At 47.2% G+C, this 72,089-nt stretch overlaps 1 protein-coding gene across 1 annotated transcript; it reads right to left on the reverse strand.

Annotated features, from left to right (window-relative positions):
• Positions 1 to 19,137: 19,137 nt before the first annotated feature.
• On the reverse strand, positions 19,138 to 51,737 carry VPS51 (VPS51 subunit of GARP complex). Its single transcript, XM_073554471.1, has 10 exons — positions 51,400 to 51,737; positions 49,397 to 49,526; positions 49,137 to 49,283; positions 33,863 to 34,082; positions 25,580 to 26,288; positions 25,275 to 25,490; positions 24,923 to 25,141; positions 21,070 to 21,191; positions 20,869 to 20,956; positions 19,138 to 19,740 (listed from the first exon to the last, which is right to left on the reverse strand). The coding sequence occupies exons 1-10, from the start codon at positions 51,604 to 51,606 to the stop codon at positions 19,480 to 19,482; spliced, it is 2,319 nt and encodes a 772-aa protein (XP_073410572.1). The 5' UTR covers positions 51,607 to 51,737; the 3' UTR covers positions 19,138 to 19,479.
• Positions 51,738 to 72,089: the final 20,352 nt, after the last annotated feature.

A 72,089-nucleotide genomic window follows, 5' to 3' on the forward strand; every position in this document is an offset into this window, starting at 1 on the left:
TTCAGAACGGCTGCATGATCCTCAAATAAAAAGAAGCTTGAGCTGGACTCATAAAACGCTTATTCTAATATCAGGCAGTGGAACATTCAAAAAGTAAAACACAGCCGTTTTGACAAGTAAGTGCACCAGCCTCATCAGGTCTAAGTAACATATGCAGTCTATACTGTGGAATCTGATGACAGATCTGCTTTATCTATTTTTCTTTTGTATTACCACTCTTTTTTTATTATCTTGCTTTTATGTTGCGATATTTTAAGAATCATAACTTTTAATTTTGTTTGCAATTTTTAATACAAAAAAAGGCGAATGTTTTGTTTTTATATTTTGATATTTAATTTGCTAAAACCTTTTTATAAACAATATTTTTTTAGTCCCAATAGGGAACCTAAAGAAGCTAGCACAAGCCACGTATCAAACCTCTTACTCCAGTTCAATTTTTTGGTATCGTTTTGCTTCGATTTTCCCACCATAATGTGCATGTACCACCCCCGCTACTGGTTAATGGGAGTCCTATACAAAGCAGATCCATTTTATGGCCAATTATGGAGGGTCATAAATGGCATTTTTTAATGAAGATGGAAAACTATGACCTGGCCTGACTTGACCTACATATCCTAGATGTCCCTCGGGTGGTTAAAGACTGGCAGCACAAAGCGGCTCTAGTATTTCATCATCCTAAAATGCCCCAAATACCCGGCAGCATTCCTCAGATAGTGAAGATGCCTCTATAAATGCCAAGGTTTTCAAGAAATTGTGGTGAGAAAAGAACCAAGCAGCCATTGATGTGATTCCCACTCTCTTCAAGGTGTTATGTTGGATGTAGACAGACTCAGACTGTCCTACAGGAGAACAGGAGAATCCTCCGGTGGGCCACCACCTCTTATATGAGCAGTACTTGGCACTATATACCTGAATCACTCTGTACAGAGAAAGGGGCATCGTATTCATGTAACAATACGTATCAAGCTGTTAGGTCACATCCGCCTTCATGATTCTCCCTGTACGCCGCCAGCCGTCACCTGGTTTGGATTTATTTGTGATTTCTCTGACTTAAATAAGCGGCGCTTAGAGGCTGTAATAGCACTCACCTTGAGAAAGACACCTAGCGGTGTCGGAACGCGTGGGTCCTTGTATACCGCGGTGGCTGCTGGCACAATACACAGACGCTGGGGCGACCTTTGACTGGACTTACTGACTGTGCCTTTGGGTGATGTATTTTATGCCTGTTTGGGATCTTCAATTGCCATACATTACTAGCCCTCCTCCACTTTTTTTGGGCTACTGACTTTATTCTATGGGGAGTTACATCTGTTATTCATATTCCTCATATTAGATATATTTTTCAAGCATTACAGGGCTCCTTTCAGGAAGGTTTGATTGATATTCTGGGTTATGTGCTATGCACTTTACATGTTGGTATAGGATCTTATTGAACTGGCCAGTCATCAGTGTGTTGTTTTCGTCTCCATCATATTGTCTGTATTATACACTCACTGGCCACTTTATTAGGTACACCATGCTAGTAACGGGTTGGACCCCCTTTTGCCTTCAGAACTGCCTCAATTCTTCGTGGCAGAGATTCAACAAGGTGCTGGAAGCATTCCTCAGAGATTTTGGACCATATTGACATGATGGCATCACACAGTTGGCGCAGATTTGTCAGCTGCACATCCCTGATGCGAATCTCCCGTTCCACCACATCCCAAAGATGCTCTATTGGATTGAGATCTGGTGACTGAGGAGGCCATTTGAGTACAGTAAACTCATTGTCATGTTCAAGAAACCAATCTGAGATGATTCGAGCTTTATGACATGGCGCATTATCCTGCTGAAAGTAGCCATCAGATGTTGGGTACATTGTGGTCATAAAGGGATGGACATGGTCAGCAACAATACTCAGGTAGGCTGTGGCGTTGCAACGATGCTCAATTGGTACCAAGGGGCCCAAAGAGTGCCCAGAAAAAATTCCCCACACCATGACACCACCACCACCAGCCTGAACCGTTGATACAAGGCAGGATGGATCCATGCTTTCATGTTGTTTACGCCAAATTCTGACCCTACCATCCGAATGTCGCAGCAGAAATCGAGACTCATCAGACCAGGCAACGTTTTTCCAATCTTCTACTGTCCAATTTCGATGAGCTTGTGCAAATTGTAGCCTCAGTTTCCTGTTCTTAGCTGAGAGGAGTGGTACCCAGTGTGGTCTTCTGCTGCTGTAGCCCATCTGCCTCAAAGTTCGACGCACTGTGCGTTCAGAGATGCTCTTCTGCCTACCTTGGTTGTAACGGGTGGCAATTTGAGTCACTGTTGCCTTTCTATCAGCTCGAACCAGTCTGCCCATTCTCCTCTGACCTCTGGCATCAACATGGCATTTCCGGCCACAGAACTGACGCGCACTGGATTTTTTTTCTTTTTCGGACCATTCTCTGTAAACCCTAGAGATGGTTGTGCGTGAAAATCCCAGTAGATCAGCAGTTTCTGAAATTCTCAGACCAGCCCTTCTGGCACCAACAATCATGCCACGTTCAAAGGCACTCAAATCACCTTTCTTCCCCATACTGATGCTCGGTTTGAACTGCAGGAGATTGTCTTGACCATGTCTACATGCCTAAATGCACTGAGTTGCCGCCATGTGATTGGCTGATTAGAAATTAAGTCTTAACACACAGTTGGACAGGTGTACCTAATAAAGTGGCCAGTGAGTGTATGTTATGATATTGAGAACGTTATTATTCCATATTGGTGCCTTTACATTCTGCAGCCAGCGGTCTACATGTTGATCAGATTTTTTTAATTGTTTTTATGTGTGGTGTTTTTTGCTGCTTCCTTGCTGCTTTTTGTATTTCATAATAAAAATTATATTTTTATAAATACTTGGTTTTGGCGTGGGGATCCCACATTTATGCATAGTCCCTTTCTCTTTTTTGTACAATTGTCTAGTTAACTTGCATGTGGTGATCCCTGCATGAGCATTTACTTGGTTGGTGCCCGCTCACCTGCTCTTTAATTGGCACTATATACCTGAATCACTCTGTACAGAGAAAGGGGCATCGTATTCATGTAACAATCTACCCCGACCATTGTTATACATTTGTGATTGAGGATAAGGTCACATTTGCTTGTAGCTGAAAGCTGGGGCCCTGGAGTTATTACTGGTGGGCTCTTCGCACCCCAGTCCGACACTGGATATAGATACAAAATATCCGCAGCTACTTTGTGCAGAAGTTATTATACAATTTTGTCAGATACAATTCTAGCTGGGCGAGTGACCAGTAACGCCACATCTTACTATAAATCAATAGATTTGCACAGAAAATTTGCCCATGTTCCTCAATGTCCTAAAAAACATCGGATTGCATTCGGGCCAATGTTATTATGGGGCCGTGCACGTCTGATTTTCATCTCGGACAGCGTCAATCCAAGTAAAAGTCACTGCATGTCCGAGTTTCATCAGAAATTCAGATCGCACTCGGCCATGTAAGTCAGTGAGTCAGTCAATGGAAACCATTGGACTGCACTCGGATGACATCTGAGTGCAGTCCGATTTCCATGGACTGACAGAATGGAGAAGGTGGAGAATTTTTTTTAATCGTCTTCTTCTCATCCAAGAGAATCTGATTACAGTGTGATTTCTATAATCGGACCGATTCTCTCCGATGAGAAAATATACGCTCGTCTGCACCTAGCCTTTGGGTCATTGATCCAGGAATCTGCAAATTTCGGCAGTCCATATAAGAAGCAATGCAGATGATCGGGAGAGCGTGACCAAGTTATATGTATTTTAGTATGTTTAAAGGGTTTTCTGATGAAAACAGGTTAGGTGATATTTTACTGCTTGGTGAGTGTCGGACCACTGGGACCCGCACCGGTCATCAGAACCGAGAACTTTTAGAGAATGGAGCGGCAGTGCGCATGGGGCTGCCAAATGCAGCGCTTGGCGTTTTTCAACACCATAGAGAATAAATAGCACAGCAGCTGAGCGTCTGACCTGCCGGTACATTTTGTAACAAGGATAAAAATTCCCTGTTCTGCTGATAATTGCAGGTTCCGGCTGTTAGACACTCACAGATCAGCAAGTTATCATCTATACAGACAAGGTATTCCTGTCTCCAAGATCCTATCTCAGTATGTAGTAGGTGTAATAATAATAATGTTAGCGAAAATCTTCAGTTAGAAATGTGGTATAGTCCTTCTGATTAGCTGCGTTGCTTTCCCCATGCAGGGCATTGCAGTAGATGGAAAACACTGATGACCCCGGTACCAGTTTGTCACGTACGTGTTTTATACAGATGTGTGATTGAGGTCTCACTATCTAACTTGCCAACCTCAAAACACACATTAGCACCAAATTCATATGAAGTCAAGAAACCTATCCCCAGTATAGTTTTGGAGTGTGGGAGGAATTAAGAAAACCGAGACAAAACAAATGCAAATACGGGGAGAACAAACTCCATGCAGATTATTATATCCTTGGTTTTATTTGATCCCAGGGCTTTGAAACAACAGTAATTACAAGTAAAGGATAAAAGCGTCGGAGCTGGGATTCTCCGCTGTGTGATGACCCGTAAGTAAGGCTTCGTGGTTTGGTAACAAAAGCTTATTTAGCCGGATAGCGCACAATGTCTTACAGGGACAGAACAATTTCTGCATATGTAGGATTATTGAGGAGCGGTGTCCATTATTCTTAGTTGCTTCGTAGTGTGGTTTATCCTAGGATGGGTTGGGGCCCAAATTATTTTGGTATTGTGGAGAATAAGGGAGATGCTACTTCCCACCATACTAACAGGTAAGTCCTCTTTCACACTTCAGTTATTTGCATCAGTTAGAATCTGCCAAAAAGGCAGACAAGCGGATCCGTTCTTAACTGATGTGAACGGATGGCACAATGAGAAAATTTAAAGGAACCGCTGGCGAGAGAGAGAGAAAATTGCGGATCCGTTTTTTTCAAAACCTGGCGGATTTTGACTGATTGTAAAAAACGGAAGTGTGAAAGAGGCCTAATGGGGGAGATCACTTAGATTTTAGAGGCGTATCTATTATTTATCTATTATGTATTTACATTTCCATTGTAATATTCCATAACATATACGCCAGATGAGGTAATGACAAATCGATACAAAGAACAGTGAGGTTGTATAGATTCTCTATGGGGTTAAGGTCAGGCGAGTTTGCTGCCAATCAAGCACAGTGATACTGTTGCTTGTAAACCAGGTATTGGTACTTTTGGCAGTGTGGACAGGAGCCAAGTCCTGCTGGAGAATGACATTTCCATCTCCAAAAAGCTTGTCGGCAGAGGGAAGCATGAAGTGCTCTAAAATTTCCTGGTAGACCGCCGCGCTGACTTTGGTCTTGATAACACACAGTGGACCTACACCAGCAGATGACATGGCTCCCCAAACCATCACTGATTGTGGAGACTTCACACTAGACCTTGGAAATCGAGGTCCAAGAGTCTGGAGGAAGAGTGGAGAGGCCACAATCCAAACGCGCCTGACCTTAACCCTATAGAGAATCTATGGTGTATTGTTAAGAGGAAGATGAGACACACCCAGACCCCACAATGCAGACGAGCTGAAGGCTGCTATCAAAGCAACCTGGGCTTCCATAACCCCTCAGCAGTGCCACAGGCTGATTGCCTCCATGCCACGCCGCATTGATGCAGTAATTGATGCAAAAGGAGCCCCGACCAAGTATTGAGTGCATTTACTGAACATACATTTCAGTAGGATAACATTTTGGATTTTAAAATTATTTTTCAAGCTGGTGTTATAAAGTATTCTAATTTACTGAGATAATGACTTTTTGGTTTTCATTGGCTGTAAGCCATAGTCACCAACAGTAACAGAAATAAACACTTGAAACAGATCACTCTGTGTGTAATGACTCTATATAATATGTGTTTCACTTTTTGTATTGAAGAACTGAAATAAATTAACTTTTTGGTGATATTCTAATTTTGTGAGATGCACCTGTATGTTCAAGCTGCCGCGACTGCATGTCTCACAGCCGCAACACCTGCAGATGTGCCTAACAAACAGGCTATCCATGCATGTGTTGGGGCTGTCTAACACCAGCGAGACATGAAGCCGCAGGGTCTTGAACTTAGTATTTGAGCACGCCGAAGACACACTGTTAGCACCCAAGCATGCTGAGATAACACCTTATCCGAGCACGTTGACTCAGCACTACTCCTAGCCCATGGACAGACATGGTGCTATTTCTGGGATAAAATATTTTTTTTCTTCTGATCCTGGACAATCTCTTTAGTGATGCCTTGCAATATGTGATTTTGCAATAAAAGTCCAGAGAAGAGAAAAAAATAGAAAAAAACATGTCCGGACATTGCGGACCCTACTTGGACCCTATGACATGGTCATGGAAACATAGTCACAAAGTGTAACAGCCAGAAAACATACCAAAGCCAGAATGAGCAGATTGTATCCAAACCTTGGAGTTTCCCTTATGTTTACATTTTATCGATTAAATATTTAAACCTGCTCGTTAGAACCAAACGGGTTTCCTATAATCGTATTTATAGGCCCAAGATACATCCAGAAACTGAAACACATTGGTAATTTAGACGACCTACCTCATTTATAAAAGCAGTACAATGAAAACACCAGGTTAGCCGGCGACTTGTAATTTATGTATTTTACGTATTGTTTGGCTTTAAAGAGACAGTCCCTGAAATGAATAACACTTATGTAAGTAAAAAGTAACATATTCTTAGTGATTTATTTATTTTCATAATAGTTGCATTTACTGATGTATGCAATGATTAAAATGGGAACTAGATTGCGAGTTGGATGTCCTGTTCTCCCAGTAATGAGGTCACTCGGGTGTTTGCAGAAGGGCTTCCGTCGTTTAAGTACAGGGGATGGGCAGGATGTTTGTAGAGGAGACTAATGCTGAGGGTGATATGTAGGTCTTGTGACATTGCTAGACATAATAGTGGTAAAATAGGTAGTGTTTATTGCTCTTCATGTCAAAGAAAATCTAGTCTTGTGACCATAAAAATGCACATGTAGGTGTTTAATAAAAAAAAGTAGAATTGTATATAGTTTGAATGTCATTAGCACAAGGCCAGGACATGGTTAATGGTAGACAACCAGATTGCTTGCGGTGATCAGAAGCGGATTCAAGGGCTTGTCCAAGACTACGATATTGACGACCCACCGGTCAGCTCTTACCAGGTCCGGACACGTAGTGGCCATTCTGGAGTATTGTAGCTCAGCTCTTATTAAAGTGAATGGGAGCTGAGCTGCAATAGCTGGGAAAGATGAATACACAGTGTACAAAGCACGTACAGGTGTAGTTCTGTGGTAGCGGGGTCTGCTAGCAGCTAATCGGTGGGGGTCCCCAGCTAGTAGGATATTTATTACCTATCCTTAAAGGGGCTGAACACTACTTGGACATCTCTTCCATAAATACTAGCTTGCCTAATGTAAAATAATAATAACATATTCACCTCCTGCTCTTGGGTCGTTCCAGCGATGTTGGGGCTGGGTCTTCCAGTTCTTACGTGACATTACGAGCTCTGATGGGCGACTTTGGTCATGGGCAATCCCTGTCAACTGAGTGACAGCAGCGTTTTACGTGTTTGGGACAGCTGTACTGTCAGAAGGTGTTTGCCACAATGACCCCGCTCACTTGCGATGTCACTCACCGGAAGTATGACAGCATCTCGCCTGGCCACAATGGGCTGTGATGTCACAGCAGCTCCCATGACTGATGCCATAAAAAAACACGTGTGGCATCAGAATCGTCTGCCTTGATGACAGCGCAGTGCCAGTCATAGACCCCCATGACATTTCTTGTATCTGGAACCGTACAGGTATACGGATGGTAGGATTGGGCCACCTTGCCAATTCAGGAAGGTAGGAGCTGCAGGGCAGAAGATACAGAAGTGTTTGCTTTGTGATGGTTCTGAACAATAGAATTCATCTCAGATTCACAGTAGAACGCCATTTGTTTGCGTAACTGATCTTTCCTACAGGGAATCTGAGGACACGGCCTAGAACTCGGCTAGCTAGGTTCTCCGCGATTTTTAAAACATGGCAAAAAGTAGAAAAATATTCAGAACTGAGAGTCCTCAGTGGTCGATACCTTTTAATGGCTAACTGAAAAGATGGTAACACATTGCAAGCTTTCGAGACTACTCAGGTCTCCAAACGCGGCAAAAAGTAGGGAATTTTATAAGATGAAGAAATGAGCACTCATTGAATACCCCTCTGCTTCAGCACCACACCGCTGGTGATTTCCTTCAGTGATGATAAGTGTCTATCAGTCATGTAACCACTGCAGCCAATCACTGGCCCCAGTGATCAGTTGTTGTGCTCACTACCAGGTGTGGACTTACAATGTGCCCTACTGGGAAGATTCCCGGTGGGTCGCCCATTTTTAAATTCTAAAATCGTTCTCAATTCGCACACAAAGTCCTCTTTTAGAGCCAAGATGAGCGCTGCACAAGCAGAATTAATGCCCAGATCTCATTTTTATGCAATATGGACCTGACTGAACAAAAAACACCCTGGGACAGTCTGCCACATACCCAACGCTGGTCATTCTCCAAGCAGCCAAAACCAGCTCTCGTGGGCAGACTTCAACCCTGGTGACTGGGTAACCCTGTCACGCTGTGAAGTGACTGCAGTGTCAAGACCGGATTTGGACCCAGAGTACGTGATGCTGCCATCCATGATTCACTAGTACTGAACCTAGGGTCCTGGAATGACCCGACCTGCTTTAATCTATCCAGGATTGAGCCTGAGATCACCAATCCCTCCTGAGATGACCAGTTCATCCAGTAGGAAATGAGGGTTCTGTTCACACGTCGCTGAAAACTTCCGCTATGGATTTGGTTACAAATTTCTTGTTGAATTCATTGAGGATTTCACCCTACTCCATTTACTAAGCATAGAGTAGGGTGAAAAATGCAATGAAAATCCACGTATTGATGAGCATGTTATAGATTTGAAATCCGCACTGTACTTTCATTTTTTTTCATATTTTTTATCACTTTGCACCTCAAAGTTCCCATAACACAGTCAGCCTGGAACATCTCATGTAGGAGAAAGAAGCTACAACTAGGCTGGTAGTCTGGTCCGGGGTGTGAATGTCATTGTGCTGCATTGGTCGTGAGAAGTCATCATGGCGGTCAGGGTCAGAGAGAGAACATCTATCATCACAGCAGAGTCATCTGTGAGTCACTGGATCTATACAGGACCTTTGAGGACTTGTCACAATAAATACTGACATTACTTATAAGATATTCATTTTGAAGCATCTACACTTAGAACTCAGTTTTGTGATGTTCCTCTGTTATTATTTTTAAGATAAAAAATACCCGGCTTTCATGGACATTTTTTCTACCTTTACACTCTTTTTACTATGGCCCTACAAATATAGTATGTGGGGTTATGCGCCAGTCTTGCAATCACAGCCTGTCCTTGTCACGGGTGAGATCAGTGCTGGTTGCAGCATGGATGTCACTTAGAGGAGAGTGTAAATGACACTTTTAGCAGTCTAAAGGGAATCTGTGAACAGGCTTTTGCTACCACATTTGAGGGCAGCATGATGTAGGGGCAGAGACCGTGGTTCCAGTGATGTTACACTTTACCACTTGCTGCAGTTACGGTTAAAAACAGTTTTCTCTGCTAGCGAAAGCTTTTGCTGTGTACACTGTGTGTAGGCAGAAAGCTGTCATCAGTAGTGGTGGTTGCGGACTGCTTGGCAGCAGGTTTACTTCTCCACTGGTGATAAAACAATGTATTTATAAAACGTACAAGCAGCCCAAGAAGGGACACATGGAATCAGGTATCTGCTCTTACATCATGCTGCTCTCAAATTAAGTGGCAAAAGCCTGATTTTATTTAAATGTCAGCAGCTTTTAGGGCAAAAAAAGTCGGAGTTTCATCCGAAACCCGACCCCAATGCAAGTCAATGGGAAATAATAGTCGGCATTGAGCGGATGACATTCATCCACTAAATGCCGACTTTTATTTCCCATTGACTTGCATTGGGGGTCGAGTTTCGGACGAAACTCCGACTTTTTTTGCCCTAGTTGGACCAGTTTCATCTGAAACAAATTTTGTTTCATGAAACCCGATCCGACCAAAGTCGCTCAACTCTAGCAGGGACGTAAATATACGTCAAAGGTCGTCAAACAATAGCTTGCCTGGCCTTTTTACCAGGATGTATGATGGAGGGCGCTAATGAGAACAGAGCATTATGTAACTAATGGAGCGAACTACTAGGAAATGAGCATTGTGGAATTTGCTACACAAAGCTTGGTGATGACTCTGTGTGTTTGTCAATCACGTACTATGGTGAAGTGTGGAAATACATTGCTGAAATGATGAAAATCTTGTTACAAATCAAAATGTTAAAATCCAGATAGGGGACAAACAAAAAATAGCTGATAATGTCATATACAAACTGCATGAGAACAGAAAAACCTACAGCCAGGACCACAATACAGACAGTATTCAGCTACAACCACAATAACTAAAAAGTTGGGACGCTGTAAAAGAAAAAAGAATGCAAGGATCTGGAAATCTTACAGCCATATATATACAACAAAACATAGATCTGAAAGCTAATTTTGGACATTTTCCATTTTTTGCTTTTTTAAATTACCGTATATACTGGTGTATAAGCCAAGTTTTTCTGCACTTTTTTGTGCTGAAAACGCCCCCTCGGCTTATGCACGAGTCATTGTCCAGAAAGCGGGAGGAGCCGGAAGCTGAGGTTGTAACTGTGCTGCTGCTAAAGAGAAATTAATATTCATTTATCTTATAGCAGTGACACCCGCAGCTGCCAGCTTCCAGAAGACATCATACTCACCCTCCAGCGTGCCCTGCATCTCGTTAGTTCCGGCTTCCAGCAGCTCTTCCTGTTATGAATGAGTCACCAAAGGAGGAAAAAACAAAAATACAAGCTAAGTAGATTGAAATAAGTTCAATAGCAGAGCAAAAACTTATCTTTGGGAAGCAGGAATCAGACTGGTCTCCAAGAATCCAGCAGAGAAATCACCAGCGACTCAGAAGGGCGTCGGCTGCCTTATATCCAGCCAGAATTTCCTGTTACCCAGTCATCATCTACCAGATCAGGTGTTTGGTAATCAGCCTCACTACCTTCCTTCACCAGAAGAGTTCATCAGACATCGACGGTGAAGGAGAAAATGAACTCACAACAGTACCTCCCCCTTGAGGAGGGGTCACCGAACCCTCATCCACGCCACCAGGGCGATCAGGATGGGCCCGATGAAAGGCACGAACCAATCTTTCGGCATGAATATCGGATGCAGGGACCCAAGAATTATCCTCCTGGCCATAACCCTTCCATTTAACCAAATACTGGAGTCTCCGTCTAGCCAGGCGAGAATCCAGTATCTTCTCAACCTCATATTCCACATTACCTTCAACCAATACCGGGTCAGGAGGTGCCACCACAGGAACTACTGGCTCAACAAACCTCTTTAACAGAGACTTATGAAACACGTTATGGATCTTAAATGTAACAGGAAGAGCCAATCGAAAAGAGACTGGATTAAGAATCGCCAAAATCTTGTCAGGTCCAATAAATCTAGGTTTAAACTTTGGAGAAGCCACCTTCATAGTGATATTCTTTGATGACAACCAAACCATATCACCCACCTTAAACCTATGCCGGTTGGAAAACCGTTGGGCCTTTTCCTGGGAGAGAGACAACTTATCCACCACTTGGTCCCAGATCTGGTGCATTCTCTACACCACAGTGTCAACACCTGGGCAGGCAGAAGGCTCCACCTGCCCAGAAGAGAATCGAGGATGAAATCCAAAGTTACAAAAAAAAGGTGACATCAAAGTGGCAGAACTAGCTCTATTATTTAAAGCAAATTCAGCCAAGGGCAAAAATGAAACCCAATCATCCTGATCAGCAGAAATAAAACATCTCAAATACGACTCCAAAGTCTGGTTTGTTCTCTCCGTCTGCCCATTGGTCTGAGGGTGAAACGCAGAGGAGAAGGACAACTGAATTCCCAGCTTGGAACAGAAAGTCCTCCAAAATCTAGACACAAACTGAACTCCTCTGTCAGATACAGTGTTCTCAGGAATCCCGTGCAAGCAAACCACCTGTTGCAAAAACAAGGGCACCAACTCTGAGGAAGATGGCAACTTAGGGAGTGGTACAAGATGGACCATCTTAGAGAATCTATCACAAATCACCCAAATAACAGTCATTCTCTGAGAGACAGGCATATCAGAGATAAAATCCATTGAAATATGGGTCCATGGCCTCCTGGGCACCGGCAAAGGCATCAACAACCCACTAGAGCGAGAACAAGGTTTAGACCGAGAGCAAGTCCCACAGGACTGCACAAAATTCCTGACATCACGAGACAAGGCGGGCCACCAAAAAGACTGACTCACCAAATCTCTAGTACCAAAAATACCTGGATGACCAGCCAATGCAGAGCAATGAACTTCAGACATCACTCTCTTCCTCCACTGGTCAGGAACATACAATTTTCCAATGGGACAACGCTCAGGTTTGTCCTCCTGAAACTCTTCCAGAGCATGTCTCAAATCGGGCGAGATGGCAGAAAGAACTACCCCCTCACCTAAGATGGTAGCAGGCTTGGTCACAACAGGAGAATCAGCAAAGAAACTCCTAGAGAGGGCATCTGCCTTGACATTCTTAGTGCCCGGAAGAAAAGAGACCACAAAATCAAAACGTGTGAAAAACAAGGCCAACCTAGCCTGTCTAGGATTCAAGCGTTTGGCCGACTCCAGGTAAATCAAATTCTTGTGGTCAGTAAGGACCACGACTTGATGTTTAGCTCCCTCCAACCAATGTCTCCACTCCTCAAATGCCCATTTCATGGCTAACAGTTCCCGATTCCCCACATCATAGTTACGTTCGGATGGAGAGAACTTTCGGGAAAAGAAAGCACAGGGATTCATTTTAGATGTTACAGGATCCTTTTGGGACAAAACAGCTCCTGCACCAATCTCAGAAGCGTCCACCTCTACCTGAAACGGGAGTGAGACATCAGGTTGCCGCAAAACCGGAGCAGAAGTGAACCTTCGCTTCAGCTCCTGAAAGGAAGAAACAGCCTCCGGAGACCAATTCAGCACATCAGCACCCTTCTTAGTCAAATCAGTCAATGGTTTGGCAATACCAGAAAAATTAGCTATAAATTTACGATAAAAATTAGCAAAACCCAAAAATTTCTGGAGGGCCTTCAAAGAAGTGGGCTGAACCCAATCATAAATGGCCTGCACCTTGGCCGGGTCCATTTCAATAGTTGCCGGAGACAAAATAAATCCCAAAAATGAAATCCTCTGTACACCAAAAAGGCATTTCGATCCCTTGACATACAGGGAATTCTCCCTCAAAATACGGAACACAGTCCGAACATGTTCCACGTGAGAGTTCCAATCCTTGGAAAAGATCAAAATATCATCCAGATAGATGATCAAAAATTTATCCACCAAGTCTTGGAAAATATCATTCATGAAGCACTGGAAGACAGAAGTTGCATTAGTGAGCCCAAAAGGCATCACCAGGTACTCAAAATGTCCCTCCGGAGTATTAAACGCCGTCTTCCATTCATCCCCATGCTTAATGCGAATAAGAGATTATACGCCCCCCTGAGGTCAAGCGTTGTAAACCAGCAAGCACCTTTAACTCTGGAGAATAGATCAGAAATCAGGGGTAACGGATACTGATATTTAACAGTAATTTTGTTGAGGGAAGATAGTCAATACAAGGCCTTAATGACCCATCTTTCTTAGCCACGAAAAAAAACCCAGCACCTAAGGGTGAAGAGGATGGTCTAATATGACCCTTCTCCAAAGACTCCTTAATATTGGATCGCATAGCCTCGTGTTCGGGTACAGATAAATTGAAAAGTCGACCCTTGGGAAATTTACACCCAGGGCTCAGCTCAATTGCAGTCATAACTCCTATGAGGAGGCAAAGACGCAGACTCATTCTCACTAAATACATCATAATCAGCCAAATAGTCAGGAACATCATGCGACTGGGGAGAGGTGGAGAAAACAGGAGCATCACTAAGGGCACACCGACAACCCCAACTCACCACAGACACAGATTTCCAATCCAAAACTGGATTATGGATTTGCAACCAGGGAAACCCCAGAACGATGGTATCATGCAAATTATGCAACACCAAAAATCTGCAATTTTCTTGATGGTCTGGGGCGACCCGCATTACCACCTGGGTCCAAAACTGAGGTTTATTCTTCGCCAAAGGAGTAGCATCAATACCCCTCACAGTGATAGGCGTCCGCAGAGGTGTCATAGGAAACCCACAACGTTTAGCAAAATCAAAGTCCATCAGGTTCAGAGCTGCTCCCGAACCCACAAAAGCCTTAGCGGAAAATGTGGACAGGGAGCAGATCAGAGTAATTGCCAGAAGAAACTTAGGTTGAACACCACCCACAGCAAATGTGTGTGCAAAACGTTTCTCTCGTTTAGGGCAGACAGAAATATGCGAGGCATCACCACAGAAGAAACACAGCTTATTACGCCTTCTGAACTCCTGACGTTGCACCCTAGACAAAACTCTTATCACATTGCATAGGTTCAGACATTTGTTCAACAGGTGGCAACACCTCTCGTGCGGTTTTGCGTTCACGCAAACGCCGATCAACCTGAATGGCTAATGACATAGAATCGTCAAGACCAGAGGGAACAGGAAATACCACCATAGTATCTTTTACGGTTTCTGACAAACCCTTCCGAAAGAGAGCTGCCAAGGCACCATCATTCCAGGTAGTAAGGACCGCCCACCTTCGGAATTTTTGACAGTACAACTCTGCAGAATCCCGACCCTGGCTCAATGCCAACAGGGCCTTTTCAGCCTGATCAGTAGCATTAGGTTCATCATACAACAACCCCAAGGCCTGAAAAAATGCATTCACATCAGTCAGAATAGGATCATCAGGTTTCAAAGAAAACGCCCAATCCTGGGGATCGCCGCGCAGCAAAGAGATGACAATTTTAACCTGCTGCGCGGAGCTCCCCGATGAGTTAGGCTTCAAGGCAAAAAATAATTTACAATTATTCTTAAAATTCAAAAATTTAGACCGATCCCCAAAAAACACATCAGGAGTAGAGATCTTTGGTTCAGCAGCATGTGAATGAGCAAGATAGGCGGAAATTCCCTGCACTTCAGCAGTGAGCTGCTCCACATGATCAGACAATTGCTTAATCTCCATTGAGAAAAAACTCCTCCTACGGCCTCAGAGAAATAGAGGAAAAAATATACACAAAAAAAAACAAACACAATCTGACACTTTTTTTTTTTTTTTTACAATTCTTTCCTGCTAATGAGTACCCTAGAATCTGTGGTATGGCTGGTGATTCTGTTATGAATGAGTCACCGAAGGAGGAAAAAACAAAAATAGAAGCTAAGTCCAGAAAACCGGAGAGGTTGGTAGCTATCGGATTGCAGACCCCTGATCCTATCCACAACAACTAACAGTAGCCGTGGGGGGTTCCTACGATGCCCTAGACCCCTTGATCACAGCCGGAGAACTAAATAGGCCTAAAGAAAGAAAGGGGAAATCTAAACTGCGACAGAGCAGACCCCAAAGCAAAAGGCAGCCCCCAACATATAATGACGGTGAAGCAAGATGAAAACACTAACACAGACAGAAAGATAGGTTGAGCAAACGATGGGGCCCAAGCTAACTAAAAAGGACAGGATAGAAAAGCTGCTGTCTGCAATCCGTAAAAAACCCTATCAAAAAAATGTCCCAACCGTCTGATAGGAAAAACAGGCCCTGAAGTCGCTAGGACTTCAAAAAGACTATCAGCACTCAGGTAAATTCTGAAGACAGAGCAAAGAGACAAACTGAACAGAGACAAAAATGGAACTCGGCACACCCCCGACCGGGGATGGCTGAACTCCAAAAAACAAGGTAAACAAAACAAAACTAATAAGTTCAATAGCAGAGCAAAAATTTATCTTTGAGAAGCAGGAATCAGACTGGTCTCCAAGAATCCAGCAGAGAAATCACCAGCGACTCAGAAGGGCGTCGGCTGCCTTATATCCAGTCAGAATTTCCTGTTACCCAGTCATCATCTACCAGATCAGGTGTTTGGTAAGCAGCCTCACTACCTTCCTTCACCAGAAGAGGGAGTTCATCAGACATCGACGGTGAAGGGGAAAATGAACTCACAACATCTTCCTGTGCTGAGCGATCACGTAGCACCGCTCAAAAAGGTAATGAATATGCCCGGCTCTCCACTCTCATAGGTGTGGAGCACATATTCATTACCTTAATGAGCGGTGCCACGTGATCGCTCAGCACAGGAAGAGCTACTGGAAGCTGGAACAAGGTGCTGCGCCTGCGATAGCACACTGGAGGAGGGTGAGTAGAATGTGTTTTTTTTTTTTAAGCATGCATAGCAGGAAAGGAGGGGGTGAGCCATGCATACAACGACGGGACCGGGGGAGCCACACACAGCAGGACAGCGACGGGGGAAGCCACATAAACCAGGACAGGACGGGGGAGCCACGCATACCAGGACGGCTTATACTTGAGTATATATGTTAATTCATTTAGAAATTAATGGCAGTAACACCTCAATAAAGGTAGCACAGGGTTAACAAAAGGCTAGAAAAATCAATGGTGCTAAAGAGAACAGTTGGAGGATCAAATCACTATCAGAAGAACATGTTAGAGAGGCAGAGTCTCACAGAAGCAAAGATGGTCGGAGGTCACCAATCTGTGAACAGCTGCTGCTAAAAATTGTGGAACAATTTTAGAAAAATATTCAATATAAAGTTGTCAAAGCTTTGAATAATTCAATATTATATATTAATTCATTATGCACAAGAGGCAAGGCTGATGATCAGAGGCTCATGATCTATATGCATTAAATGCAGACATGATTAGGTCATGCAAATCACTGTATGGACTCAGGAACACTTCCACAAATCATTGTCAGTGAACATAGTCATGGACGAAAGTGTTGGCGCCCTTTAAATTGTTCCAGAAAATGAATTATTTTTCCTAAAAAGTTATTGTAATTTCACGTTTTGTTATTCACATGTTGATTTCTTTTGTGTATTTAGTGCAGGTAATGGTGCGGCCTTCCTTTCTTTGATCTGGACACTACATTTAAATAGCTTAAGTAGCTTCCCATTTGCTGTGTCCATGTTCGGGCCCCTGTCCTGCTCAGCCTTTATTCACACAGGACGTCACTATGACACAGGGTAACAATTTAATACAAGAGGTTAGGATCATCCCGAATTAGTACACCTCGATGCTGGTGGGATGGCTTTTACACTTTTTTTTTTTTTCTTAACGTTTTTTAAATAAAAAAAACGGTATTTACTAAGTACCGTATGTTATTTATATGCACTATTGCTTTTACTTACAGCAGGGTATTTTTCATTTTGTTTTTGTCTTGGGTTTTTTCCTTTGTGCGTATTGGAGTAACATAAAAACAAAAAAAAACAAACAGAAAAGAAAAAGGCAAATTGGACATAAATTCATACAAAACTCCCAAAATAGGCTAGACAAAATTGTTGTTTATAAATAAGTTTATATAAATAATCACTGCATAACTTCACATACCACCATAAGGCCAGCGCACGTCCATACAACCTCATGTACCACAATACAGCCAGCGCATGTCCATACAACCTCACGTACCACGGTACGGCCATCGCATGTCCATACAACCTCACACACCACAATACGGCCAGCGCATGTCCATACAACCTCATGTACCACAATACGGCCAGCTCACACCCATACAACCTCATGTACGATACGGCCAGCGCACGTCCATACAACCTCACGTACCACGATACGGCCAGCGCACATCCATACAACCTCACGTACCACCATAAGGCCAGCGCACGTCCATACAACCTCATGTACCACGGTACAGTCAGCGCATGGCCATACAACCTCATGTACCACAATACAGCCAGCGCATGTCCATACAACCTCACGTACCATGGTACGGCCACCGCACGCTCATACAACCTCACGCACCACGATACGGCCAGCGCACATCCATACAATCTCACGTACTAGGATACGGCCAGCACACGTCCATACAACCTCACGTACCACAATACGGCCAGCTCACGTCCATACAACCTCATGTACGATACGGCCAGCGCACGTCCATACAACCTCACGTACCACGATACGGCCAGCGCACATCCATACAATCTCACGTACCACGATACGGCCAGCACACGTCCATACAACCTCACGTACCACAATACGGCCAGCTCACGTCCATACAACCTCACGCACCACGATACGGCCAGCGCACATCCATACAACCTCACGTACCACAATACGGCCAGCTCACGTCCATACAACCTCATGTACGATACGGCCAGCGCACGTCCATACAACCTCACGTACCACGATACGGCCAGCGCACGTCCATACAAACTCACGTACCACGATACGGCCAGCACACGTCCATACAACCTCACGTACCACGATACGGCCAGCGCACGTCCATACCACCTCATGTACCACGGTACAGTCAGCGCACGTCCATACAACCTCATGTACCACGTTACAGCCACCGCACATCAATACCTCACTTACCACAATACGGCCAGTGCACGTCCATACAACCTCACGTACCACGGTATGGCCACCGCACGTCCATACAACCTCACGTACCACGATACGGCCAGCGCACATCCATACAACCTCACGTACCACGGTACGGCCAGCGCACGTCCATACAACCTCACGTACTATGATACGGCCAGCGCACGTCCATACAACCTCACGTACCATGATACGGCCAGCGCACGTCCATACAACCTCACGTACCATGATACGGCAAGCGCACGTCCATACAACTTCACGTACCTTGATATGGCCAGCACATTATGCATTCATTGTGACATTTCTTTAGTATTCTGCCTTTAATATAGCAGCAAGTTTTTATGCAATAGTCTGCCTTCTAGTATTCACTTTGGTCATACCAACACTTTATTTGCAATGTACATATAGCTCCCACAAATGTGTGTTTCAGATATATACAGTCCACCAGTGGTGCTCCTTGGTGGGTGCACTACCTGCTTTTGTGCTATACCACAGGTTGAGTTATTAATTTTACAAGTTTATTGAATTCTTTTTAAATTAGTTTATTAACACAAAAGAATGTACAGAATAACATATGTGCATTTGTCAAAGCAGTCATAAAAAGAACAAATTTGCACAATAAACTGTGTACAAAGCTGATTAATCTGTTAACAAATGAACAAAACATCAACATCATTCAACCTAGCATATATTTGACAATGCATGCCTCAAAAAGTTTTGCCTCTTAAACTACAAAGCTACAACTATCTTGCTGTCGAACATAGTTATCAGTATTAACCACCAAGTGACACCATTAAAATATAGATCATAACATTAACGGTAGGTTTATTGCCTTCTTGTTATATACAGATCTCGATGTGTCCGGTGTTCAGCCCCTCTCACAGATCACCTCTATCACACTCTGCTCCATGGGCGCCGGATCCAAACACCGGTGAGCGGCGCTGCCGACAACCTCATCCAAAAGGCAATGGACTAGATTCTCGTCACTGACAAAGCGCCATAGGTAGAGCTGCAGGTAGTGACAATCTACCTGGATCTGCTGGAAACCGAAGCGGCCAAATGTCCTCAGGCGGACACACTCCAGGAACGTCTTAAGGCTGATCTTTATAATTCCTGTAAGAATGGACACCTGAAACGCGAGAAATAGATTCTAAATTTTTACAAAAAAAATAAATGACAAAGAAATAAGTGAAAACTGAAAAATGTAATAAAACTGTAGCAGTATAAAATTAAATATGAACCTCTTAGGCCTGTTTCACACTTCCGTTTTTGTGTCCGCCAAACGGATCCGTTTCCGTTTTTTTGACGGAAACTGATGCAAACGGATCCGTTTTTTTAAAAACGGATCCGTTTTTTTGACGGATCCGCGGTAACCGTAATGGAAGTCTATGGGACAAAAAAAACGGATCCTGCAAAAAATGGCGGATCCGTTTTTTTACGGAAAACAACGGATTTTGACGGATTTGAAAAAACGGAAGTGTGAAACAGGCCTTAAGAATAGATCATAAAATCTGCCATACATATATCGATATCCTCACATGTGCACATAAAGCAAGAGCTGGACCTGTAAGTAATCTATAGAGAATTCATAAGTAACATTATAATAGACTGGATCAATCAATATTTGGGGGGTCTATAAAGAGGCCACGTGGCTTGCTAATCTTTCCAAGTCCTACAATTATTATCTATCATCAGGAGTGCACCGCTCCCAAGCCTTTAGCTTGCTGCTGGTGGTGGAAGCGGCGTTTGCTTTATTGACAGTTTATTCATGGATATGCTGACCAGGGCTGTATGCTTTCTGATGCTGCTATACGAGGTGGCTGGCTTCTGCAGCATTAAAGGAGCGCAAAGGCACTGAAGCTGATCAGATTAAGCAATTTAGGCCAACTTTAAATCAGCACTTACAAGCTCTATTGTAAAGAGCTTGTAAGCGCTGAACTCCATGCCCCAGAAGCCGGCCACCACTGAGTGGTTGCAGGATTGGCTGGCAAAGTAAACAATGACAAAAAAAAATAAAATAAAAAAAACCCTGAGCTTTTCAGACCTAAGAGGATTTTTAATATCAAATAAATTGTAACGTCCCTTGTGTTTTTGCCATTTTAAGCATTTAATGCGAGAATAAGCCTTAAGAATAGGTTCTGCTGGAGTTGCATCCCCACCAATCGCATTCTAATGGTCTATCCTAAAAAGTCCAGGTAAAGCCCTTTAATATTTCGGTATTGATAAAACTGATTTAAAAGCGATACAATAATTTTACCTTGTTAAACTGGACGGTGCTGAAGATATCAATTTTCTCGGAGAACAACTTCTGGATGTTGCTGAGAAGGTTTGTATCTAGAGGAGCACTTGTAGTAGAAAAGGAAGAGCATTAATAGTCCACTTGTAGAAGTGTGGACCCAAATGTAAGCCCCGCGTGTCATAAGAATCTGTAAGAGACTTGTACTGCCGAGATAGTTACCTTGGAGTGTAGCTCTGAGCGTATCGCCCCTGCAGCCGAGAGCTGCTATACACAGAGAAGGTGCGTTTACTAGAATCGCTGCTGTGAGCTTTCCGGACCCCTTCCTCATATAAAAGCCCCACCTGAGAAAATAACCAGACAGATGGCTTGTACAGTCGGGAGTGCGATAAGACTGCGCTCACATGTAGCAGTCATGATGCGACTGAAAAAGAGTGTTCAACACAAAAATGAACAATGACAAACTAAGATAAGCCACCAGGTGGCGTCAATGGTGAGAGTGCAAACGCCATGTTCACGCCAATCCTCAAAATAAAGGAGCAGTAATCCTAACGCTCCTTCCCAGTATCTCCCTCCACACAGCGGCAGTCCTGTCCACCCGATTTGCAGGAACCTACACCACAGACCTAAGCACTTAACCCCTTCATGACCCAGCCTAATTTGGCTTTAATGACCTGGCCATTTTTTGCAATTCTGATCAGTGTCCCTTTATGAAGTAATAACTCAGGAACGCTTCAACGCATCCTAGCGATTCTGAGACTGTTTTTTCGTGACATATTGGGCTTCATGTTAGTGGTAAATTTAGGTTGATAATTTGTGCGTTTATTTGTGAAAAAAATGGGAATTTGGCGAAAATTTCGCAATTTTCAAATTTTGAATTTTTATTCTGTTAAACCAGAGAGTTATGTGACACAAAATAGTTATTAAATAACATTTCCCACATGTCTACTTTACATCAGCACAATTTTGGAATAAAAAATTTTTTTTTGTTAGGTTGTCATAAGGGTTAAAAGGTGACCAGCGATTTCTCATTTTTACAACAAAATTTACAAAACCATTTTTTTTAGGGACCACCTCACATTTGAAGTCACTTTGAGGGGTCTATATGGCAGAAAATACCCAAAAGTGACACCATTCTAAAAACTGCACGCCTCAAGCTACTCAAAACTACATTCAAGAAGACCATTAACCCTTCAGGTGCTTCACAGGAACTAAAGCAACGTGGAAGGAAAAAATGGACATTTTAATTTTTCCAACAAAAATTTTCTTTTAGCATCAATTTTTTCATTTTCACATGGGCAACAGGATAAAATGGATCCTAAAATTTGTTGGGTAATTTCTCCTGAGTACACCAATACCTCATATGTGGTCATAAATCACTGTTTGGGCGCACGGCAGGGCTCAGAAGGGAAGGAGCGCCATTTGACTTTTTGAATGGAAAATATGCTGGAATATTTAGCGGTTGCCATGTCGAAGTACTTTTTTTTCACAAAAATTTTCTTTTAGCCTCAGTTTTTTCATTTTCACATGGGCAACAGGATAAAATGGATCCTAAAATTTGTTGGTCAATTTCTCCTGAGCACACCAATACCTCATTTGTGGTCATAAACCACTGTTTGGGTGCACGGCAGGGCCCGGAAGGGAAGGAGAGCCATTTGACTTTTTGAATGGAAAATTAGCTCCAATCGTTAGCGGACACCATGTCGTGTTTGGAGAGCCCCTGTGCACCTAAACATTGGAGCTCCCCCACAAGTGACCCCATTTTGGAAACTAGACCCCCTAAGGAGCTTATCTAGATGTGTGGTGAGCACTCTGAATCCCCAAGTGCTTCACAGAAAATTAACGCAGAACCGTGAAAATAAAAAATATTTTTTTTCCCTCAAAAAATGATTTTTATCCCACTATTTTTTATTTTCACAAGGGTAATAAGATAAATTGGACCCCAAAAGTTGTTGTCCAGCTTGTCCTGAGTACGCTGGTACCCCATAAGTGGGGGGGGACCACTATTTGGGCACACGTTGAGGCTTGGAAGGGAAGTAGTGACGTTTTGAAATGTCAACTTGATGGAATGGTCTGCGGGCGTCATGTTGCATTTGCAGAGCCCCTGATGTACCTAAACAGTGGAAACCCCCCACAAATTACCCCATTTTGGAAACTAGACCACCCAAAGAAATAATCTAGATGTGTGGTGAGCACGTTGAACCCCCAAGTGCTTCACAGAAGTGTATAACGCAGAACCGTGAAAATAATAAATATTTTTCCCTCAAAAAAAGATTTTTAGCCCACTATTTTTTATTTTCACAAGGGTAACAGGATAAATTGGACCCCCAAAGTTCTTGTGCAATTTTTCCTGAGTACACTGATACCCCATATGTGGGGGTAAACCACTGTTTGGGCACACGTCGGGGCTCGGAATGGAGGCAGCACTGTTCGACTTTTTGAACGCAAAATTGGCTGGAATAAATGGTGGCACCATGTCATGTCTGGAGACCCCCTGATATGCCTAAACAGTGGAAACCCCTCAATTCTATCTCCAACCCTAACCCCAACACTCCCCTAACCCTAATCATAACCCCAACATCATTTATCTTTTTGCACTTTTTATCATTTTTACAGGATACAGCTTAGCCCTTCATTTTGGTTTGGTTTTTTGGTGTGATGCATGTATACAGTGCTGAGCGGCCCGCCTATTATGGGCGTCATTGATAGGCTGCTCAGACACTATGCATCACACTTATCAGTGTGACTTATGTCTTATGCAAGCCTTATTAGTGTGCATTTACCACTAGGCAGCCAGACCTTGTTGGGTTAACTGGCTGTCTTCATCAGTGGAATGCACCTGTGCTGCCCCAGCCTTTGTCGTTGGGGCTTTGCTGTATCCTGCCAGTGCATTAGTCAGGGATTGGTGAGTTACCCAACAAATGTTCGCTTTTCATAACCCCAACACACCCTTAACCCTAATCACAAACCTAACCATAACCCCAACACACCCCTAACCCTAATCACAAACCCAACCCTAATCCCAACCCCAACCCACCCCTAACCCTATTTCTAACCCTAATTGAAAAATAAAAATATTTTATTATTTGTCCCTATGGGGGGTGATAAGGGGGGGGCGGTGATTTAGTTTTTTTTTAATTTTGATCACTGTGAGAGTTTATCACAGTGATCAAAATAAAAAAAAATGAATCTGCCGCCGGGAAATGCCGGCAGGCGCACTGCGCCTGCCATTTTCCAAGATGGCGGCGCCCATGGACCGGGACGGCGGGACACCGGGACGGCCAGAGGGGGTTAGTGAGTATCGTGGGGGGGGAATCGGAAGGTGGGGGGGGGGGGCGGAGGGAAGGGGGAGGGGGGCAGATTGTGACAGCGGCGGCCGATCGCGGCCGTCAGTCGTCGGGGGGGGGGGGGGTGTTAACTTAGTGTCTCCAGCCATGTCTGATGCTATTTCAGCATCGGCCATGGCTGGATTGTAATATTTCATCAATTTTCATTGATGAAATATTAATATCGCTCTGATTGGCTGTCAAGAGTGAAACAGCCAATCAGAGCGATTGTAGCTGGGTGGGGGCGAAGCCACGCCCCCTGTGGTGAAGAACAAAGCCCCCTGTATCTGTGAGTCGGGTGACCTTTCATTGACCCCGGTCACCCGACCCGCAGGGGGGCTTTGAAGTCATGACACAGGGTATGCGTCATGGGTCGGATTGGCACAGACTTTCATGACGCATACGCTGTGTCACAGGTCGTGAAGGGGTTAAATGAGGTGGCGTTGCGATCATCTGAACAGCGGAGTCTGGGAGTACCACTGTGTGGGGAATGAGCTATTAGGACCTTTTTCTGTCTGCTCTTTGAGTATATTGTATAACATGGACTACTACAATAACCAGGCGTGCCCAGCAACCATCATCCCCCCCCCCCCCCCCTTCTATCCATTAATCAATAACTTGCCATATTTTTTCCTTTGGCAAAGTAAGTGGATTACATATGAAAAGACATAGCAGCAGACTATGCCATTCTGGTAAGGAGGAAAATAACACATGCAAAAAAGAAAATCTCCAAGAAAGCCGAAACGCACCTGCACATCTACGCCAGTGATATCCTCCACTACTCGCTTCATGACAGCTCGGACATTTCGGGGTTCAATGGTGGTCACCCAGTCCCTGGTCTCGACACTCTTGCGTAACATCTGAGAAATGACCAGCCCTTGAAACTTGACATATTGATTGAGGAGGGTCTGGGCTGTGGATCGAGCTAAGGAACAGAGAGTGCTGACGGGGGTAACCGGAGATCGATCCTAAACAAACAATAAACAAAGTTGTTGTCTGCTAAAAAAAAAATATAAAATTATAAAGGAAAACTGAAAAGCTGAGGACTATTCACACGAGCATATACGCTCAAAATTCAGAGTCTATCCATATTTTTTTTACCTGTCCCAGAAACTGTTCATCTGTTAGAGTCAGTATGTAGCTGATGGTTGATGTCTCATAGTCCAAGCACAGACGAGAAAGAAGCAACAGGAGCAGTGGAGGGGTATTAGCTCCTTTCTCTCCCGGGGAATCACAGAACTGTCGAGCTGTCTGGCACAAGGACTTGATAAAAGCTACGATCAATCCTTCTCGGACGCCCTGACTGCAGAACTCACCCTGGGAGGAAAATATAATTGGAAGGTCTATTAGAATAAGAGGTGAGAAATAGGACAACCATCGACCCCTAGATTTCATCTTCTGCTCACCTTGAAGTATTGATTGTCTGAGAAAGCCACATCTTTAGCTGTGAATAGATGTACAGAAGCCAAAACAGATTTAATTTGGTTGAGAATGGATCCGGAAATCATCGACAATAAATCACCAAGTGCTGGCGACTCTTTCCCGGGAATCCTCGGAGCAGCAAGGGCTTGTCTAATATCAGTAATGCAAACCTGGAAGAAGTCTTTCAAGGCTTGGAGGTATTGAGATAAGCGCTCCTGTGCTGCCCTTACTACAATCTCAGTGCCCCTTCTATTAAAGCTGCATCCTGGTACTAACTTAGATGGTGCCTGAAGACGTCGGTGGAATCGGTCCAAGGCTCTTACTAGTAGAGAGTTGTCCCCAGGATTCTTCTCTTGTCGCAGACGTTTCTCCACCAATTCAAAGTAACCCTCGCTCAGTTCATCCAAGAACAGGGTCAGCTTTTCCTCAGCCATTTGAGCGGTGCCTCCTGGCTCCTTGCAGAAAAGGCTTTGGTAAGAAGCTGCCAGGAGACAGGCGTCACTTATAAATCCACCACAGCCCCGGTCAACAAATTCCAGAATATCACTAGCCTCTTGTAACTCAGAGAGGTGGGAGGCTAACCGTCCACGTCCGTGGGCAAGAAATTCGTCACACAAGAGATGAGCAGGTTCCTCCAAGCTCAAGAGGAGCTCCACACATTCAGAAAGGTCCTGGGGAGAAGATGAGGGATCCCTACAGAATACAAAACAAAAAGTTAGATGACACTAAAGATTTAAACCAAAGTATAAAGTAAAGTAGCATGCACAGGTATGAAGATGATCGAGCCACAAATAGTCCTACACTTCACGGGTGGACCTGTCACAAGATTGCACAATCAAAGCTGCACACATTATAATAATAAATAATAATACATTTTATTTCTATAGCGCCGACATATTCCGCAGCACTTTACATTTCAGAGGGGATTTGTACAGACAATAGACATTACAGCATAACAATAATCACATAGATTATAACAAATACCAAGAGGAATGAGGGCCCTGCTCGCAAGCTTACAGTCTATGAGGAAAGAGGTAGACACGAAAGGTGGGTGGTAACAGTTGCCCTGATTGTATGGACCAGCCATAATGTTAAGTGTGTAACAGTACAGACACAGAGGGCTAATGGATGCATAAAGCATGTGGGAACATGATGCGGGGAACCTGGTTATGGTAAAACTTTTGGCTGTGCCACACAGGGATAGATTAGGTTAATGTGTTGAGGCGGTAGGCCAGTCTGAATAAATGCGTTTTCAGGGCACGCTTAAAATTGTGGGGATTGAGGGCTAATCGTACTGACCTGGGAAGTGCATTCCAAAGAATTGGTGCAGCACGTGTAAAGTCTTGGAGACGGGAATGGGAGGTTCTGACTATTGAGGATGCTAACCTCAGGTCATCAGCAGAACGGAGGGCGCGGGTAGGGTGGTATACTGAAACAAGGGAGGAGATGTAGGGTGGTGCTGAGCCATGAAGGGCTTTGTGGGTGAGGGTAATAAGTTTATACTGAATTCTGGAGTGGATGGATAACCAGTGTAATGACTGGCACAAGGTAGAGGCATCTCTGTAACGATTGGTGAGGAATATGATCCTGGCTGCAGCATTCAAGACAGATTGGAGAGGGGAGCGTTTGGTAAGAGGGACACCGATTAAAAGAGAGTTACAATAGTCGAGTCGAGAATGAACAAGAGAAACAGTAAGAGTTTTTGAGAAACTGGGTCTGAGCAGAAAAAGTAAATTAATGTGCATGCAAAATGTAATTGCATATGAACACATGACCTTTACACAGAGAAAACCAAAAGCAAAACACAAAACAAATATCCTGGAATAAAAAAGTAAAAAAATATATTGCAAAAATTGCATGAAAGTAGTAATAATAGTAATAATAAGGGTATTTAGTTAACATAATTTTGATCAAAATAATGTAGAAGCTCAGACCCAGTTTCTCATTTGTTTCATTGTGCATTCTGTGCATATAAGGGTGTGACCGCCCTGTTTCTGAGTTGGAAAATCCATCCTGTCTGGCCTATACTATTACTGGTGGTTCAGTCCCTCTGTCCTTGTTCACATTTACGTCACTTGACAAGTGGAAAGGTTTTAAATACAAGAGTTAGGACTGTCCCACAAGGGTTGCTGTGACGTGGCGGGATGGCTTCTACATTATTTTGATCAAAATTATGCTAACTAAATACCCTTATTATTACTATTATTACTACCTTCATGCAATTTTTGCAATATATTTTTTTACTTTTTTATTCCAGGATATTTGTTTTGTGTTTTGGTTTTCTCTGTGTAAAGGTCATGTGTTCATATGCAATTACATTTTGCATGCACATTAATGTACTTTTTCTGCTCAGACCCAGTTTCTCATTTGTTTCATTGTGCATTCTGTGCATATAAGGGTGTGACCGCCCTGTTTCTGAGTTGGAAAATCCATCCTGTCTGGCCTATACTATTACTGGTGGTTCAGTCCCTCTGTCCTTGTTCACATTTACGTCACTTGACAAGTGGAAAGGTTTTAAATACAAGAGTTAGGACTGTCCCACAAGGGTTGCCGTGACGTGGCGGGATGGCTTCTACATTATTTTGATCAAAATTATGTTAACTAAATACCCTTATTATTACTATTATTACTACCTTCATGCAATTTTTGCAATATATTTTTTTACTTTTTTATTCCAGGATATTTGTTTTGTGTTTTGCTTTTGGTTTTCTCAGTAAGAGTTTTTGCAGAGTCAAAAGTAAGAAAAGGTCAAATTCTAGATATGTTTTTGAGGTGCAGATGACAAGAGCGAGCCAGTGATCGAATGTGGGGGGCAAAGGAAAGCTCGGAATCAAGTATGACCCCAAGACATACTTGGGTGTAGGTACATTAGTAGAGGGAGGAAACACCAGGAGTTCAGTCTTTGACAGGTTCAGTTTCAGATATAGTGAGGACATGATGTTACACACAGCATTTAGACAATCGCCGGTGTTTTCTAAAAAGGCTGGCGTGATGTCAGGAGAAGAAGCGTATAATTGGGTGTCATCAGCATAGAGATGGTACTGGAAACCAAATCTACATTATTAAATAGTAACAGTTATTAAGGTTGAAGGGAAGAATTTAAGTCCATCTAGTTCAACCCATATCCTATCCTAACCTGCCCTAACATGTTGATCCAGAGGAAGGCAAAAAAAACCCATGTGGCAAACAGTAAGCTTCACATTGGGGAAAAAAATTCCTTCCCTACTCCACATACGGCAATCAGACTAGCTCCCTGGATCAACGCAATATTAAGGAAACTAGTGTATATACCCTGTAATATTATACTTTCCAAGAAAGGCATCCAGTCCCTTCTTAAATTTTAGTAGGGAATCACTCATTACAACATCATATGGCAGAGAGTTCCATAGTCTCACTGCTCTTACAGTAAAGAATCCACATCTGTGATTATGCTTAAACCTTCTTTCCTCCAGACATAGAGGATGCCCCCTTGTCCCCGTCACAGGTCTAAGAGTAAAAAGATCATTAGAAAGGTCTTTGTACTGTCCCCGCATATATTTATACATTGTAATAAGATCACCCCTAGGCCTTTGTTTTCCCAAACTAAATAACCCCAAGTGTAATAACCTGTCTTGGTATTGCAGACCCCCAGTTCCCTAATAACCTTGGTCGCTCTTCTCTGCACCCGCTCCAGTTCAGCTATGTCTTTCTTATACACCGGAGACCAGAACTGTACACAGTATTCTAAGTGTGGTCGCACTAGTGACTTATATAGAGGTAAAATTATGTTCTCCTCATGAGCATCTATGCCTCTTTTTAATGCATCCCATTATTTTATTTGCCTTTGCAGCAGCTGCCTGACACTGGCCACTAAATGTGAGTTTGTCGTCCACCCATACACCCAGGTCTTTTTCAGTGACAGTTTTGCCCAGTGTTTTACAATTAAGCACATAATTATACATCTTGTTTGTTCTACCCAAGTGCATGACCTTACATTTATCCCCATTAAAGCTCATTTGCCATTTATCAGCCCAAGCTTCTAGTTTACATAAATCCTCCTGTAATATAAAATTGTCCTCCTATGTATTGATTACCCTGCAGAGTTTAGTGTCATCTGCAAATATTGAAATTCTACTCTCTATGCCCCCTACAAGGTCATTAATAAATATGTTAAAAAGAAGCGGGCCCAAAACTGACCCCTGTGGTACCCCACTGCTAACCGTGACTCAGTCCGAGTGTGCTCCATTAATAACCACCCTTTGTTTCCTATCCCTGAGCCAGCTCTTAACCCACTTAGGCCGGTTTCACATTTGCGCTTTATGGCGCAGCGACGGCCTGCGCAAGGCCGCCGCTAAGCCCCGCCCGCCCCATCCGGTCATCGCCGCCTACTAGCGCACATGGACGCTTGTGATCTGCGCACCCTATCTTTAGCATAGGGTGTGCAGATCATGCGCTGGCAGTGCGTTAGCAGGATTTTGCCGTGCGCTGCGCACTTTTGAAGGTGCGCCCGTGTGCGCCGAACGCAGCATGTTGCATTTCGGCGCACCTTCAAAAGTGCGCAGCGCACGGCAAAATCCTGCTAGCGCACGGCCAGCGCACCCTATGCTAAAGATAGGGTGCGCAGATCGCAAGCGTCCATGTGCGCTAGTAGGCGGCGATGACCGGATGGGGCGGGCAGGGAGCCGGGCTTAGTGGCGGCCGTGCGCAGGCCGTCGCTGCGCCATAAAGCGCAAATGTGAAACCGGCCTGACACATATTTTCCCCTATCCCATTGTTCTCATTTTATGTATCAACCGCTTTTGAAAAGTCCATGTACACCACGTCCACTACATTCCCTTGGTCCAGTCCGGAACTTACCTCTTCATAAAAGCTTATTAGATTAGTCTGACAGGAACAGTCTCTCGTAAACCCATGTTGATATTGGGTCATGAGGTTATTCTTCTCCAGATACTCCAGTATAGTATCTCTTTGAAAACCCTCCAGGATTGTACGCACAGTTGAGGTTAAACTTACTGGCCTATAATTTCCAAGTTCAGTTTTTGTCCCCTTTTTGAATATTGGCACCACATTTGCTATACGCCAGTCCTGTGGTACAGACCCTGTTATTATGGAATCTTTAAAGATTAAAAATAATGGTCTATGACTGTACTTAATTCCTGCAGTACTCAGGGGTGTATCCCATCCGGGCCCGGGGATTTGTCAATTTAAGGCCGGTTTCACACTAGCGCATTTTCAGCGCGCGCACGGCCGGGGGTAGCTCCGCCCCCGATCCGGCTCTCTGCCCGGCGTGCCCGCCCCTTGCCTGTAGCGCCGCCTCCTAGCGGACGGCGGCGCCTGCGATCGGCGCACCCTATCTTTAGCATAGGGTGCGCCGATCGTGCGCAGGCCGTGCGCTAGTTGCGCTTTGACCTGCGCTGCGCACTTTTGACGGTGCGCCGTGCGCGCCAAAATCGAACTTTTCGGATTTTGGCGCGCACGGCGCACCGTCATAAGTGCGCAGCGCAGGTCAAAGCGCAACTAGCGCACGGCCTGCGCACGATCGGCGCACCCTATGCTAAAGATAGGGTGCGCCGATCGCAGGCGCCGCCGTCCGCTAGGAGGCGGCGCTACAGGCAAGGGGCGGGCACGCCGGGCAGAGAGCCGGATCGGGGGCGGAGCTACCCCCGGCCGTGCGCGCGCTGAAAATGCGCTAGTGTGAAACCGGCCTTAGTGATTTTTAGACGCCGCCGTACTTCCTGCTGGGTTAAGCAGGTGACATTTAATGGAGAATTTTTATCACTGATCATTTTATCAGTCATGGGATTTTCCCGTGTAAATACTGTTGAAAAAAAGTCATTTAGCATATTGGCTTTTTCCTCATCCTCATCCACCATGTCACCGAGACTATTTGTAAGGGGGCCAACACTATCATTTTTTGGTTTCTTACTATTTATGCAGTTAAAGAATATTTTGGGATTATTTTTACTCTGAAAAGGAGTCTCTCTGTCTCAATCTTTGCTGTCTTGATTTGCTTTTTACAGAATTTATTTAATCTTCTGTATTTATTTAATGCCTCATCACTACCTACTTGCTTTAATTCTCTAAATGCTTTATTTTTGTCACTTATTGCTCCCCTTACAGCTTACAGCTTTATTTAACCATAGTGGATACGGTATATATTGTGCACAGGTCCTATTCAGGATGCTAATAAACGTCTCCCATTTTCTTTGTGTATTTTTATGTCTCAGGATATCGTCCCAGTTAATTGCACCAAGATCATCTCTCATCCATTGGAAATTTGCCTTCCTGAAGTTTAGTGTCCTTGTAACCCCTCTACTACACATCTTATTAAAGGACACATGAAAACTTATTATTTTGTGATCACTATTACCCAAGTGACCCCCAACCCTTACATTTGATATGCGGTCTGACCTGTTGGCTAATATTAGGTATAGCAGTGCCCCCCCTCTTGTTGGGTCCTGAACCAGTTGTGAAAGGTAATTGTCTCTCATAGTTGTCAGAAACCTATTACCTTTGCGGGAACTGCAGGTTTCGGTTCCCCAATGTATTTCAGGGTAGTTGAAGTCCCCCATAATAATGACTTCTTGAGTCGCTGCTTCATCTATTTGCTTGATGATGATATTCTCCATTCCTTCCATTATTTTTGGAGACTTATAACAAACCCCTATCAGTAATTTATTATTTTCCCCCCTCCCCTTATCTCCACCCACAGGGACTCTACATTTTCATTAGATTCATCTATATTACCACGAAGGATGGCTTTTAAGGATGATTTTACATATAAACACACACCTCCCCCTCGCTTATTTGTACGGTCATTTCTGAACAGACTATAGCCCTGTAAATTAACCGCCCAGTCGTGGCTCTCGTCCAGCCATGTCTCAGATATCCCCACCATGTCATAATTATGTTCCAACAACATTAACTCCAATTCCTCCATTTTGTTGGCGAGGCTTCTGGCATTAGTATACATGCACTTTATGGATCTCTCTGTACCTCTATTCTTTCTTAAATTATTAACTGTTCTAACCCGACCCCCCATGCAAAAATAGATCTCATAAACCCAAGGACAATGGTATATTTACTTTGCAAACCATCAGAATGGTTGTATAATCCAGATATAAGAGTGAGCAATTTAGGAGTACAACTGGAAAAGTGAGAATTCAAGAGTCCAAGTGTATTCAGGCAGTCAGCTGCAGCTTGCAGTGAGAGATCTCAGCAGTGAGGAGGGACACTGAGGAGCTGTCAATCACGGTAAGTGGACAACACAGAGGTAAACTTTCATAAAGGATTATACAGCTGTTCTGGCAATCATTTTCCCAGTAAATGCAGCAACCTTAGCAGGTTTAGGAGACCATTTAGTAAAGTATGCAGTTTGCATTGTGAAATCTGGTGACAGATTAAAGTGTCACCCAGACATGTGTGAAACAAGGTCCGATGGACAAGTTGCTCATATGTTTGCAGAGCAGGCTGTGAATCAACATGTCAGGGATGTGATTACAGCCACACTCAATGTGTAGTGATCAGTAAGTGTAACCTCTCCCAGCATCGCCCCAACAACTGGAAGCGAGTGGCTGCAGGGAAAACATAAGTTAATTTTCTCCCTGTAGCCGCGGTCTAACAAGATTCTAATGCCATTTACCTGCAGATGAATCCCACATCTAAAAGATAGCTAGGTTCCGTTTAAATTCGCATATTTCTATTATTTCACATGAGGAAAGAAAACGTAGCTAAGGCCCGGTGCAGACAGTGTTAGAGGCCACTGTCAGGCACATATGCTTCATAGTGGCCACAGTCTGGATATTTAGGCATCTGTCCAATATAGAAAACCACTGAAAAAAATAAGACTATACTGTAGAGAAACTTTTTTTTGCACTGGCACTCCATATTGGGAGAGTGCAAAAGGAGACTGGCCAGGCAGAGGACAAAAGAACTAAACTTTTGGCCTCCTTCTAGGAGATTGCAGCCTATGGAATCTAAAATATATTCTGGGAAAAGCCGGATATATACTTTCTGGTAAGGCCATGTACGTCAGGAATCGTTGTTTCAATGGTTTCCTCCCATATTCCATACGTCAGTTGTTCACTAGCAACAAACCCTTCAATGCTTTATTAATTACATAGTCCATTTAAATCCTTTTTTTTACCCTTCTGCTTTGATGCCAATGACATCAAAGTGCAGAACAATAGAATAGAAATCTAAGTATTGATAATTTAATTTCATTAAGAAAAAAAAAATATATAAAATTGTGTCTGGCTTAAGAAACATCCTCAACCTCATGGAAATACCTGAATCTTTGGCGAAGTGTTTCTGCCAAGCCTGCCATGATGGCCTGGCAGTCAGTCTGGATTCCATGGAAGGAGGGCATATGCTGGTATTGGTGGAGTACACTGCGGGCTTTAGCATGATAGGACACCGCCTGGACATAAGCCCCGAGCTCTATGCATTTTTTCAGACGAGCTGGAAGTTCGAACAAGAACTGCAACTTTTGAAGCAAAGTGTGGACACCTGGAAGGTATACAAAGTGGAGGCAGAGGAGATTCTTCATATTTAATGTTCCACACAAGTTACCCCATCTATTATTATAACCACATCTACATTACTGTATGCATCCTCCATGAAACAGGTCAGAATTCTGCTATATTTTGTGGCTTTGGGTCTTAGGCTGGGTTCACATAGCGTTAGTTAGCGCCGTTAACGCTATCTAACGGATCCGTTAGCGCACCCATAGACTGCAATGCAAATAACGCATACTAACGCATGCCGAAATCGGCATGCGTTAGCAAGTATGCATTATTTCCTAACACACCCTCGAACGCTGCTTCGGATCCCTAACGCAATGTGAACCTAGCCTTAGCCATGTAAGATGTTCAGCAAATATTTTAAACGTTCTTTTCTGTTTAAGATCCATGATAGTGATTAGTGAGGAGCAAATATGCTCGAATAAAGAGTTATCAGAGCATGCTCGGGGGCTAACCGAGTGTCTTTGGAGTCCCCTTGGCTGTTAGGGTATGTTTCCACGGTCAGGAACGGCTCAGTACTTGCTCAGGATTCGATGCAGGTGAAATCTGCTCCATATCTGCATCTGAGGTCACTGGCAGGTCACCTGCATTTTTGATGCGTTTTTTATTGCATGCTTTTTTTGTCACTTGAAATAAAGCTAATTGAAAGTTGGCTTCCGAGAAGGAAAAAAAAAAAAAAAAAAGGTGATTTCCTGTTTGCAGATATATTGGAGTATGTTCCCACGGTCAGTAAACGCTGTGGGTTGGACTCTGCGTATATCCGCAATGTCCAACCTGCAGCAGCCATCTGTTACAGCATAGTGGATGGGATTTCAAGAAATCCCATGCCCACTGTGTGTGCACCGCCGCCCGCGGCTCACTCGCAGAGAGGACATGTGGCACATCTTTCCAGACCGCTGCATATCTATTTATGTAGTGGAGACGCTCAGTCTCTCCTGTGTAAATTAACCATATACTTTCATTAGATGCGGTAAAGATGATAATTACTTACCGGTAATTTGATTTTCCAGATCCATGACAGCACAGCACATGAGAGATGGTATCCGCCCCCAAGAACAGGAAACCTGCAGCAGAGATAAAATGAGGGTGGCACCTCTCCCACTCAGTTTGTTTCAGAGTATGCAAGGTAACCGCCTTATTAGTTCACATATGTGTATTACATTTATTTTTAATGAAACCTTATATACAGGTTTTTGTTTTTTTCCCCCTTTTTTGTGTGCATTACACAGCAATCACCAAAATATAGCGGGAATTAATAAGGTGCTGTCATGGATGTGGAAAATCAAATTACCGGTAATTATCATTTTGTCCCTTCCCCATGACAGCACCGTACGTGAGAGGATTAAATAGAAGAGACTCCTAGGGTGCGACAACAGCAGATAACACCTTTCTCCCAAAGGCAAGATTTGAAAGTCCTAGATCTAGTCTATAATGACGGAAGAAAGTGGAGGGTGAAGACCATACCGATGCTCTGCAAATCTGTTCTACAGATGGACTCGCCCTTTCGGCCCAGGATGTGGCAATATCCCTCGTAGAGTGAGCTGTTACACCCAGTGGGGGAACTTGTCCTGAAGAATAAGAAAGTGAAATAGCCATATGGAGCCACCGTGCAACGGTTGATTTGGAGGCCTTTTTTCCCCTATTTGTCCCCTGGAAGGATACAAAGAGGGCTGATGACTGTCGCCAAGGTTTTGAGACTTCTAGATTTTGAAGTAGGCAATGTTTGACATGTAGACATTGGAAGGTTTGCTCTCACTGGGATTTTGGGTTGGCACAAAAGGATGGCAAGATTATCTCCTGGTCCCTGTGAAATTTTGAATTTACCTTCGGAAGGAAGGGTCAGTTTTAATAATTACTCTGTCATCCAGAAAAGTAGTATATGAGGGATTTATTGAAATAGCTTGCAGCTCGCAGATACGTCAAGTTGACGTCAGGGCAATCAGGAGTACTGTTTTCAATGTTAATGCCTTTACCGAAATGGAAGAGGCTCGAAAGGAGGAGAAGTTAGAGCATTTAATACTAAATTTAGATCCCAGAGAGCCACCTTAGGCAGTGATTTCAAGGGTCTAGCCGTAAAGGAGGCCCGAATGAATCTATGAACTCAAGGGTGATCAGCGAGTTTTTGATCCAACAACGCACTCAGGGCAGCAACTTGCACTTTTAGGGTGCTAGTAGATAATCCTCTTTCTAGCCCCTTCTGGAGAAACTAACTTCAGCTATTGGGACTTCCTGGTTTGTATTGGATAAACGTCATCCTGATAAATTCCAGGAATTTTTCCCAGATCTTCTGATATTTGTCCGATGTGACCTTCTTTCTGCTAGAGAGCATAGTGGCAACTAAAGGTTCTGAGAACCCTTTCGCTAGTAGGAGTCCCCTCTCAAGTTCCAAGCGGTAAGATGGAGTCTTTGAACTTGAGGATGTACTACTGGGCCCTGGTGCAGGAGATGGGTCCAAGATTGACATACGTCTGAGCCACGTGTACCATGCCCTCTATGGCCAGAAGGGCGCAACGAGAATTATTCACGTCTTGTCTTCCCGAATTTTCCTCAGGACTATCGGGATCAGCGGAACCGGGGGAAACGCATAGGCTAGCTGAAACTTCCTTTTCCAAACGTTTTATTTGGGTTTTAACAATATAAGGGAAAGGAGAGAGGGGGGAGGGGGAAGGGAGGAAATAGGGATAAGGACAAGGTGGTCCCAAATGTCAAAATAGACGAAAGATAAGTCATATAAAACACTTGTAACATATAACAAAGTGAACAGTAACTACAGTGAATACCCATTTGACCAGAATTACAATAAAAGGCAAAGTAAATGGAGTGCTCCCTAGGGAAACAACTCTGCCCATCGTGACCACTTTTTGGTGAATTTAGTGAGATTGTTATTGATCGTAGCTATCTTATGTTCAAATGATTTATGGAGGGTTAACATATCCTTGATATCCTGAAATTTGTGTGGATCGGGCCGTTTCCAATGAAAAGCAATTGAGTTTTTTGTAACTAGCAGTATGTGAATAATTAGGGGGATTGCTGGGTGCTCTACAATATCTGAATTGAGAGAAAGGAGAGCTAGTTGGGGAGTGATGGAGATAGGTTTGATGAGCAACGAATTAATAAGGTTTGATATATCTTTCCAGAGGGGCTTAATAAAGGGGCAATACCAAAATGTATGAGATATAGTACCATAGTGACCACAATCCCTCCAGCAATCCGGGGAGAATTCGGGACTGATCTTGGAGAGCCTAGCAGGAGTATAGTACCATCTCGACAGAATTTTATGATGCGTCTCCTCCAAAGACACTGAGATGGAGGAGGCGTAAGAAATTTCACAAGCATGTTCCCACTCAGCAGGGTCTGGATTTATGCGAAATTCTGATTCCCATTTCAGAATGTTGTGTGTTTTTTACAAATTCAAAACTTTTATTCAGGCAATTATATAGATAGTTGGAAGACCAAAATATACTATGATTAATATTGTTAAAAAGATTAGCCACCGGTTCAGAGATTCTGGGTTTTGCCTGTAAAAAGCGATCAATTAGGTCTTTGAGAATTATATAGTGGCAGAATGATGAACTTTTCTCTAATTTGGCTAAAGGGGATACAAACTGAATCAGAATAAAGATCCTTGAGTTTATTGACACCTAAATCTGCCCACAAAGGATTAATATCCTGCTGAAAAAGTGAGCAGATAGTACGAAGAGACAAATTTTTAATAAAGTCAAATCTATTCTGTCCTCTTTTGGGTCCAGATAAAATCTTCCAGGCCTCTATTGTGGCCTGAAAAATGGGATGCGAGTGGGGGGGATCTTTCTTGAGAAGACAGTTTAACCCCTTAATCCCATATGACGTACTATCCCGTCCATGTGCCCTGGGACTTAATACCCAGGGACGGGATAGTACGTCATAGCGATCAGCGGCGCCCACGTGGTGAGCGCCGCTGATCGCGGCCGGGTGTCAGCTAATTATCACAGCTGACACCCGGCACAATGTGTCAGGGGCGGTGACAGACCGCCCCCGACACGTTAACCCTTTGCACACCGCGATCAAACACGATCGCGGTGTAACGGGGATTAAAGGGAAGCATCGGCAGGGAGGGGGCTCCCTCCGTGCTTCCCTGAGCCCCCCACGGCAGCGCAATGTGCAGTGCTGCTGTGGGGGGCTCCTTCCCTGCAGGCCCCCGAATCCAAGATGGCGACGGGGACCTTCGGGGGCCTGCAGGGAGCCAGCTTCCTCAGTGCCTGCAAAGTGCAGGCATGAGGAAGCCTTCTGCACTGCCTGTGACAGATCGCTGATCTGTCACAGTGATCGGTGATGTGACAGATCAGCGATCTGTCACAGGACAGTGATGTCCCACCTGGGACAATGTATTAAAGTTTAAAAAAAAAAAAAAGTGTTAAAATAATTTTTTTTTAAAAAATCGCCAAATAAATTAGAAAAAAAAAAAATATTCCCCCAATAAATTCATTTTTTGGAAAGAAAAAAAAAGAAAAAAAAAAAAACACAATAAAAGTACACATATTTGGTATCGCCGTGTCCGTAACGACCTGCCCTATAAAACTGTCCCATTAGTTAACCCCTTTAGCGAACCCCCTTAAAAAATAAAAAACGAAGCAAAAAATAATGATTTATTATCATACCGCCGAACAAAAAGTGCAATAACGCGCGATCAAAAAGACGGATATAAATATCCATGGTACCGCTGAAAACGTCATCTTGTCCCGCAAAAAACAAGCCCTCCATATAGCATCATCAGGGAAAAAATTAAAAAGTTATAGCTCGCAGAATAAAGCGATGCAAAAATAATTTTTTATATAAAATAGTTTTCATTGCATAAAACCGACAAAACATAAAAAAACGACCTAAATGACTTATCGCTGTAACCGTACTGACCCGAAGAATAAAGCCGCTTTATCAATTTTATCGCACGCGGAACGGTGCAAACGCACCCCCCCAAAAGAAATTCATGAAACGCTGGTTTTTGTTCATTCTGCGTCCCAAAAATCAGAATAAAAAGCGATCAAAAAATGTCACGTGCCCGAAAATGGTACCAATAAAAACGTCAACTCGTCCTGCAAAAAATAAGACCTCACATGACTCTGTGGGTCAAAATATGGAAAAATTATAGCTCTCAATATGTGGTGATGCAAAAACTATTTTTACAATAAAAAGCGTCTTTTAGCGTGTGACAGCCGCCAAACATAAAAACCGCAAAAAATAGTAAATCAAACCCCCCGTTATCACCCCCTTAGTTAGGGAAAAATAATAAAATAAAAAAAATGTATTTATTTCCATTTTCCCATTAGGGTTAGGGCCAGGATTAGGGTTAGGGGTGTGTTGGGGTTAGGGTTGGAGTTAGAATTGAGGGTTTCCACTGTTTGGGCACATCAGGTGCTCTCCAAATGCAACATGGCGTCTGATCTCAATTCCAGCCAATTCTGAGTTGAAAAAGTCAAATGGTGGTCCTTCCCTTCCAAGCTCTGCCATGCGCCCAAACAGTGTTTTACCCCCATATATGGGGTATCAGCCTACTCAGGACAAATTGCAAAACAACTTTTGGGGTCCAATTTCTCCTGTTACCTTTTTATTTTCACGCCCGGGCGTTATAAACTTCTGTGAAGCACTTGGGGGTTCAGAGTGCTCACCACACATCTAGATAAGTTCCTTAGGGGGTCTAGTTTCCAAAATGTGGTCACTGTGGGGAGTTTCAATAGTTTAGGTACATCAGGGACTCTCCAAACGCACATGACACCCGCAGACCATTCCATCAAAGTATGCATTCCAAAACGTCACTACTTCCCTTCCGAGACCCAACGTGTGTCCATACAGTAGTTTTCTCCCACATATGGGGTATCAGCGTACTCAGGACAATTTGGACAACAACTTTTGGAGTCCAATTTCTCCTGGTACCCTTGGGAAAATAAAAAAATTGGTGACTAAAAGATCATGTTTGTGGAAAAAATACGATTTTTTTATTTTCACGCCCGTGCATTATAAACTTCTGTGAAGTACTGGAGGGGTCAAAGTGCTCACCACACATCTAGATAAGTTCCTTGGGGGGTCTAGTTTCCAAAATGGTGTCATTTGTGGGGGGTTTCCACTGTTTTGGTACATCAGGGGTTTTCCAATCGCGACATGGTGTCCAATCTCAATTCCAGCCAAAAACGTCAAATGGCGCTGCTTCCCTTCCGAGCTCTGCCATGCGCCCAAATAGTGGTTTACCCCCACATGTGGGTTATCAGCGTACTCAGGACAAATTGCACAATAACTTTTAGGGTCCCCTGAGAGGCACCCACAGATAAAATGGATCCTGAGTTGAAAGTTTTGCAGGGGCAGCAGGCAAGTCTCTCTTAAAGGGGCAACCCAGGCACCACTTCAAAGCACTATTTGTACTTCCTTCAGGAAATACACATCTAGTTAATCTTCTCGTGCCGTCAACTGACTGCCTATTAAGAATAAAACCTATCTGATCGTTTCCTATGAGCTTTGGAAGAAACTGACTTAATCTGTTTGCTAATATTTTAGAAAATATTTTAACATCAGTATTCATCAGGGAGATGGGACGGAAATTTTTCATTTGGGTATTGTCTGAGCTAGATTTGAGTATGAGGATTATTGTGGCTTCAAGCATTTCATTTGGGAAATTACCTGATTCAGAGGCAGAATTAAAGATTTTTGTGAGGTGGGGAGCTAAAAGTGGACCACAAGTTTTATAGTAGTCATTGGTAAAGCCGTCTGGACCAGGGGCTTTGAAAGTAAGTTTTTAACTGTTTTATGGTGTCTGATTTCTTTTTCAGAAAATGGTGAAGGAAGTCTATATCTGTATCGTCTAATTTGGGAAGGTTTACTGATGATAAAAAAAAAAAAAAGAGTGGACATCCAATTGACTTGGCCGGAGCTGAGGGGAATTTTGATTAATATTATATAGATCATGGAAAAACTTGGCAAATGAATTAGCTATTTCTTGGGGGTGAAATAAGAGTATTCCTTTGGGGGAAGAGATGGCATCGATTCTATTCCTACATCTTAGCTTTTTAAGCCAATTTGTCATATACCGGGAGGGTCGATTAAGGTTGGAATATTGCTTGAATTTAGTTTTAAGTGCCGAATCGTAAAATGAGAAGATCTGAGATCTTGTCTGAGTTTGGAGAGTTCCGCTTTTAGAATGGGGCAGGGGGAGGAATTGGCAAGAGAAGACTCCTTGTCTTTAATGAGTGTTTGTAAATTCATTATTTTATTTCTGTTAGTTTTTTTTTTATTCTAGAGGAAATTTGTATAAGCAATCCTCTCAGAACTGCCTTATGGGCATTCCAACAAGAATAGGTGTTGTGAGTTCATTTTTCCCTTCACCATTGAGGTCTGATGAACTCCCTCCTTTAGTGAAGGAAGGTAGTGAGACTGATTACCATACACCTGGGCAGCTAGATGATGACTGGGTGGCTGGAATTGAGGACTGGATATAAGGCTGCCGACGCCCTTCTTCCTGGCTGGTGATTTTCCTGCTGGATTCTTGGAGACCAGTCTGATTCCTGCATCTCAAAGCTAAGTTTTTCTGCTCTTCTTTGTACTCTTCAGTTCTGTTTTTGTTTTGCCTTGTTTTTTGGGAGTTCTGCCATCCCCGGCCGGGGGTGAGCTGAACTCCATTTTTGTCTCTGATCTGTTGATATTTTGCTCTGTCTTCAGAATATACCTGAGTGCTGATATAGTCTTTTGAAGCCTAGCGACTTCAGGGCCTGTTTTTCCTATCAGTCGGTTGGCTCATTTTGATAGGGTTTTTGCGGATGGCAGACAGCAGCTTTCCTATCCTGTCCTATGTAGTTAGCTTGGGCCCCATCATTTGCTCAACCTATCTTTCTATCTGTGTTAGTGTTTTCATCTTGCTTCAACGTCATTATATGTTGGGGGCTGCCTATTGCTTTGGGGTCTGCTCTGGGGCAATTTAGTTTTTCCCCTGTCTTTAGGCTATATAGTTCTCCGGCTGTGATCGAGGGGTCTAGGGCACAGTAGGAACCCCCCACGGCTACTGCTAGTTGTTGTGGATAGGCTCAGGGGTCTGCAATCCAATAGCTGCCAACCTCTCTGGTTTTTCTGGACTTAGCTGGCATTTTGTTTTTTCCTCCTTCGGTGACTCATCATAACAAATAGGGATTAGTGAGACCCGAGTCATTTTCTTTAAAATAATTAGATATGGCTGTGGATATTTCGGAATTTATATTTGGGACATGAAGAAGAGTGGAATTACACTTCCAGAGGAATTGTCTATTGGTGGCCGGACCATCCAAGAACACAGCAACGACAGGGGCATGATCTGAGATCGATTTAGGGAAAATATTAACTGACCGAAATTTGGGGAGTGAGAAGATATCAGTTAGGATCAGATCTATCCTGGAAGCCGAATTATGGGGATCAGAGAAATGGCTAAACTCTATAGAAGTGGAGTTTAGGCATCTAAAGATGTCAAAAAGTTCGTTCCCATATAGTCAAGTATTGAGAGATTCTGTCTTATGCCTATTTGGGGCAGAGGAGTCCAAAGAACCATTGGGAACCATGTTAAAATCCCCGGAAAATATCAATGAACCTTTCCTTAAGGAGTTAATTTGTTTATCTTACAAATTAGAATATGGTAATGACCTTTCTCATCTGTAACTTCTTCTATGAACTCAAATGAAAGGGAATTTCTGATTAGTGAACACTCCTGCCTTTTTCTTGGGCCCAGAGGATTAAAAAAAATGTGGATAATTTTTATCTATAAAGGTAGGGTGAGATTTGGACTTGGATTTTGTCTCTTGGAGACATACAATGTCAAGGTGGGCTTTATTGATTTCATGGCGAATGGAGAAACGTTTCTTAGGGCTTTTAAGACCCCTGACATTACACGTGGCCAATTTGACTTTCACTGCGAGAGAAAGTGGCCCCGATGGGATATGACTAGAACAAAGCAGTTACTGATAAAAGTAGTAGTGTTAAACAAAAATAAAAGTGAACCAACACTTAAAGAACAATAAACTAAAAACAAAAAACTAAAAGTGGTTCTCCTTCTTGCGCTGGGGAAAAGATTGTACAGCGCAAGGCTCAGGAAACCCTTATTAGTATATATAACAAATATATAAAAGAAAACAAATGTATAAGAAAAGCATAATATCAGTTATGTAATATCAGACAATCCAAAGACACAAATTACAATAAGTTCAAGTGACATGTCCTGGACCTGCGGAAGAAACTTTAGGAACAGAGGAAATGACACCCTGAGATTTCAAAAATAGGAACCCCTGTTCAGGTGAAAGAAAGCTAGTTGAAACTTCCAACGGTGCAGTAGCGCATCCACTCACTCTGGGTTTTCCCTTGGATTTAGGGAGTAGAATCTGCTTACCTTCCGATTTTCTTTTGTGGAAAACAGATCCACTTCTGGCATACCCCAGATGGCACAAATTTCTCCAAATATCTCCTGATTTAACACCTTAATGACCGCCAATACGTCTTTTAACTTTCCTGAGATATAAGAGAATAGCATCCCCATACAGAGGACTATCCAGCAGCTGTCGGCTGTACACTATAGCTGACAACTTGCTGCATTAGCCACAATAAGTGTTTTCACCGTCCAAATCTGTTTAACCCCTTAGATGCTGCTGTCAAGTGACTGCATCATATAAATGGTTAACAGAGTGTGGCTTCTCCCTCTTTATCCCTGTCGGCACCCTGAGATCATGATTGTGTGGTCCTAATGTTTGCTGTTATGAATGAGTCACCGGAGGAGGAAAAAACAAAAATACAAGCTAAGTCCAGAAAACCGGAGAGGTTGGTAGCTAGCGGATTGCAGACCCCTGATCCTATATTGAACATGAAAGAAGAACAGGGATGGGCTATACACGGGGGGATCACCACAAATAATTGACATGTAGATAGACAATTTTTATTGGACATGTATAAACCACACACAAATTAAAAAGTCACATGTTGACATGACAGTAACATACACTGGCTCGCAATAGAACCTACACCCTGTAATTTCACTCCACAAAAAACCTGCCTATATAAACAGCATACCAACTGATGACTAGATGTAAAAAAATGAGAAAGCTTCCAAGGGGATATAGATGTACGTGAGCATGAGGTAACACCCACTATACCCAATGCATGAAGGGAAAAAACCCAAAAAACTTTTAGAGATCAGAAGTCAATAGTGTTGTACACTCTAAATAGATTCCATAGATAAGACACTTGGTCACCATCGCCCACAGTGCCCATCGTAAGAGTCATATATACACATAGAAATCAACAAATAAATGCATTCTCAGGCCCAAAAAAATGACATGAGCACATAATCTATAATGGACAGGATCAGTCACCCATAGGTTGTGGCATGAAATAATGGCATCAGAAAGCAGAGCCCATGTGGAGCGAGATCAGGGAGGAAAAGTGCCCGACGCGTGTCGCCACCCGCAGTGGCTTCGTCAGGGGTCTTTCAGAATTTCAGAAGACTGAAATTCTTGCCCATTCTTCCTTGGCAAACAGCTCGAGCTCAGTGAGGTTGGATGGAGATCGTTCGTGAACAGCAGTTTTCAGCTCTTTCCACAGATTCTCGATTGAATTCAGGTCTGGACTTTGACTTGGCCATTCTAACACCTGGATACGTTTATTTGTGAACCATTCCATTGTAGATTTTGCTTTACGTTTTGTCTTGTTGGAAGACAAATCTCCGTCCCAGTCTCAGGTCTTTTGCAGACTCCAACAGGTTTTCTCCAAGAATGGTCCTGTATTTGGCTCCATCCATCTTCCCATCAATTTTAACCATTTTCCATGTCCCTGCTGAAGAAAAGCAGGCCCAAACCAGGATGCTTCTACTACCATGTTTGACAATGGGGATGGTGTGTTCAGGGTGATGAGCTGTGTTGCCTTTACCCCAAACATATCGTTTGGCATTGTTGCCAAAAAGTTCGATTTTGTTTTCATCTGACCAGAGCACCTTCTTCCACGTTTGGTGTGTCTCTCAGGTGGCTTGTTGCAAATTTTAAATGACACTTTTTATGGATATCTTTGAGAAATGGCTTTCTTCTTGCCACTCTTCCATAAAGACCAGATTTGTGCAGTGTACGACTGATTGTTGTCCTATGGACAGACTGTCCCACCTCAGCTGTAGATTTCTGCAGTTCATCCAGAGTGATCATGGGCCTCTTGGCTGCATCTCTGATCAGTCTTCTCCTTGTTTGAGATGAAAGTTTAGAGGGACGGCCGGGTCTTGGTAGATTTGCAGTGGTATGATACTCCATCCATTTCAATACGATCGCTTGCACAGTGCTCCTTTGGATGTTTAAAGTTTTGGAAATCATTTTGTATCCAAATCTGGCTTTAAACTTCTACACAACAGTATCACGGACCTGCCTGTTGTGTTCCTTGGTCTTCATGATGCTCTCTGGGCATCAAACAGAACCCTGAGACTATCACAGAGAAGGTGCATTATATTTATCATCATTAGTCATTTAGGACAACATTGGATCATTCAGAGATCCACAATGAACTTTTGGAGTGAGTTTGCTGCACTGAAAGTAAAGGGGCCGAATAATATTGCACGCCACACTTTTCAGTTTTTGAATTTCCACAAAAATTTAAAATAAGCAATACATTTCGTTCAACTTCACAATTGTGTCCCACTTGTTGTTGATTCTTCACCAAAAATTTACATTTGGTAACTTTATGTTTGAAGCATTGATATGTGGGAAAAGGTTGAAAAGTTCCAGGGGGCCGAATACTTTCACAAGGCACTGTATATTGTCCCACACTGGGACAATAAAAAAAAATAAAAAAAAATGTAAAAAGAATTTATAAAAAAATCCCCAATATATAAAAAATTCCCTAATAAATTATTTTTTTGTAAATAAAAAAAACAATAAAATTACACGTATTTAATATCGCCGCGTCCGTAACGACCTGCCCTATAAAACTGTTCCACTAGTTAACCCCTTTAGTGAACCCCTTAAAAAAAAATAAAATACAAAGCAAAAAACAATGCTTTATCATCATATAGCATATAAATGAGGCATCGCTCTAATCGTACTGACCCGAACAATAAAACGGCTTTATCAATTTTACCACACGCGGAACGGTGTAAACGCCCTCCCCACAAAAAGAAATTCATGAAATGCTGTTTTTTGTTCATTCTGCGTACCAAAAATCGGAACAAAAAGCGATCAAAAAATGTCACGTGCCCGGAAAAGGTAGCAATAAGATTGTCAACTTGTCCCACAAAAAATAAGACCTTACATGACTCTGTGGGTCAAAATATGGAAAAATTATAGCTCTCAAAATGTGGTGATGCAAAAAAAGCGTCTTTTAATGTATGACAGCTGCCAAACATAAAAACCTGCTAAAAATAGTAAATCAAACCCCCCTTTATCACCTCGTTAGGGAAAAATACTAAAATTAAAAAAATATATTTATTTCCATTTTCCCATTAGGGTTAGGGGTGTGTTGGGGTTAGGGTTGGAGTTATAATTGCGGGGTTTCCACTGTTTAGGCACATCAGGGGCTCTCCAAACGCAACATGGCGTCTGATCTCAATTCCAGCCAATTCTGCGTTGAAAAAGTCAAATGGTGCTCCTTCCCTTCCAAGCTCTGCCATGCGCCCAAACAGTGGTTTACCCCAACATATGGGGCATCAACGTACTCAGGACAAATTGCACAATAACTTTTGGGGTCCTGTTACCCTTGGGAAAATAAAAATTGGGGGTGAAAATTATCATTTTTGTGGAAAAATTATGATTTTTTAATTGTACGGCTGTACGTTATAAACTTCTGTGAAGCCCTTGGGGGTTGAAAGTTCTCACCACATATCTAGATAAGTTCCTTGGGGGGGGGTCTATTTTCCTAAATGGGGTCACTTGTGGGGGGGGGTTCACTATTTAGGCACATCAGCGGCTCTCCCAAAGTGACATAGCGTCCGATCAGAATTCCAGCCAATTTTGCGTTGAAAAAGTCAAACGGCGCTCCTTCCCTTCTGAGCTCTGCCATGTGCCGACACAGTGGTTCCCCCTACATATCAGGTATCAGCGTACTCAGGACAAATTGCACAATAACTTTTATGGTCCAATTTCTCCTGTTCCCCTTGGTAAAATAAAAAAAATTGGACCTGAAGTAATTTTTTTGTGAAAAAGTTAAATGTTCATTTTTTTTAAACATTCAAAAAAATACTGTGAAGCACCTGAAGGCTTAATAAACTTCTTGAATGTGGTTTTGAGCACCTTAAGTGGTGCAGTTTTTAGAATGGTGTCACTTTTGGGTATTTTCTATCATATAGACCCCTCAAAGTGACTTCAAATGTGATGTGGTCCGTAAAAATAAAATGGTGCTGTAAAAATGAGAAATCGCTGGTCAACTTTTAACCCTTATAACTTCCTAATAAAAAAAAAAAATTTGGTTCCAAAATTGAGCTGACGTATATATGTGGGAAATGTTACTTATTAAGTTTTTTGTGTGCCATATCTCTGATTTAAGGGCATAAAAATTCAAAGTTGGAAAATTGCGAAATTTTCGCCAAATTTCCATCTTTTTCACAAATAAATGCAAGTTATATGAATGAAATTTTAAACACTATCATGAAGTACAATATGTCACGATAAAATGTCAGAATCACCGGGATCCATGGAAGCGTTTCAGAGTTATTATTACCTCATAAAGGGACAGTGGTCAGAATTGTAAAAATTGGCCCGGTCATGAACATGCAAACCACCCTTGGGGTAAAGAGGTTAATATTGTCAATTAAACCATACTTACCGCATCGCCAAATTCCACTGAAGCCCTCGATCTCCTGTCAGAGTAATAAAATAAAAAAGCAACTGTGTACCGTACCTGTCCGCCAAAAAGATATACATCCTGTCCCACGACGAGTTCAGCTCTGCTACATCTGGATGCCTTTGGCTGCACAGTGGCATTATACCACCATCCAGCCTGACATCCAGACACAGCAGAGCTTGTAGATGACCACCGGAGGTAACTCGGTCACCGGCGGTCACGTGCACTGCAGTTCTCAAGGTCAGCTCAGCTCATCGCGAGAACTGCAGTAGTCGTGAACTTCCGGCCGGGGCACAAGGTAAGACTTATTTGAATTAGTTCACATGCGCAGTAAGCTGCGTTCCCGCACTTACTACACATGTGACTAGAAAGATAATGAGGTTTTACCGCATCTAATGATAGTCTATGGGTAATTTATGATGCGGAGACAGAGCGTCTCAGTAACATCAATAGACATGCTGCGGCCGGTAAAGACGTGCGCCGCATGTCCATTTACGCAGGGATGCCGGATGCCTCCCTGCACGCATAGTGGAGATGATATTTCATGAAATCCCATCCACTATGCTGTAACATCTGCCACTGCGGGTTGGACACTGCGGCTGTACGCAGCGTGAAACCCGCAGCGTCTGTCCGTGGAAACATACCCTTAGACAATCCCGGCATGTCTTGCGGCTGTCCAACATGCCACGAGACATGCAGCCGCAGTGACTTCAACACATATTTCGAGCACGCCGAAGACACTAGGCTAGCACACGAGCATGCTCTGATACAGGCTATTCAAGAAGCCACTTTCCAAATTTATGAAATGCATCTTCAGTAGAAATGAGCAAATGAATTAGCAGGACCCTGATCCAGTATCCTGGTCAGAAGTTTGGGGTCACCAGGAGGGAGCCATGGAAATCACCCTGGAACCCCCGATGCCACGTCATCATTGCGGCATGACACGCCTGTTGTCCACCTGGCTTACTAATCAGAAGAGGCTCCGAGTATGGAGGCATTTAGGAGGCTCGCGCAGGGCTTTCTCATTGAAGCCATGGACTACTGAGGAGGTCGCTGGACCAGGGTCCTGTGAAACGATTTGCTATGAACCAGCCCCTTGAAGACCTGTCTGTCCTTTATATCAGATTCTGGAGGTACAAAATCTGAATAGTAGTTTTTGCAAAATTACAATCTAGAATCCATAACAAAATTCCAAACAGATTTAAATGTGTTAAAACGGAATCGTAGGAACACATCCCATAAAAATGCCGCCACTCACCACTGAGCTTTGTGATGTGCTGATGTCTCTCTTGCAGGCTGCTACTGATAGAGGCACTTAACTCAGTGATCTGCGCCATGTTGGTGGCCAGTGCATCCATTTCATCTTCCATCTTTTTGAAGTCATTTTTCATTTTCCCGATGGTGTCTGAGGATTTAGAAACTGTTGTTTAGAGCTTTATCATGTGGGTACTGTTCCTTCAGGTCTATACATCTGCCTGCAGCAGCGCAGGGGCCGCGTATCTGCTTCGGGGGGCCTACCTGTAGCCGAGATGAACTTGTTATAGTTCTCATACACCAGAGTCTGCATGTCACTGTCCAAAGCTCGTATCTGATGGACCATGTCAGCCTCGATGTCTATCAGCTCCACCAGAGATTTTTCTTTCCTCAGCTGCATAAAAATGATGAAAATACAATAAAAAATTGTGTGTATATATTATATATATTAGTATAAAGGCACGAGAACCGGAATCAGGAAACCATTGTCAAAGGTATCTACGACAATAGTGATAGAATTTGTGAAGCTTTTTTGAAACCTAAAAGGGGTAGAGACCCCGATTCCAGCAATGTGTCACTTAATGGGCTGCTTGCTGCAGTCTAGAAAAAAATCCAGTTTTCTCTGCGGCAGATCCAGCAGTTCTCTAAATGCTGAGCTCTGTATAACCCCGCTCACAGCACTGATTGGCAGATTTCTGTAAACACTGAGCGTAGGCAGAAAGCTGATAATCGGTGGTCGGAAGGGTGTTATACATGGCTCACAAATATGGAGGACTACAAGCAACAGACTTACTAGTCCTCTAGTGATAATCTACTGCTGATAAAACAATATCATACCTACAGCAAGCAGCCCAGTAAGTGACAACACTGGAATCAGGGTCTCTGCCCCTACATCATGCTACTCAAATTATGGGGCAAAAACCTGATGACAGATTCCCTTTAAGGAAGTTATCCGACTTTTCAAAAGCCAGCTCTAGTGCGGCCCACTCTGGGGCAACAATATAGCTTTTCTTTGTTCACCTCCGGAGGTCTGCTTATCATCCGAGACACATCATAATACTGCAGTCATCTAACCGCTGCAGCCAGTCAAGAATAGGAAGTCATCACTCCCTGTTCCATCAGAGACCACAGGAGTCGCCTGGGCTGGGGCATCAGGAGTAAAGGCGGCGATTAGCACCTCTATCATTCTGTCCCCATCTTGGCCTTCTGTCATTTTGCCTTTAAGGTTGGAGAAGCCTTTCCGCTCGGCGCACATTACTCCTGCCAGATGTGTACAATGGCATCATCGCTGCTCTGCACACGGACAGGCCTTTACTATAGTTAAAAAAAAAGGAAAAATATTTTTTCCCACTGGTTCCGTTGATATAACTTTCTCCAGGGAGCGTCATTGCATTTTTGCACTTGGATTTCATTAAAAATGTTGCAGCGGTTTGCGTTTAAAGGCTCTTTGCTTCCCCGAGGACGTGGTGATCTGTGGTGATACAGAAGCTAAAAAAAACCCGGATGAGGAAGAAACTCTCCAAACTCTCTCAAAACTGACAGTCACATCCAAGCATAAACTAAGTGTGATCAGGTGCTTAACCTAGAGTCACCAACTCATATACACTCCAACAAAAAAGGAAGCACTATGCAGCACCATAGCATGCAGACATGAAATATGAATTGCATCACTGCATTAGAAGTATGAAAAATTGAGAATGCTTAGCGCATAAAATGGCCAAGATATGTGTACCTGGAAGCCACGATAAGGCGATTCTCGTATTCCAGGACCCTAACCTAATGCCAATCCTCAGACTGAAGTCTTCATCAGTATGGGAACCTATGTAAATCCTCTCCTTAGACTGAAATCTATAGCTCGGTGGAGGCTTCCAGGTACACATTAGTTGGCCATTGTATGCGCTAACATTTCACAATTTTTCACATTTCTAATGCAGTAATGCAATCCATTCTTCTTATTTCATGTTTGCATGCTATGGTGCTACAGTGTGCTTCCTGTTTGGTTTGAATGAACTTACTGATGACTTCTCAGTTAACTCATTCTGCAGCGGACATTAGGCAGTGCCTACAGAAGGCAACTGAAAGTTTTTATAGAAACCCAATTACAAATACATATTACTTAGACCAAAGTAGAACTATTTGAGTAAAAAAAAGTGTCCCCAAAAGTGGACAACCCCTTTAAGTGGCACTGCAGCACCCCCCCCCCCCCCGCATAAGAGGCCACCTGTGTAACCTGACGTCACACATCCGCTGAGCTCAGGTGACGTCACCTTGGTGAGGTAGAGCTCCGGCCGGAAATGCACGCTATCGATATCCAGCGGGTCCAGGGACTTCTCGCTGCTTTTCCCTTCGTCGTTTATGCCATAGTACAGCTTCAGCATCCCGTGAGCCTTCCGTCTCTTCCTCTCATCTTCCTCCATCCCGAGAGCCTTTCCCCTCTTCCCCTCCTCTTCCTCCATCGCAGCGGAAGTCGCCATATTCGCCGAATCTCACAGCAAAGCAAAACTACAACTACGCAAGCGCGGAAACGGCTGATGTCTGCGCGTGCGCAGTGCAAGCGGAGCGCCCTGCTAGTCGGTGAGCTGCCTGCGAGCTTGGGGGTGTCAGTCTTTGTGAGCTGCAGCGCTGATTGGTTCATCACGGCAGTGAAGGCGGCGCATTTAGGAGCGCGCTCAGATCCTGGGGCAGGCTGGGAAGATGTGCGCATTTTTGCCTCTCGCCGCGCATTTCACAGGTGCAGCGTCTGCACATTTCTCAGGTGCAGCGTCTGCGCATTTCACAGGTGCTGGGCATGCATTCCGCAGGTGCAGCGTCTGCGCATTTCACAGGTGCAGCGTCTGCGCATTTCACAGGTGCAGCGTCTGCGCTTTTCACAGGTGCAGCGTCTGCGCTTTTCACAGGTGCAGCGTCTGCGCATTTCACAGGTGCATCGTCTGCGCATTTCACAGGTGCAGCGTCTGCGCTTTTCACAGGTGCAGCGTCTGCGCATTTCACAGGTGCAGCGTCTGCGCATTTCACAGGTGCATCGTCTGCGCATTTCACAGGTGCAGCGTCTGCGCTTTTCACAGGTGCAGCGTCTGCGCATTCCGCAGATGCAGCGTCTGCGCATTTCACAGGTGCAGCGTCTGCGCATTTCACAGGTGCATCGTCTGCGCATTTCACAGGTGCAGCGTCTGCGCTTTTCACAGGTGCAGCGTCTGCGCATTTCACAGGTGCAGAGTCTGCACATTTCACAGGTGCAGCGTCTGCGCATTTCACAGGTGCAGCGTCTGCGCTTTTCACAGGTGCAGCGTCTGCGCATTTCACAGGTGCAGCGTCTGCGCTTTTCACAGGTGCAGCGTCTGCGCATTCCACAGGTGCAGCGTCTGCGCATTCCACAGGTGCAGCGTCTGCGCATTCCACAGGTGCAGCGTCTGCGCATTTCACAGGTGCTGGGCACGCTTTTCACAGGTGCAGCGTCTGCGCATTCCACAGGTGCAGCGTCTGCGCATTTCACAGGTGCTGGGCACGCTTTTCACAGGTGCAGCGTCTGCGCATTTCTCAGGTGCTGGGCGCACATTTCACAGGTTCAGCGTCTGCACATTTCACAGGTGCTGGGCGCACATTTCACAGGTGCAGCGTCTGCGCATTTCTCAGGTGCTGGGCGCACATTTCACAGGTGCAGCATCTGCGCATTTCACAGGTGCTGGGTGCACATTTCACAGGTGCAGCGTCTGCGCATTTCTCAGGTTTTGGGCGCGAATTTCACAGGTGCAGCATCTGCGCATTTCACAGGTGCAGCGTCTGCACATTTCACAGGTGCTGGGCATGCATTTCGCAGGTGCAGCGTCTGCGCATTTCACAGGTGCAGCGTCTGCGCATTTCACAGGTGCAGCGTCTGCGCATTTCACAGGTGCAGCGTCTGCGCATTTCACAGGTGCAGCGTCTGCGCATTTCACAGGTGCAGCGTCTGCGCTTTTCACAGGTGCAGCGTCTGCGCTTTTCACAGGTGCTGGGCATGCATTCCGCAGATGCAGCGTCTGCGCATTTCACAGGTGCAGCGTCTGCGCATTTCACAGGTGCAGCGTCTGCGCATTTCACAGGTGCAGCGTCTGCGCTTTTCACAGGTGCAGCGTCTGCGCATTTCACAGGTGCAGCGTCTGCGCATTTCACAGGTGCAGAGTCTGCGCTTTTCACAGGTGCAGCGTCTGCGCATTTCACAGGTGCAGCGTCTGCGCTTTTCACAGGTGCAGCGTCTGCGCATTTCACAGGTGCAGCGTCTGCGCTTTTCACAGGTGCAGCGTCTGCGCTTTTCACAGGTGCAGCGTCTGCGCATTCCACAGGTGCAGCGTCTGCGCATTCCACAGGTGCAGCGTCTGCACATTTCACAGGTGCTGGGCACGCTTTTCACAGGTTCAGCGTCTGCACATTTCACAGGTGCTGGGCGCACATTTCACAGGTGCAGCGTCTGCGCATTTCTCAGGTGCTGGGCGTACATTTCACAGGTGCAGCATCTGCGCATTTCACAGGTGCTGGGTGCACATTTCACAGGTGCAGCGTCTGCACATTTCGCAGGTGCTGGGCACGCTTTTCACAGGTGCAGCGTCTGCGCATTTCTCAGGTGCTGGGCGCACATTTCACAGGTTCAGCGTCTGCACATTTCACAGGTGCTGGGTGCACATTTCACAGGTGCAGCGTCTGCGCATTTCTCAGGTGTTGGGCGCGCATTTCACAGGTGCAGCATCTGCACATTTCACAGGTGCAGCGTCTGCACATTTCACAGGTGCTGGGCATGCATTTCGCAGGTGCAGCGTCTGCGCATTTCACAGGTGCAGCGTCTGCGCATTTCACAGGTGCTGGGCACGCTTTTCACAGGTGCTGGGCGCGCTTTTCACAGGTGCAGCGTCTGCGCTTTTCACGGGCTGGGCACGCTTTTCACAGGTGCAGCGTCTGCGCTTTTCACAGGTGCAGCGTCTGCACATTTCACAGGTGCTGGGCACGCTTTTCACAGGTGCAGCGTCTGCGCATTTCACAGGTGCTGGGCACGCTTTTCACAGGTGCAGCGTCTGCGCATTTCACAGGTGCAGCGTCTGCGCTTTTCACAGGTGCAGCGTCTGCGCATTTCACAGGTGCAGCGTCTGCGCTTTTCACAGGTGCAGCGCCTGCGCATTCCACAGGTGCAGCGTCTGCGCATTTCACAGGTGCAGCGTCTGCGCATTTCACAGGTGCAGCGTCTGCACATTTCACAGGTGCTGGGCACGCTTTTCACAGGTGCAGCGTCTGCGCATTTCTCAGGTGCTGGGCGCACATTTCACAGGTTCAGCGTCTGCACATTTCACAGGTGCTGGGCGCACATTTCACAGGTGCAGCGTCTGCGCATTTCTCAGGTGCTGGGCGCACATTTCACAGGTGCAGCATCTGCGCATTTCACAGGTGCTGGGTGCACATTTCACAGGTGCAGCGTCTGCGCATTTCTCAGGTGTTGGGCGCGCATTTCACAGGTGCAGCATCTGCGCATTTCACAGGTGCAGCGTCTGCACATTTCACAGGTGCTGGGCATGCATTTCGCAGGTGCAGCGTCTGCGCATTTCACAGGTGCAGCGTCTGCGCATTTCACAGGTGCTGGGCACGCATTTCACAGGTGCAGCGTCTGCACATTTCACAGGTGCTGGGCACGCTTTTCACAGGTGCAGCGTCTGCTCATTTCTCAGGTGCTGGGCGCACATTTCACAGGTTCAGCGTCTGCACATTTCACAGGTGCTGGGTGCACATTTCACAGGTGCAGCGTCTGCGCATTTCTCAGGTGTTGGGCGCGCATTTCACAGGTGCAGCATCTGCGCATTTCACAGGTGCAGCGTCTGCACATTTCACAGGTGCTGGGCATGCATTTCGCAGGTGCAGCGTCTGCGCATTTCACAGGTGCAGCGGCTGCGCATTTCACAGGTGCTGGGCACGCTTTTCACAGGTGCTGGGCGCGCTTTTCACAGGTGCAGCGTCTGCGCTTTTCACGGGCTGGGCACGCTTTTCACAGGTGCAGCGTCTGCGCTTTTCACAGGTGCAGCGTCTGCGCATTTCACAGGTGCTGGGCACGCTTTTCACAGGTGCAGCGTCTGCGCATTTCACAGGTGCTGGGCACGCTTTTCACAGGTGCAGCGTCTGCGCATTTCACAGGTGCTGGGCACGCTTTTCACAGGTGCAGCGTCTGCGCATTTCACAGGTGCTGGGCACGCTTTTCACAGGTTGCTGGGCGCACATTTCACAGGTGCTAGGCGCGCTTTTCACAGGTGCAGCGTCTGCGCATTTCATAGGTGCTGTGCACGCTTTTCACAGATGCTGGGTGCACATTTCACAGGTGCTAGGCGCGCTTTTCACAGGTGCAGCGTCTGCGCATTTCTCAGGTGCTGGGCATGCATTTCACAGGTGCAGCGTCTGCGTATTTCACAGGTGCAGCGTCTGCGCATTTCACAGGTGCAGCGTCTGCGCATTTCACAGGTGCAGCGTCTGCGCTTTTCACAGGTGCAGCGTCTGCGCATTTCACAGTTGCTGTGCACGCTTTTCACAGGTGCAGCGTCTGCGCATTTCTCAGGTGCTGGGCATGCATTTCACAGGGGCAGCGTCTGCGCATTTCACAGGTGCAGCGTCTGCGCATTTCACAGGTGCAGCGTCTGCGCATTTCACGGGTGCTGTGCACGCTTTTCACAGATGCTGGGTGCACATTTCACAGGTGCTAGGCGCGCATTTCTCAGGTGCTGGGCATGCATTCCGCAGATGCAGCGTTTGCGCATTTCACAGGTGCAGCGTCTGCGCTTTTCACAGGTGCAGCGTCTGCGCTTTTCACAGGTGCAGCGTCTGCGCATTTCACAGGTGCAGCGTCTGCGCTTTTCACAGGTGCAGCGTCTGCGCATTTCACAGTTGCTGTGCACGCTTTTCACAGGTGCAGCGTCTGCGCATTTCTCAGGTGCTGGGCATGCATTTCACAGGTGCAGCGTCTGCGCATTTCACAGGTGCAGCGTCTGCGCATTTCACAGGTGCAGCGTCTGCGCATTTCACGGGTGCTGTGCACGCTTTTCACAGATGCTGGGTGCACATTTCACAGGTGCTAGGCGCGCATTTCTCAGGTGCTGGGCATGCATTCCGCAGATGCAGCGTCTGCGCATTTCACAGGTGCAGCGTCTGCGCATTTCACAGGTGCAGCGTCTGCGCTTTTCACAGGTGCAGCGTCTGCGCATTTCACAGGTGCAGCGTCTGCGCTTTTCACAGGTGCAGCGTCTGCGCTTTTCACAGGTGCAGCGTCTGCGCTTTTCACAGGTGCAGCGTCTGCCCATTTCACAGGTGCTGGGCATGCATTCCGCAGATGCGTCTGCGCATTTCACAGGTGCAGCGTCTGCGCATTTCACAGGTGCAGCGTCTGCGCTTTTCACAGGTGCAGCGTCTGCGCTTTTCACAGGTGCAGTGTCTGGGCTTTTCACAGGTGCAGCGTCTGCGCATTTCACAGGTGCAGCGTCTGCGCATTTCACAGGTGCAGCGTCTGCGCTTTTCACAGGTGCAGCGTCTGCGCATTTCACAGTTGCTGTGCACGCTTTTCACAGGTGCAGCGTCTGCGCATTTCTCAGGTGCTGGGCATGCATTTCACAGGGGCAGCGTCTGCGCATTTCACAGGTGCAGCGTCTGCGCATTTCACGGGTGCTGTGCACGCTTTTCACAGATGCTGGGTGCACATTTCACAGGTGCTAGGCGCGCTTTTCACAGGTGCAGCGTCTGCGCATTTCTCAGGTGCTGGGCATGCATTCCGCAGATGCAGCGTCTGCGCATTTCACAGGTGCAGCGTCTGCGCTTTTCACAGGTGCAGCGTCTGCGCTTTTCACAGGTGCAGCGTCTGCGCTTTTCACAGGTGCAGCGTCTGCGCTTTTCACAGGTGCAGCGTCTGCGCATTTCACAGGTGCTGGGCATGCATTCCGCAGATGCAGCGTCTGCGCATTTCACAGGTGCAGCGTCTGCGCTTTTCACAGGTGCAGCGTCTGCGCTTTTCACAGGTGCAGCGTCTGCGCTTTTCACAGGTGCAGCGTCTGCGCTTTTCACAGGTGCAGCGTCTGCGCATTCCACAGGTGCAGCGTCTGCGCATTTCACAGGTGCAGCGTCTGCACATTTCACAGGTGCTGGGCACGCTTTTCACAGGTGCAGCGTCTGCGCATTTCACAGGTGCTGGGCGCACACTTCACAGGTTCAGCGTCTGCACATTTCACAGGTGCTGGGCGCACATTTCACAGGTGCAGCGTCTGCGCATTTCTCAGGTGTTGGGCTCGCATTTCACAGGTGCAGCATCTGCGCATTTCACAGGTGCAGCGTCTGCACATTTCACAGGTGCTGGGCATGCATTTCGCAGGTGCAGCGTCTGCGCATTTCACAGGTGCAGCGTCTGCGCATTTCACAGGTGCTGTGCACGCTTTTCACAGATGCTGGGTGCACATTTCACAGGTGCTAGGCGCTCTTTTCACAGGTGCAGCGTCTGCGCATTTCTCAGGTGCTGGGCATGCATTTCACAGGTGCAGCGTCTGCGTATTTTACAGGTGCAGCGTCTGCGCATTTCACAGGTGCAGCGTCTGCGCATTTCACAGGTGCTGGGCACGCTTTTCACAGGTGCTGGGCGCGCTTTTCACAGGTGCAGCGTCTGCGCTTTTCACAGGTGCAGCGTCTGCGCTTTTCACAGGTGCAGCGTCTGCGCTTTTCACAGGTGCAGCGTCTGCGCTTTTCACAGGTGCAGCTTCTGCGCATTTCACAGGTGCAGCGTCTGCGCATTTCACAGGTGCTGGGCACGCTTTTCACAGGTGCAGCGTCTGCGCATTTCACAGGCGCTGTGCACGCTTTTCACAGGTGCAGCGTCTGGGCATTTCACAGGTGCTGGGCACGCTTTTCACAGGTGCTGGGCGCACATTTCACAGGTGCTAGGCGCGCTTTTCACAGGTGCAGCGTCTGCGCATTTCACAGGTGCTGTGCACGCTTTTCACAGATGCTGGGTGCACATTTCACAGGTGCTAGGCGCGCTTTTCACAGGTGCAGCGTCTGCGCATTTCTCAGGTGCTGGGCATGCATTTCACAGGTGCAGCGTCTGCGTATTTTACAGGTGCAGCGTCTGCGTATTTTACAGGTGCAGCGTCTGCGCATTTCACAGGTGCAGCGTCTGCGCATTTCACAGGTGCAGCGTCTGCACATTTCACAGGTGCAGCGTCTGCGCTTTTCACAGGTGCAGCGTCTGCGCATTTCACAGTTGCTGTGCACGCTTTTCACAGGTGCAGCGTCTGCACATTTCTCAGGTGCTGGGCATGCATTTCACAGGTGCAGCGTCTGCGCATTTCACAGGTGCAGCGTCTGCACATTTCTCAGGTGCAGCGTATGCGCATTTCACAGGTGCAGCGTCTGCGCATTTCACAGGTGCAGCGTTTGCGCTTTTCACAGGTGCAGCGTCTGCGCTTTTCACAGGTGCAGCGTCTGCGCTTTTCACAGGTGCTGGGCGTGCATTCCGCAGATACAGCGTCTGCGCATTTCACAGGTGCAGCGTCTGCGCATTTCACAGGTGCAGCGTCTGCGCATTTCACAGGTGCAGCGTCTGCGCTTTTCACAGGTGCAGCGTCTGCGCATTTCACAGGTGCTGGGCGCACATTTCACAGGTGCAGCGTCTGCGCATTTCTCAGGTGTTGGGCGCGCATTTCACAGGTGCAGCATCTGCGCATTTCACAGGTGCAGCGTCTGCACATTTCACAGGTGCTGGGCATGCATTTCGCAGGTGCAGCGTCTGCGCATTTCACAGGTGCTGGGCACGCATTTCACAGGTGCAGCGTCTGCACATTTCACAGGTGCTGGGCACGCTTTTCACAGGTGCAGCGTCTGCGCATTTCTCAGGTGCTGGGCGCACATTTCACAGGTGCAGCGTCTGCGCATTTCACAGGTGCTGGGTGCACATTTCACAGGTGCAGCGTCTGCGCATTTCTCAGGTGTTGGGCGCGCATTTCACAGGTGCAGCATCTGCGCATTTCACAGGTGCAGCGTCTGCACATTTCACAGGTGCTGGGCATGCATTTCGCAGGTGCAGCGTCTGCGCATTTCACAGGTGCTGGGCACGCTTTTCACAGGTGCTGGGTGCGCTTTTCACAGGTGCAGCGTCTGCGCTTTTCACAGGGGCTGGGCACGCTTTTCACAGGTGCAGCGTCTGCACATTTCACAGGTGCAGCGTCTGCGCATTTCACAGGTGCTGGGCACGCTTTTCACAGGTGCAGCGTCTGCGCATTTCACAGGTGCTGGGCACGCTTTTCACAGGTGCAGCGTCTGCGCATTTCACAGGTGCTGGGCACGCTTTTCACAGGTGCTGGGCGCACATTTCACAGGTGCTAGGCGCGCTTTTCACAGGTGCAGCGTCTGCGCATTTCACAGGTGCTGTGCACGCTTTTCACAGATGCTGGGTGCACATTTCACAGGTCCTAGGCGCGCTTTTCACAGGTGCAGCGTCTGCGCATTTCTCAGGTGCTGGGCATGCATTTCACAGGTGCAGCGTCTGCGTATTTCACAGGTGCAGCGTCTGCGCATTTCACAGGTGCAGCGTCTGCGCTTTTCACAGGTGCAGTGTCTTGGCTTTTCACAGGTGCAGCGTCTGCGCATTTCACAGGTGCAGCGTCTGCGCATTTCACAGGTGCAGCGTCTGCGCATTTCACAGGTGCAGCGTCTGCGCATTTCACAGTTGCTGTGCACGCTTTTCACAGGTGCAGCATCTGCGCATTTCTCAGGTGCTGGGCATGCATTTCACAGGGGCAGCGTCTGCGCATTTCACAGGTGCAGCGTCTGCGCATTTCACAGGTGCAGCGTCTGCGTATTTCACGGGTGCTGTGCACGCTTTTCACAGATGCTGGGTGCACATTTCACAGGTGCTAGGCGCGCTTTTCACAGGTGCAGCGTCTGCGCATTTCTCAGGTGCTGGGCATGCATTCCGCAGATGCAGCGTCTGCGCATTTCACAGGTGCAGCGTCTGCGCATTTCACAGGTGCAGCGTCTGCGCTTTTCACAGGTGCAGCATCTGCGCTTTTCACAGGTGCAGCGTCTGCGCTTTTCACAGGTGCAGCGTCTGCGCATTTCACAGGTGCAGTGTCTGCGCATTTCACAGGTGCTGGGCATGCATTCCGCAGATGCGTCTGCGCATTTCACAGGTGCAGCGTCTGCGCATTTCACAGGTGCAGCGTCTGCGCCTTTCACAGGTGCAGCGTCTGCGCTTTTCACAGGTGCAGCGTCTGCGCATTTCACAGGTGCAGCGTCTGCGCTTTTCACAGGTGCAGCGTCTGCGCTTTTCACAGGTGCAGCGTCTGCGCATTCCACAGGTGCAGCGTCTGCGCATTTCACAGGTGCAGCGTCTGCACATTTCACAGGTGCTGGGCACGCTTTTCACAGGTGCAGCGTCTGCGCATTTCTCAGGTGCTGGGCGCACATTTCACAGGTTCAGCGTCTGCACATTTCACAGGTGCTGTGCACGCTTTTCACAGGTGCAGCATCTGCGCATTTCTCAGGTGCTGGGCATGCATTTCACAGGTGCAGCGTCTGCGCATTTCACAGGTGCAGCGTCTGCGCATTTCACAGGTGCAGCGTCTGCGTATTTCACGGGTGCTGTGCACGCTTTTCACAGATGCTGGGTGCACATTTCACAGGTGCTAGGCGCGCTTTTCACAGGTGCAGCGTCTGCGCATTTCTCAGGTGCTGGGCATGCATTCCGCAGATGCAGCGTCTGCGCATTTCACAGGTGCAGCGTCTGCGCATTTCACAGGTGCAGCGTCTGCGCTTTTCACAGGTGCAGCGTCTGCGCTTTTCACAGGTGCAGCGTCTGCGCTTTTCACAGGTGCAGCGTCTGCGCTTTTCACAGGTGCAGCGTCTGCGCTTTTCACAGGTGCAGCGTCTGCGCATTTCACAGGTGCAGCATCTGCGCATTTCACAGGTGCTGGGCATGCATTCCGCAGATGCGTCTGCGCATTTCACAGGTGCAGCGTCTGCGCTTTTCACAGGTGCAGCGTCTGCGCTTTTCACAGGTGCAGCGTCTGCGCTTTTCACAGGTGCAGCGTCTGCGCATTTCACAGGTGCAGCGTCTGCGCTTTTCACAGGTGCAGCGTCTGCGCTTTTCACAGGTGCAGCGTCTGCGCATTCCACAGGTGCAGCGTCTGCGCATTTCACAGGTGCAGCGTCTGCACATTTCACAGGTGCTGGGCACGCTTTTCACAGGTACAGCGTCTGCGCATTTCTCAGGTGCTGGGCGCACATTTCACAGGTTCAGCGTCTGCACATTTCACAGGTGCTGGGCGCACATTTCACAGGTGCAGCGTCTGCGCATTTCTCAGGTGTTGGGCGCGCATTTCACAGGTGCAGCATCTGCGCATTTCACAGGTGCAGCGTCTGCACATTTCACAGGTGTTGGGCATGCATTTCGCAGGTGCAGCGTCTGTGCATTTCACAGGTGCAGCGTCTGCGCATTTCACAGGTGCTGGGCACGCTTTTCACAGGTGCTGGGCGCGCTTTTCACAGGTGCAGCGTCTGCGCTTTTCACAGGGGCTGGGCACGCTTTTCACAGGTGCAGCGTCTGCGCTTTTCACAGGTGCAGCGTCTGCGCATTTCACAGGTGCAGCGTCTGCGCATTTCACAGGTGCTGGGCACGCTTTTCACAGGTGCAGCGTCTGCGCATTTCACAGGTGCTGTGCACGCTTTTCACAGGTGCAGCGTCTGCGCATTTCACAGGTGCTGGGCACGCTTTTCACAGGTGCTGGGCGCACATTTCACAGGTGCTAGGCGCGCTTTTCACAGGTGCAGCGTCTGCGCATTTCACAGGTGCTGTGCACGCTTTTCACAGATGCTGGGTGCACATTTCACAGGTGCTAGGCGCGCTTTTCACAGGTGCAGCGTCTGCGCATTTCTCAGGTGCTGGGCATGCATTTTACAGGTGCAGCGTCTGCGCATTTCACAGGTGCAGCGTCTGCGCTTTTCACAGGTGCAGCGTCTGCGCTTTTCACAGGTGCAGCGTCTGCGCATTTCACAGGTGCTGGGCGCACATTTCACAGGTGCAGCGTCTGCGCATTTCTCAGGTGTTGGGCGCGCATTTCACAGGTGCAGCATCTGTGCATTTCACAGGTGCAGCGTCTGCACATTTCACAGGTGCTGGGCATGCATTTCGCAGGTGCAGCGTCTGTGCATTTCACAGGTGCTGGGCACGCATTTCACAGGTGCAGCGTCTGCACATTTCACAGGTGCTGGGCACGCTTTTCACAGGTGCAGCGTCTGCGCATTTCTCAGGTGCTGGGCGCACATTTCACAGGTTCAGCGTCTGCACATTTCACAGGTGCTGGGTGCACATTTCACAGGTGCAGCGTCTGCGCATTTCTCAGGTGTTGGGCACGCATTTCACAGGTGCAGCATCTGCGCATTTCACAGGTGCAGCGTCTGCACATTTCACAGGTGCTGGGCATGCATTTCGCAGGTGCAGCGTCTGCGCATTTCACAGGTGCTGGGCACGCTTTTCAGAGGTGCTGGGCGCGCTTTTCACAGGTGCAGCGTCTGCGCTTTTCACAGGGGCTGGGCACGCTTTTCACAGGTGCAGCGTCTGCACATTTCACAGGTGCAGCGTCTGCGCATTTCACAGGTGCTGGGCACGCTTTTCACAGGTGCAGCGTCTGCGCATTTCACAGGTGCTGGGCACGCTTTTCACAGGTGCAGCGTCTGCGCATTTCACAGGTGCTGGGCACGCTTTTCACAGGTGCTGGGCGCACATTTCACAGGTGCTAGGCGCGCTTTTCACAGGTGCAGCGTCTGCGCATTTCTCAGGTGCTGGGCATGCATTTCACAGGTGCAGCGTCTGCGTATTTCACAGGTGCAGCGTCTGCGCATTTCACAGGTGCAGCGTCTGCGCTTTTCACAGGTGCAGTGTCTGGGCTTTTCACAGGTGCAGCGTCTGCGCATTTCACAGGTGCAGCGTCTGCGCATTTCACAGGTGCAGCGTCTGCGCATTTCACAGTTGCTGTGCACGCTTTTCACAGGTGCAGCATCTGCGCATTTCTCAGGTGCTGGGCATGCATTTCACAGGGGCAGCGTCTGCGCATTTCACAGGTGCAGCGTCTGCGCATTTCACAGGTGCAGCGTCTGCGCATTTCACAGGTGCAGCGTCTGCGCTTTTCACAGGTGCAGCGTCTGCGCTTTTCACAGGTGCAGCGTCTGCGCATTTCACAGGTGCAGCGTCTGCGCTTTTCACAGGTGCAGCGTCTGCGCTTATCACAGGTGCAGCGTCTGCGCTTTTCACAGGTGTAGCGTCTGCGCATTCCACAGGTGCAGCGTCTGCGCATTTCACAGGTGCAGCGTCTGCACATTTCACAGGTGCTGGGCACGCTTTTCACAGGTGCAGCGTCTGCGCATTTCTCAGGTGCTGGGCGCACATTTCACAGGTTCAGCGTCTGCACATTTCACAGGTGCTGGGCGCACATTTCACAGGTGCAGCGTCTGCGCATTTCACAGGTGCAGCATCTGCGCATTTCACAGGTGCAGCGTCTGCACATTTCACAGGTGTTGGGCATGCATTTTGCAGGTGCAGCTAATGCGCATTTCACAGGTGCAGCTTCTGCGCATTTCACAGGTGCTGGGCACGCTTTTCACAGGTGCTGGGCGTGCTTTTCACAGGTGCAGCGTCTGCGCATTTCACAGGTGCAGCGTCTGCGCTTTTCACAGGTGCAGCGTCTGCGCTTTTCACAGGTTCAGCGTCTGCACATTTCACAGGTGCTGGGCGCACATTTCACAGGTGCAGCGTCTGCGCATTTCTCAAGTGTTGGGAGCGCATTTCACAGGTGCAGCATCTGCGCATTTCACAGGTGCAGCGTCTGCACATTTCACAGGTGCTGGGCATGCATTTCGCAGGTGCAGCGTCTGCGCATTTCACAGGTGCAGCGTCTGCGCTTTTCACAGGTGCTGGGCATGCATTCCGCAGATGCGTCTGCACATTTCACAGGTGCAGCGTCTGCGCATTTCACAGGTGCAGCGTCTGCGCTTTTCACAGGTGCAGCGTCTGCGCTTTTCACAGGTGCAGCGTCTGCGCATTTCACAGGTGCAGCGTCTGCGCTTTTCACAGGTGCAGCGTCTGCGCTTTTCACAGGTGCAGCGTCTGCGCTTTTCACAGGTGCAGCGTCTGCGCATTCCACAGGTGCAGCGTCTGCGCATTTCACAGGTGCAGCGTCTGCACATTTCACAGGTGCTGGGCATGCATTTCACAGGTGCAGCGTCTGCGTATTTTACAGGTGCAGCGTCTGCGCATTTCACAGGTGCAGCGTCTGCGCATTTCACAGGTGTAGCGTCTGCGCATTTCACAGGTGCAGCGTCTGCGCATTTCACAGGTGCAGCGTCTGCGCATTTCACAGGTGCAGCGTCTGCGCATTTCACAGGTGCAGCGTCTGCGCTTTTCACAGGTGCAGCGTCTGCGCATTTCACAGTTGCTGTGCACGCTTTTCACAGGTGCAGCGTCTGCGCATTTCTCAGGTGCTGGGCATGCATTTCACAGGTGCAGCGTCTGCGCATTTCACAGGTGCAGCGTCTGCGCATTTCACAGGTGCAGCGTCTGCGCATTTCACAGGTGCAGCGTCTGCGCATTTCACAGGTGCAGCGTCTGCGCTTTTCACAGGTGCAGCGTCTGCGCTTTTCACAGGTGCTGGGCATGCATTCCGCAGATGCAGCGTCTGCGCATTTCACAGGTGCAGCGTCTGCGCATTTCACAGGTGCAGCGTCTGCGCTTTTCACAGGTGCAGCGTCTGCGCTTTTCACAGGTGCAGCGTCTGCGCATTTCACAGGTGCTGGGCGCACATTTCACAGGTGCAGCGTCTGCGCATTTCTCAGGTGTTGGGCGCGCATTTCACAGGTGCAGCATCTGCGCATTTCACAGGTGCAGCGTCTGCACATTTCACAGGTGCTGGGCATGCATTTCGCAGGTGCAGCGTCTGCGCATTTCACAGGTGCTGGGCACGCATTTCACAGGTGCAGCGTCTGCACATTTCACAGGTGCAGCGTCTGCGCATTTCACAGGTGCTGGGCACGCTTTTCACAGGTGCAGCGTCTGCGCATTTCACAGGTGCTGTGCACGCTTTTCACAGGTGCAGCGTCTGCGCATTTCACAGGTGCTGGGCACGCTTTTCACAGGTGCTGGGCGCACATTTCACAGGTGCTAGGCGCGCTTTTCACAGGTGCAGCGTCTGCGCATTTCACAGGTGCTGTGCACGCTTTTCACAGATGCTGGGTGCACATTTCACAGGTGCTAGGCGCGCTTTTCACAGGTGCAGCGTCTGCGCTTTTCACAGGTGCAGCGTCTGCGCATTTCACAGGTGCAGCGTCTGCGCATTTCACAGGTGCTGGGCACGCTTTTCACAGGTGCAGCGTCTGCGCATTTCACAGGTGCTGTGCACGCTTTTCACAGGTGCAGCGTCTGCGCATTCCACAGGTGCAGCGTCTGCGCATTCCACAGGTGCAGCGTCTGCACATTTCACAGGTGCTGGGCACGCTTTTCACAGGTACAGCGTCTGCGCATTTCTCAGGTGCTGGGCGCACATTTCACAGGTTCAGCGTCTGCACATTTCACAGGTGCTGGGCGCACATTTCACAGGTGCAGCGTCTGCGCATTTCTCAGGTGTTGGGCGCGCATTTCACAGGTGCAGCATCTGCGCATTTCACAGGTGCAGCGTCTGCACATTTCACAGGTGTTGGGCATGCATTTCGCAGGTGCAGCGTCTGTGCATTTCACAGGTGCAGCGTCTGCGCATTTCACAGGTGCTGGGCACGCTTTTCACAGGTGCTGGGCGCGCTTTTCACAGGTGCAGCGTCTGCGCTTTTCACAGGGGCTGGGCACGCTTTTCACAGGTGCAGCGTCTGCGCTTTTCACAGGAGCAGCGTCTGCGCATTTCACAGGTGCAGCGTCTGCGCATTTCACAGGTGCTGGGCACGCTTTTCACAGGTGCAGCGTCTGCGCATTTCACAGGTGCTGTGCACGCTTTTCACAGGTGCAGCGTCTGCGCATTTCACAGGTGCTGGGCACGCTTTTCACAGGTGCTGGGCGCACATTTCACAGGTGCTAGGCGCGCTTTTCACAGGTGCAGCGTCTGCGCATTTCACAGGTGCTGTGCACGCTTTTCACAGATGCTGGGTGCACATTTCACAGGTGCTAGGCGCGCTTTTCACAGGTGCAGCGTCTGCGCATTTCTCAGGTGCTGGGCATGCATTTTACAGGTGCAGCGTCTGCGTATTTTACAGGTGCAGCGTCTGCGTATTTTACAGGTGCAGCGTCTGCGCATTTCACAGGTGCAGCGTCTGCGCATTTCACAGGTGCAGCGTCTGCGCTTTTCACAGGTGCAGTGTCTGCTCATTTCACAGGTGCAGCGTCTGCGCATTTCACAGGTGCAGCGTCTGCGCATTTCACAGGTGCAGCGTCTGCGCTTTTCACAGGTGCAGCGTCTGCGCATTTCACAGTTGCTGTGCACGCTTTTCACAGGTGCAGCGTCTGCGCATTTCTCAGGTGCTGGGCATGCATTTCACAGGTGCAGCGTCTGCGCATTTCACAGGTGCAGCATCTGCGCATTTCACAGGTGCAGCGTCTGCGTATTTCACGGGTGCTGTGCACGCTTTTCACAGATGCTGGGTGCACATTTCACAGGTGCTAGGCGCGCTTTTCACAGGTGTAGCGTCTGCGCATTTCTCAGGTGCTGGGCATGCATTTCACAGGTGCAGCGTCTGCGTATTTTACAGGTGCAGCGGCTGCGCATTTCACAGGTGCTGTGCACGCTTTTCACAGGTGCAGCGTCTGCGCATTTCACAGGTGCTGGGCACACTTCACATGCTGGGCGCACATTTCACAGGTGCTAGGCGCGCTTTTCACAGGTGCAGCGTCTGCGCATTTCTCAGGTGCTGGGCACGCTTTTCAGAGGTGCAGCGTCTGCGCATTTCACAGGTGCTGGGCACGCTTTTCACAGGTGCAGCGTCTGCATTTCTCAGGTGCTGGGCACGCTTTTCACAGGTGCAGCGTCTGCGCATTTCACAGGTGCTGGTCATGCATTTCACAGGTGCAGCGTCTGCGCATTTCACAGTGCCTGGGCACGCTTTTCACAAGTGCTGGGCGCACATTTCACAGGTGCTGGGCGCGCTTTTTACAATTGCTGGGCGCGCATTTCACAGGTGCAGCGTCTGCGCATTTGACAGGTGCAGCGTCCGCATTTGACAGGTGCAGCGTCTGCGCATTTCACAGGTGCAGAGTTTGCGCATTTCACAGATGCAGCGTCTACGCATTTCACAGGTGCTGGGCGCGCATTTCACATGTGCAGCGTCTGCGCATTTCACAGGTGCTGGGCACGCTTTTCACAGGTGCAGCGTCTGTGCTTTTCACAGGTGCTGGGCATGCTTTTCACAAGTGCAGGGCGCACATTTCACAGGTGTTGGGCGCGCTTCTCACAGGTGCAGCGTCTGCGCACTTCACAGGTGCTGGGCACGAATTTCACAGGTGCTGGGCACGCTTTTCACAGGTGCAGCGTCTGCGCATTTCACAGGTGCCGGGCGCGCATTTCAAAGGTGCAGCGTCTGCGCATTTCACAGGTTTTGGTCACGCATTTCACAGGTGCTGGTCACGCATTTCACAGGTGCAGAATCTGCGCATTTCACAGGTGCTGGGCACGCATTTCACAGGTGCAGCATCTGCGCTTTTCAAAGGTGCTGGGGACGCTTTTCACAGGGGCAGCGTCTGCGCTTTTCACAGGTGCTAGGCACGAATTTCACAGATGCTGGGCGCATATTTCACAGGTGCTGGGCACGCTTTTCACAATTGCTGGGCGCGCATTTCACAGGTGCAGCGTCTGCGCATTTCACAGTTGCTGGGCATGCATTTCACAGGTGCAGCGTCTGCGCATTTCACAGGTGCTGGGCACGCTTTTCACAGGTGCAGCGTCTGCGCATTTCACAGGTGCAGCGTCTGCGCATTTCACAGGTGCAGCGTCTGCGCATTTCACAGGTGCAGCGTCTGCGCATTTCACAGGTGCTGGGCACGCTTTTCACAGGTGCTGGGTGCGCTTTTCACAGGTGCAGCGTCTGCGCATTTCACAGGTGCAGCGTCTGCGCTTTTCACAGGTGCTGGGCATGCTTTTCACAGGTGCAGCGTCTGCGCATTTCACGGGTGCTGTGCACGCTTTTCACAGGTGCAGCATCTGCGCATTTCTCAGGTGCTGGGCATGCATTTCACAGGTGCAGCATCTGCGCATTTCACAGGTGCAGCATCTGCGCATTTCACAGGTGCAGCGTCTGCGCATTTCACAGGTGCAGCGTCTGCGTATGCGTATTTCACAGGTGCAGCGTCTGCGTATTTCACAGGTGCAGCATCCTCCCATTTCACAGGTGCTGTGCACGCTTTTCACCGGTGCAGCGTCTGCGCATTTCACAGGTGCAGAGTCTGCGCATTTCACAGGTGCAGAGTCTGCGCTTTTCACAGGTGCAGCGTCTGCGCATTTCACAGGTGCAGCGTCTGCGCATTTCACAGGTGCAGCGTCTGCGCTTTTCACAGGTGCAGCGTCTGCGCATTTCACAGGTGCAGCGTCTGCGCATTTCACAGGTGCAGCGTCTGCGCTTTTCACAGGTGCAGCGTCTGCGCATTCCACAGGTGCTAGGCACGCTTTTCACAGGTTCAGCGTCTGCACATTTCACAGGTGCTGGGCGCACATTTCACAGGTGCAGCGTCTGCGCATTTCTCAGGTGTTGGGCGCGCATTTCACAGGTGCAGCATCTGCGCATTTCACAGGTGCAGCGTCTGCACATTTCACAGGTGCTGGGCATGCATTTCGCAGGTGCAGCGTCTGCGCATTTCACAGGTGCAGCATCTGCGCATTTCACACGTGCTGGGCACGCATATCACAGGTGCAGCGTCTGCACATTTCACAGGTGCTGGGCACGGTTTTCACAGGTGCAGTGTCTGCGCATTTCTCAGGTGCTGGGCGCACATTTCACAGGTTCAGCGTCTGCACATTTCACAGGTGCTGGGTGCACATTTCACAGGTGCAGCGTCTGCGCATTTCTCAGGTGTTGGGCGCGCATTTCACAGGTGCAGCATCTGCGCATTTCACAGGTGCAGCGTCTGCACATTTCACAGGTGCTGGGCATGCATTTCGCAGGTGCAGCGTCTGCGCATTTAACAGGTGCAGCGTCTGCGCATTTCACACGTGCTGGGCACGCATTTCACAGGTGCAGCGTCTGCACATTTCACAGGTGCTGGGCACGCTTTTCACAGGTGCAGCGTCTGCGCATTTCTCAGGTGCTGGGCGCACATTTCACAGGTTCAGCGTCTGCACATTTCACAGGTGCTGGGTGCACATTTCACAGGTGCAGCGTCTGCGCATTTTTCAGGTGTTGGGCGCGCATTTCACAGGTGCAGCATCTGCGCATTTCACAGGTGCAGCGTCTGCACATTTCACAGGTGCTGGGCATGCATTTCACAGGTACAGCGTCTGCGCATTTCTCAGGTGTTGGGAGCGCATTTCACAGGTGCAGCGTCTGCGCATTTCTCAGGTGCTGGGCATGCATTTCACAGGTTCAGCGTCTGCGCATTTCACAGGTGCAGCATCTGCGCATTTCACAGGTGCAGCGTCTGCGTATTTCACGGGTGCTGTGCACGCTTTTCACAGATGCTGGGTGCACATTTCACAGGTGCTAGGCGCGCTTTTCACAGGTGTAGCGTCTGCGCATTTCTCAGGTGCTGGGCATGCATTTCACAGGTGCAGCGTCTGCGTATTTTACAGGTGCAGCGTCTGCGCATTTCACAGGTGCTGTGCACGCTTTTCACAGGTGCAGCGTCTGCGCATTTCACAGGTGCTGGGCACACTTCACATGCTGGGCGCACATTTCACAGGTGCTAGGCGCGCTTTTCACAGGTGCAGCGTCTGCGCATTTCTCAGGTGCTGGGCACGCTTTTCAGAGGTGCAGCGTCTGCGCATTTCACAGGTGCTGGGCACGCTTTTCACAGGTGCAGCGTCTGCATTTCTCAGGTGCTGGGCACGCTTTTCACAGGTGCAGCGTCTGCGCATTTCACAGGTGCTGGGCACGCTTTTCACAGGTGCAGCGTCTGCGCATTTCACAGGTGCTGGGCACGCTTTTCACAGGTGCAGCGTCTGCGCATTTCACAGGTGCTGGAACGCTTTTCACAGGTGCAGCGTCTGCGCATTTCACAGGTGCTGGTCATGCATTTCACAGGTGCAGCGTCTGCGCATTTCACAGTGCCTGGGCACGCTTTTCACAAGTGCTGGGCGCACATTTCACAGGTGCTGGGCGCGCTTTTTACAATTGCTGGGCGCGCATTTCACAGGTGCAGCGTCTGCGCATTTCACAGGTGCAGCGTCTGCATTTGACAGGTGCAGCGTCTGCGCATTTCACAGGTGCAGAGTTTGTGCATTTCACAGATGCAGCGTCTACGCATTTCACAGGTGCTGGGCGCGCATTTCACATGTGCAGCGTCTGCGCATTTCACAGGTGCTGGGCACGCTTTTCACAGGTGCAGCGTCTGTGCTTTTCACAGGTGCTGGGCATGCTTTTCACAAGTGCAAGGCGCACATTTCACAGGTGCTGGGCATGCATTTCACAGGTACAGCGTCTGCGCATTTCTCAGGTGTTGGGAGCGCATTTCACAGGTGCAGCGTCTGCGCATTTCTCAGGTGCTGGGCATGCATTTCACAGGTGCAGCGTCTGCACATTTCACAGGTGCAGCATCTGCGCATTTCACAGGTGCAGCGTCTGCGTATTTCACGGGTGCTGTGCATGCTTTTCACAAGTGCAGGGCGCACATTTCACAGGTTCAGCGTCTGCACATTTCACAGGTGCTGGGTGCACATTTCACAGGTGCAGCGTCTGCGCATTTCTCAGGTGTTGGGCGCGCATTTCACAGGTGCAGCATCTGCGCATTTCACAGGTGCAGCGTCTGCACATTTCACAGGTGCTGGGCATGCATTTCACAGGTACAGCGTCTGCGCATTTCTCAGGTGTTGGGAGCGCATTTCACAGGTGCAGCGTCTGCGCATTTCTCAGGTGCTGGGCATGCATTTCACAGGTTCAGCGTCTGCGCATTTCACAGGTGCAGCATCTGCGCATTTCACAGGTGCAGCGTCTGCGTATTTCACGGGTGCTGTGCACGCTTTTCACAGATGCTGGGTGCACATTTCACATGTGCTAGGCGCGCTTTTCACAGGTGTAGCGTCTGCGCATTTCTCAGGTGCTGGGCATGCATTTCACAGGTGCAGCGTCTGCGTATTTTACAGGTGCAGCGTCTGCGCATTTCACAGGTGCTGTGCACGCTTTTCACAGGTGCAGCGTCTGCGCATTTCACAGGTGCTGGGCACACTTCACATGCTGGGCACACATTTCACAGGTGCTAGGCGCGCTTTTCACAGGTGCAGCGTCTGCGCACTTCTCAGGTGTTGGGCACGCTTTTCAGAGGTGCAGCGTCTGCGCATTTCACAGGTGCTGGGCACGCTTTTCACAGGTGCAGCGTCTGCATTTCTCAGGTGCTGGGCACGCTTTTCACAGGTGCAGCGTCTGCGCATTTCACAGGTGCTGGGCACGCTTTTCACAGGTGCAGCGTCTGCGCATTTCACAGGTGCTGGGCACGCTTTTCACAGGTGCAGCGTCTGCGCATTTCACAGGTGCTGGAACGCTTTTCACAGGTGCAGCGTCTGCGCATTTCACAGGTGCTGGTCATGCATTTCACAGGTGCAGCGTCTGCGCATTTCACAGTGCCTGGGCACGCTTTTCACAAGTGCTGGGCGCACATTTCACAGGTGCTGGGCGCGCTTTTTACAATTGCTGGGCGCGCATTTCACAGGTGCAGCGTCTGCGCATTTCACAGGTGCAGCGTCCGCATTTGACAGGTGCAGCGTCTGCGCATTTCACAGGTGCAGAGTTTGTGCATTTCACAGATGCA

Source organism: Dendrobates tinctorius, unplaced genomic scaffold (assembly GCF_039654945.1).
Source record: "Dendrobates tinctorius isolate UK_male_01 unplaced genomic scaffold, ASM3965494v1 ptg000211l, whole genome shotgun sequence".
Lineage (NCBI taxonomy): Eukaryota > Metazoa > Chordata > Amphibia > Anura > Dendrobatidae > Dendrobates > Dendrobates tinctorius.

Excerpts from the sequence above, each read along its gene's own strand:
- VPS51 (XM_073554471.1), bottom strand. The coding sequence starts at position 51,606 with ATGGCGACTTCCGCTGCGATGGAGGAAGAGGAGGGGAAGAGGGGAAAG. Across the intron at positions 25,142-25,274 it reads ATGAACAGTTTCTGGGACAG|GATCGATCTCCGGTTACCCC; the intron begins GTAAAAAAAATA and ends TTGTTTGTTTAG. Across the intron at positions 20,957-21,069 it reads GCTCAGAGCTACACTCCAAG|TGCTCCTCTAGATACAAACC; the intron begins GTAACTATCTCG and ends TTCTACTACAAG.